The following is a 67,110-nucleotide window of genomic DNA, read 5'->3' as shown; positions in this document are numbered from 1 at the left end:
CCATTACATTCAAATTGGCTTTATTTGCTAGATTTCTTGTTAGTAGATATCTGTAGAGATTATCCGTCTCACGCTTGCCACTCGCATTTCCCATTTCCCATAATAATAAAATAAAAAATAATAAATAAAATATTAAAAAACAGTCATACATCTGCACATTTATTAATATACATCTAATTAAACAATCTATATTTCCAGGGCTGCTGCAAAGTAAAGGCATATGACTACAACGCACTCTTGCGCCACAACAGAGCTCAGCACAAGATTAATAAAAAATAGTATTGTATTCATTATTTTTTTTACTACTAGATAATTTGGCTATCTCGGTACCCCTGTTTACTGTGAATGTCAAAATGGGCGGGCATTTTTAAAAGAATATCATTTTGCGAGAATGGTTAAAGATGAGTGCTGCCAGATCAATAAAAATACGTAAAGCAGTGCTGCCAATGAAGCCACACATAAAAAGCGTCATTCCGTTAAAATTTGAAATTTGGTAAATAGGATAAACGGAATATATTCCGTTCAAATATATCTAAAATTTAAAAAAAAAACTAAAAAAATGTATAGATTTTTTTTGATACTTTCTTTAATTGTATGTAAAAAAAATGGCTAATTAAACAAAAGTCCTGGAAGGTAATTATAGAGTTTATAGAAATTTGCAAACATAATTATTCATTAAACAGTTTAATATCAATTCTACTTGGTATCAATATAACTTTAACTTATGTATCTGCGTAAGCTATTATATCAGTTCCCCTTGTTACTGCTGCTATGTTTAAAGCACCCTTTACCAACCGCAAAATAAAACGCAACCAGCTTTCTTATTCCTTCCGCATCTTTCTTGTTTTGCTCAATAAAACACTTAAGGCTAATTTTGTTACAAGGTTTTCCTGCTTAATCATGCTTCTCCGGTTTACTCAGAAAATAGGACTTTAAATTATAGAAAAAAATGTATAATTATGCATTAAACAATCGCACGCACACACAACTTTACCGCCTAAAAACTAACAGAAGAACATAATGTGGCCACACGATTCTGATTCTCACTTTCTCACTTTCACTTCTTTTCTCTACCGCGCGCACCCCTTCGCTCCCTTCCCGATATCTCGATATATATAAAGCTGATCCGTCTGACACCAAAATGAAGGAGGGAGGAAAAATGGAAGGAGCAACGAGGGTCTCGCAATCGAACTCAAACTCAAACTCTAGTTTAACATGGGGCTGTGTAAGTATAGTAAGGTATATATATATATCAATTATATATTGTATTGTACACGTGAATGGCGTTGGCTACTACATACTCCGGAATATGCACGGCGTCAAGTGTATAAAAATTGTTGTTGTTTATCCTGTCTGTATACAAATCCACTACTGAGAACAACTTTAAGACTATTGAAATAAGAGGAAAGGGGGAAGAGTCTAGTCATATCGTAAATGTTACATTCGCGCAGGTTCATGAAATGCTATCGATGAGTTTTGGGACCGAAAACCCCGCTCGAAAACGGAGGAGGATGCCGAATGCTGGATGCTGGACGCCGCGTTCATTGGGTGTGCGCGGTTATCACGATGTTTATCTGCGGATAGACATCCGGTTTGGCCTCAGACGTGATCAGCTGCACCATCCGCTGCTGCAGTTCGTCCTGACTGGCCTGCGTGCCCGGCGGTATCATCCAAATTGCATCTGTTTGGATAAGAAGTGGGAAATGGATCATTAATTGTTGGTCCTTAAATTTTAAATTAATCTATATAACTAAATAAATACTATAAATGACTCATCAAAAATAAGTACAAAGGCGGATTAAAAAAATCAAATTAATTGGGGGTAATTGAAATATTGTTAAATGTATAGTGTTCATCGTCCCAACAACAGTTTCCATTTTGTATTTTACATATAATTTAATTTTTAAATAAACAGTTGATTAAGTTTAACGTGTTTTTGTTTAGAAAACAAAGTCCTAACAAAGTGACTTTTTCGAAAGTAAAAAAAAACTTTTAAAATTATCATATCATTGATTCCTTTATATGGTCCATGCAACTTTACGTAATCGAATTCCATGTTAAATCGCTTGAACTTCTCGGAACTTAGCACTTCTTTACTTTAAAAGTTTGTTTATATATATCGAATTTTGAGCTCATTGGGCGAATCTAGATCTAAGATCGAGGGCTGTCTCTTGCTCACCGCCAAAGTACCAGCCATTTGGAGTGCACAACCGCCACATAATCGGCGGCTGCGTGGGCATCAGATCGGCCAGGATATCACAAGTTTCGCCAGGACGCAGAGCGGGCACATTGATGCGCTGCGTCTGGATGGGCGAGGTCAGATAGCAGTTGTTTGGCCAGCGCTCGGTGCCGTCATTCTGCAGCTGGAAAGCCTGCTGCTGGGCATTTAGGTGCTTTCCCTGGACGATCTTCATCGAGGGCAGTGATTGCAGACTGCAAAAGTCCAAATAGCAACCCACCGCCGTCTGCAGGCTCCTGAAAGGGGAAAATTCGAGATTAAAAAGATGCAATACCTATATCGAAGTTCTCTACATCAATACTCTTATACATATTTCTTCTTTATCATTTCACATATTTTGAATAAAAATCTGACTATTGACTTTAAGTAAATAGCTTCCATTTGTTTATTTAAGATAAAGAAATCTTTAAGAATTTAATGTCCAAGAAACGTATAGTAAAAACAAGAGCATGACTAATTTGAAAACTTTAGTTTGCAATCTCAACAAGTGCGTAGAAGCAGTAATACTACGAAATGGAGAAGGATATAAACAACATAGAGTTGTCATCAGTCTCTCTTTCTTATATGAAAAACAATTAGACCATGAACTTCAACAGTTTTCTACCAAAGTACAAGAAATAATTTTCAAATCAAGAAATATGTTGGAGGCATTATAGGTATAACTCAATTTTCAACAAGGAAACTCGCCATTACACCCCTTGAAATAGTTTTTGGACTAACAAATTTTTCAATCCGAATGTAAGGTTTCGAAGAGAGGGTATCTACAACTATGTGCTTACCAGTTGCTCATCTCCAGGTAGAACCTGGCCGATTCCCGGTTCATCTGGTTGTTCATGAGGCTCTGGAACTGGCTGATGAGGTCCTCGTGATCCGTGGTGCCCATGCAGCTGAATTGTTGCAGCAGCAGGGAGTCGATATCGAAATCATTCGTCGGCAGACCCTTGATGGCGGACGCGGATACGGATGCGTTAGCGGATGTTGCGGATGGACTGGGACTTAGGTTCGAATTCAAATTCGAGTTCGAATTCGGAGTGATGTTCGGAGTGGAATTGGGTATTCCGGGTAGCATTCCAGGGGGCGGGGGCAGGGGTATGGCCATCATGGGATTTGTGGTTGTTGTTGTATTGGTTGTGAGTCCGAATAGCGGTTCACATTGCATCTGTTGTTGTTGTTGCTGCTGCTGCTGCTGATGCTGTTGTTGCTGGCTCTCCGAATTCGGATTCGGGTTAAGACTCAAATTCATATTTATATTCTGCATCTCGTTTTCGTAATTCTCCTCCACATCCATTGCGCTCTCTTTCTCGTTCTATCTGCCTGACTGTCCCCTCTTTGTTTGCCTTCCTTCCCTTTCTTTCTGTAATTAATATATCAAATCAAAATCGCAATCGAATGAAAATGCGTTTTACGCTTTTGTTGTTGTTTGAGCACTTGTACACACGCACGCACACACCCACACACTCGGTTGGGAATACTCACACACACAGGCGCGCACACAGATGCAGCAGCTGGTTTTTAAGGGCGACGAAAACAACAACAGCGGCGGTCACCTCGGCCAAGGGGGCGGAGCGGTGGGCGTTCCGGCTTTCGGCGTCTGCTGGCTTGACCTGTGACCTCGAATAAAGCCGGAAGGCGATCGCTGGACAGCTGAGAAATGCGGGAATAAAATAAAAAGGCTACAAATTCTTGGACCGCAAAAAAGAGTGTGGGTAAACGCGAAATTACTGTGTTGAAAAACGACCATTTTGGTATTTATTTGGTGTGTTCGCGCAATTGCGGGAATGTGTCTACGCTATGGTGGAAAAGTGCCACCGCTATGCAGAAAACGGTCTCATTAAAAATTTAAGAGGGTGTCTCCGCTAGCTTAGCCGTGTCACTTTTCGCACTTGTTGGCGCGACCATTTGGATGATTTGTGGTTTGCTTTTGGTATTTACAGAAATATTTCACAAAATTTTTCAATTTAAGTAATATTTAAAGTATAGGGGACAAGGATTGCAAAAATAAGATAAATATTAAAAACAAAAAAAGGATTAAAAACATAAATTGAAATAAGCTCATTCCATTAACACAATTTTTTGAGCATGCATTTTATTTTAGCAGTTACTGTCTCGCTAAAGACAGTCTACTGATCTGTTCTTCAGGACATTCCAAAGACCTACTTCTCAACATTGAGAAAAGCCACTGAACCGTTTTCATATGGGAAGTGCCCTAACGATTTTTAAGGAGGTGCCCAGACCCCAGAACTACGGTTTAAAAATAAAATTTCGACCGTAATATCCTTAAAATGCAAGGATTGAAAATCTTTTGCAAAATGCGGAAATGCTTGTAGAAAGAAGGCCTAAAATAACGATAACCAACCGATTAACTGGATGAAAAACATTGAAAAAGTGCACCTTGGACGAACTATAGCCCCTATCCTGGAAATAGCAGAAAAGTGCCCATTACCTACGTTCATAAGTTCTGCAACCGGAACGTGAGAGGACAGACGACCTAAGGCGAGGACCTTCCCTTCGGCCACCGGGGGGATAAGAGCATATATTACCAGTTTTATTTCTTGTCGATTTCGTATATTTCCTGATATTGGCAAGAATAAAAATAAACAATGGATTTGACTAAACAAATCGACAAGTTAGAGAACAGGAATTATTTGTACTTTTCATTCAAACTGAATTAAATTGTAGATTTTTGATGAAAGCTTAACCTGCCAACTCCAATATGGCAGGAAGATTGGAACGCCAAACCTCACGCCGAAGGGGCCCTTTTAATAGCCTCAGAAAATTTTAAATTTATATTAGTTTTCATTGAAACTTGACCAGCGAACTCCACAAAGTCCAAGAAGATTGGAACGCTGATCCTCAAGCCGAACAAGCCCTTCTGAGAGCCTCAGAGAATTAGAATTATTATTAGTTTTCATTCAAACTAAATTAAATTGTAAATAATTTTTGATGAAAGCTTAACCAACGAACTCCAAAAAGTCAAAGAAGACTGGAATGCTGATCCTCAAGCTCAAGAGGTCCTTTTGAGAGCCTCAGAGAATTAGAATTATTATTAGTTTTCATTCAAACTGAATTAAATTGTAAAGATTTTAAAGTCCAAGAAGACTGGAATGCTGATCCTCAGGCTCAATAGGTCCTTTTGAGAGCCTCAGAGAATTAGAATTATTATTAGTTTTCATTCAAACTAAATTAAATTGTAAATAATTTTTGATGAAAGCTTAACCAACGAACTTAAAAAAGTCAAAGAAGACTGGAATGCTGATCCTCAAGCTCAAGAGGTCCTTTTGAGAGCCTCAGAGAATTAGAATTATTATTAGTTTTCATTCAAACTGAATTAAATTGTAGATTTTAAAGTCCAAGAAGACTGGAATGCTGATCCTCAGGCTCAATAGGTCCTTTTGAGAGCCTCAGAGAATTACAATTATTATTAGTTTTCATTCAAACTGAATTAAATTGTAGATTTTAAAGTCCAAGAAGACTGGAATGCTGATCCTCAAGCTCAAGAGGTCCTTTTGAGAGCCTCAGAGAATTAGAATTATTATTAGTTTTCATTCATACTAAATTAAATTGTAAAGAATTTTTGATGATAGCTTAACCACCGAACTCCAAAAAGTCCAAGAAGACTGGAATGCTGATCCTCAAGCTCAAGAGGTCCTTTTGAGAGCCTCAGAGAATTAGAATTATTACTAGTTTTCATTCCATCAGAATTAAATTTTAAAGAATTTTTGAGCAAAGCTTAACCAGCCAACGCCAAAATGGCAAGGGATTCCGAACGGTTAGTTGAAATGGCCCTTTTGAGAGAGGATGAAAAGCATAGAGAAAACGCAGATTGCACTATAGCCAACATCCTAGAAATTGTGGCAAGGTCACTAATGTTTTTTATATTTAGATTAGGTAAACCTTTTAATATTTATCACTGATCAATTACTGAAATCGCCGCTAGGTGGCGCACTGTCGGAAAGACTCTGGTAGTTTACATGGACAACTCATAATGTTTCACCTACCAGTCGACTTTTCCACCGACCTGACATGCCAATAGAGACGATTGAATTCAAAGGACACTGTCGGAAAGACTCTGGTAGTTTACATGGACAACTGCTCGAAGGATTATATCCAGCACCACTGTGGCAAAATTCTATTCATAATGTTTCACCTACCAGTCGACTTTTCCACCGACCTGACATGCCAATAGAGACGATTGAATTCAAAGGACACTGTCGGAAAGACTCTGGTAGTTTACATGGACAACTGCTCGAAGGATTATATCCAGCACCACTGTGGCAAAATTTTATTCATAATGTTTCACCTACCCGTCGACTTTTCCACCGACCTGACATGCCAATAGAGACGATTGAATTCAAAGGACACTATGTAGTCGTAATCAGAATGTATGTTTTCGATAGTGGAGCCCTGCGCGACGCGGATCATGTAAACCTTTTTGTCAAGAAGGAGCCTAAAGTATTACTATTATCTATTAAAGCACAAGCAGCCTTCATCTTTAGTTACGGATTTACTAGCTTTTCTTTTCGATTACGGATGTACGATCTTATACCCTTGCACTATAGCCAACATCCTAGAAATTGTGGCAAGGTTCCGGTTATTTACGTTTGTAAATTCTGCCATAAGGCATGGGATGCTGTGGCCGAGTTTACTACATTATAAGCTCAGGCAAGCAGAACGGCCAGAATTAATATTTAAAGAATTTTTAAACAAAGCTTAACCAGCCAACGCCAAAGTGGCAAGATTGAACTTCCGAGCCTCAACCGGATAGGACCTTCTGTGAGCCCTAAGAGCCTGACTGGTGAGAATCTAGAAGCAGACTGAAATGAAATTGATAACAATAAGAACGAACTTGAGTAAAAATATCGATAAGGTTTGTGTTAAATCCGATTAATTCAGAGTGACCGTTTGTAATACTTTTGGTATATTTGAAAAGGTAAAATTGGAGATCTAGCATATTTGCAAATCGAATTCAAAAAAAATGTGAAGCCCGCAGCCATTATTCCATCCTATTTGAAAGTCCATATGTCGTATACAAACAGTTAATTGAAGTGATTTCTAAAATTTGTGTATTCGTTGCCCGCGAATGATGGTATCTTTAATTTATATTTGTATGTATTTTAAATTCACTTTTATAGACTGTTTGTACATGGACATAAAAGTTGCCTAGATTTATGGCCAACTTTTATTTATTCAAATTTTCAAATATGCTATCTTATTTACTTATTTAAATATACCAAATATGTTTCAAGCGGCCACCCTGAATAAATCGGATTTAACTCTATCGATATCTTCACTCAAGTTCCTTCTTAATGTTATCAACTTTATATCGGTTTCCTATTTGCAGCTATCGGCAATTTCATTTCAGTCTGCTTCTGGACTCTCACCAGTCAGGCTCTTAGGGCTCACAGAAGGTCCTATCCGGTTGAGGCTCGGAAGTTCAATCTTGCCACTTTGGCTTTGGCTGGTTAAGCTTTGTTTAAAATTCTTTAAATATTAATTCTGGCCGTTCTGCTTGCCTGAGCTTATAATGTAGTAAACTCGGCCACAGCATCCCATGCCTTATGGCAGAATTTACAAACGTAAATAATCGGAACCTTGCCACAATTTCTAGGATGTTGGCTATAGTGCAAGGGTATAAGAGCGTACATCCGTAATCGAAAAGAAAAGCTAGTCAATCCGTAACTAAAGATGATGGCTGCTTGTGCTTTAATAGATAATAGTAATACTTTAGGCTCCTTCTTGATAAAAAGGTTTTAACCGTTTGTTTATTTATTAGTTGGCTATTAGCATTCATCGTTCTTTGCGCAATTACCATTTTACTTATAATGTATAATTCTGTGTACTGGGACTTATTCAAACATTCATTGACATTCCTCTACCGCACGATCGATCCATTCCAATTGCTTATCCAAAGCTACTTCATTATCTTTAATTACGATTACCTCCTGTATTTGGAGAAAAGCTCTGACAACTGTTGCTTTTAGTTTTGGTTGATTTCATTTTGATCAAGACTGGGATGGAACTTGGCCATCCTCCGAAAAGTTATTGCTTATTTTAGCCAGTGCTCGTTAGGGGACAAAGTCCAAGGAGTTTGAACTCTCTCGTGACTGCAGCTACCAGAATCTTGAATATTCTCTGGGTTATTGGACCGAGAAATAAGGATTGGACCACTATCGAAAACATACATTCTGATTACGACTACATAGTGTCCTTTGAATCCAATCGTCTATATTGGCATGTCAGGTCGGTGGAAAAGTCGACGGGTAGGTGAAACATTATGAATAAAATTTTGCCAATTGTTTATCCCAATTACTTTTACCTCCTCCATTTCGAAAAAGCTCTGAAAACGGTTGCTTAGGGTCATCCACTTATTTGATCGAGTTCATTTTGGCCAAAATCTCCAGTTTGCCAACGGCAAAGGGTCCTCTTTAATGGACTTAGCGTAGAAGCGAGGAACTCTAGTGATTTCAGCTACCAGAATCTTGAATATTCTCTGGGTTATCATTATCCCAATTACTTTTACCTCCTCCATTTCGAAAAAGCTCTGAAAACGGTTGCTTATGGTCATCCACTTATTTGATCGAGTTCATTTTGGCCAAAATCTCCAGTTTGCCAACGGCAAAGGGTCCTCTTTAATGGACTTAGCGTAGAAGCGAGAAACTCTAGTGTTTTCAGCTACCAGAATCTTGAATATTCTCTGGGTTATTGGACCCAGTAATAAGGATTGAAATCTATATGATCCGATTTCGACCGTAATATCCTTAAAATGCAAGGATTGAAAATCTTTTGCAAAATGCGGAAATGCTTGTAGAAAGAAGGTCTAAAATAACGATAACCAACCGATTAACTGGATGAAAAACATTGAAAAAGTGCACCTTGGACGAACTATAGCCCCTATCCTGGAAATTGCAGAAAAGTGCCCATTACCTACGTTTTTAAATTCTGCAACCGGAACGTGAGAGGACAGACGACCTAGGGCGAGGACCTTCCCTTCGGCCACCGGGGGGATAAGAGCATATATTACCAGTTTTATTTCTTGTCGATTTCGTATATTTCCTGATGTTGGCAAGAATAAAAATAAACAATGGATTTGACTAAACAAATCGACAAGTTAGAGAACAGGAATTATTAGTACTTTTCATTCAAACTGAATTAAATTGTAAAGATTTTTGATGAAGGCTTAACCAGCCAATTCCAATATGGCAGGAAGATTGGAACGCCAAACCTCACGCCGAAGGGGCCCTTTTGATAGCCTCAGAAAATTTTAAATTTATATTAGTTTTCATTCAAACTGAATTAAATTGTAAAGAATTTTTGATGAAAGCTTGACCAGCGAACTCCAAAAAGTCCAAGAAGATTGGAACGCTGATCCTCAAGCCGAACAAGCCCTTCTGAGAGCCTCAGAGAATTAGAATTATTATTAGTTTTCATTCCATCAGAATTAAATTTTAATGAATTTTTGAACAAAGCTCAACCAGCCATCTGCAAAATAGCAAGAAGACTGGAATGCTGATCCTCACGCCGAAGAGGCCCTTTTGAGAGCCTCAGAGAATTAGAATTATTATTAGTTTTCATTCCATCAGAATTAAATTTTAATGAATTTTTGAACAAAGCTTAACCAGCCAACTGCAAAATTGCAAGAAGACTGGAATGCTGATCCTCAAGCTCAAGAGGTCCTTTTGAAAGCCTCAGAGAATTAGAATTTTTATTAGTTTTCATTCCATCAGAATTAAATTTTATAGAATTTTTGAACAAAGCTTAACCAGCCAACGCCAAAATGGCAAGAGATGGGATTCCGAACGGCCAGTTGAAATGGTCCTTTTGAGAGAGGATGAAAAGCATAGAGAAAACGCAGATTGCACTATAGCCAACATCCTAGAAATTGTGGCAAGGTCACTAATGTTTTTTATATTTAGATTAGGTAAACCTTTTAATATTTATCACTGATCAATTACTGAAATCGCCGCTAGGTGGCGCACTGTCGGAAAGACTCTGGTAGTTTACATGGACAACTGCTCGAAGGATTATATCCAGCACCACTGTGGCAAAATTGTATTCATAATGTTTCACCTACCAGTCGACTTTTCCACCGACCTGCCATGCCAATAGAGACGATTGAATTCAAAGGACACTGTCGGAAAGACTCTGGTAGTTTACATGGACAACTGCTCGAAGGATTATATCCAGCACCACTGTGGCAAAATTCTATTCATAATGTTTCACCTACCAGTCGACTTTTCCACCGACCTGACATGCCAATAGAGACGATTGAATTCAAAGGACACTGTCGGAAAGACTCTGGTAGTTTACATGGACAACTGCTCGAAGGATTATATCCAGCACCACTGTGGCAAAATTTTATTCATAATGTTTCACCTACCCGTCGACTTTTCCACCGACCTGACATGCCAATAGAGACGATTGAATTCAAAGGACACTATGTAGTCGTAATCAGAATGTATGTTTTCGATAGTGGAGCCCTGCGCGACGCGGATCATGTAAACCTTTTTGTCAAGAAGGAGCCTAAAGTATTACTATTATCTATTAAAGCACAAGCAGCCTTCATCTTTAGTTACGGATTTACTAGCTTTTCTTTTCGATTACGGATGTACGATCTTATACCCTTGCACTATAGCCAACATCCTAGAAATTGTGGCAAGGTTCCGGTTATTTACGTTTGTAAATTCTGCCATAAGGCATGGGATGCTGTGGCCGAGTTTACTACATTATAAGCTCAGGCAAGCAGAACGGCCAGAATTAATATTTAAAGAATTTTTAAACAAAGCTTAACCAGCCAACGCCAAAGTGGCAAGATTGAACTTCCGAGCCTCAACCGGATAGGACCTTCTGTGAGCCCTAAGAGCCTGACTGGTGAGAATCCAGAATAGAGGTGGAGAAACATCGATGCTAACATCGATGTCATCGATGTTTTCGAAACATCGCTAACATCGATGTTTGGCAGGGAATCATCGATGTTTTTCCATCTCTACTGCGCGGTGCGAAACAAAGTTGTATAAACACCAACACCAGAACCAACACGATTTTCGTTTTTGAAAGTCAAAGCGCAAAGTAAAGTGCACTCTTCCTGGGCAGATGCCATCATCTTATTGAGGCAACACATAGAAAAGGAAAACCAACCAGAAAAATGCGACCCACTTACGTATTGGGAGGTAAGAAATAATTCATTAATTAATGACATTAATATATTTTTCCGATATTTATTGTAGAAATGATCCTATTTTAGATGACTACCGATGGTGAAGCATTTAAGACATTGGCCAAAAAGTTTTTGTGCGTTCCCGCATCTTCGTGTGAATCGGAAAGGGTTTTCAGCAAAGCTGGCCAACTAATCAGCGACCGTCGCACACGGCTATCATCGACCGTTGTCGATAAAATTTTGTTCTTAAACAAGAACATACATTTAAATATATTAGAATAATGGGCTTTCTTTTCTTTTAATGGGCTTTGTAAAAAAAACATAATAAAAAATGTATATCAAATGAAATGAAATATTTGTTTATGTTAGGCATGTTTGAAACTTTATGAACAGTTTTTGTCAAGAACTATTTTTTTTAATTTCGGACATTATTTAAAGCTAAAATAAAGCTTAAATCAAATAGAAACACTCGTGTAATTCATTTTTTTTTTTAAAACATCGATGTTTCATCGATGTTTTTCGCCAAAAACATCGAAAACATCGATGTCAGCCAACATCGATGTTTCTCCACCTCTAATCCAGAAGCAGACTGAAATGAAATTGATAACAATAAGAACGAACTTGAGTAAAAATATCGATAAGGTTTGTGTTAAATCCGATTAATTCAGAGTGACCGTTTGTAATACTTTTGGTATATTTGAAAAGGTAAAATTGGAGATCTAGCATATTTGCAAATCGAATTCAAAAAAAATGTGAAGCCCGCAGCCATTATTCCATCCTATTTGAAAGTCCATATGTCGTATACAAACAGTTAATTGAAGTGATTTCTAAAATTTGTGTATTCGTTGCCCGCGAATGATGGTATCTTTAATTTATATTTGTATGTATTTTAAATTCACTTTTATAGACTGTTTGTACATGGACATAAAAGTTGCCTAGATTTATGGCCAACTTTTATTTATTCAAATTTTCAAATATGCTATCTTATTTACTTATTTAAATATACCAAATATGTTTCAAGCGGCCACCCTGAATAAATCGGATTTAACTCTATCGATATCTTCACTCAAGTTCGTTCTTAATGTTATCAACTTTATATCGGTTTCCTATTTGCAGCTATCGGCAATTTCATTTCAGTCTGCTTCTGGACTCTCACCAGTCAGGCTCTTAGGGCTCACAGAAGGTCCTATCCGGTTGAGGCTCGGAAGTTCAATCTTGCCACTTTGGCTTTGGCTGGTTAAGCTTTGTTTAAAATTCTTTAAATATTAATTCTGGCCGTTCTGCTTGCCTGAGCTTATAATGTAGTAAACTCGGCCACAGCATCCCATGCCTTATGGCAGAATTTACAAACGTAAATAATCGGAACCTTGCCACAATTTCTAGGATGTTGGCTATAGTGCAAGGGTATAAGAGCGTACATCCGTAATCGAAAAGAAAAGCTAGTCAATCCGTAACTAAAGATGATGGCTGCTTGTGCTTTAATAGATAATAGTAATACTTAAGGCTCCTTCTTGATAAAAAGGTTTTAACCGTTTGTTTATTTATTAGTTGGCTATTAGCATTCATCGTTCTTTGCGCAATTACCATTTTACTTATAATGTATAATTCTGTGTACTGGGACTTATTCAAACATTCATTGACATTCCTCTACCGTACGATCGATCCATTCCAATTGCTTATCCAAAGCTACTTCATTATCTTTAATTACGATTACCTCCTGTATTTGGAGAAAAGCTCTGACAACTGTTGCTTTTAGTTTTGGTTGATTTCATTTTGATCAAGACTGGGATGGAACTTGGCCATCCTCCGAAAAATTATTGCTTATTTTAGCCAGTGCTCGTTAGGGGACAAAGTCCAAGGAGTTTAAACTCTCTCGTGACAGCAGCTACCAGAATCTTGAATATTCTCTGGGTTATTGGACCCAGAAATAAGGATTGAACTCTACATGATCCGCGTCGCGCAGGGCTCCACTATCAAAAACATACATTCTGATTACGACTACATAGTGTCCTTTGAATCCAATCGTCTATTGGCATGTCAGGTCGGTGGAAAAGTCGACGGGTAGGTGAAACATTATGAATAAAATTTTGCCAATTGTCTTGAATATTCTCTGGGTTATTGGACCCAGTAAAAAGGATTGAAATCTATATGATCCGCGTCGCGCAGGGCTCCACTATCGAAAACATACATTCTGATTACGACTACATAGTGTCCTTTGAATCCAATCGTCTATTGGCATGTCAGGTCGGTGGAAAAGTCGACGGGTAGGTGAAACATTATGAATAAAATTTTGCCAATTGTCTTGAATATTCTCTGGGTTATTGGACCCAGTAAAAAGGATTGAAATCTATATGATCCGCGTCGCGCAGGGCTCCACTATCGAAAACATACATTCTGATTACGACTACATAGTGCCCTTTGAATCCAATCGTCTATATTGGCATGTCAGGTCGGTGGAAAAGTCGACGGGTAGGTGAAACATTATAAATAAAATTTTGCCAATTGTTTATCCCAATTACTTTTACCCCCTCCATTTCGAAAAAGCTCTGAAAACGGTTGCTTATGGTCATCCACTTATTTGATCGAGTTCATTTTGGCCAAAATCTCCAGTTTGACAATGGCAAAGGGTCCTCTTTAATGGACTTAGCGTAGAAGTGAGGAACTCTAGTGATTTCAGCTACCAGAATCTTGAATATTCTCTGGGTTATTGGACCCAGTAATAAGGATTGAAATCTATATGATCCGCGTCGCGCAGGTCTCCACTAACGAAAACATACATTTTGATTACGACTACATAGTGTCCTTTGAATCCAATCGTCTATATTGGCATGTCAGGTCGGTGGAAAAGTCGACGGGTAGGTGAAACATTATGAATAAAATTTTGCCAATTGTTTATCCCAATTACTTTTACCTCCTCCATTTCGAAAAAGCTCTGAAAACGGTTGCTTATGGTCATCCACTTATTTGATCGAGTTCATTTTGGCCAAAATCTCCAGTTTGACAATGGCAAAGGGTCCTCTTTAATGGACTTAGCGTAGAAGTGAGGAACTCTAGTGATTTCAGCTACCAGAATCTTGAATATTCTCTGGGTTATTGGACCCAGTAATAAGGATTGAAATCTATATGATCCTCGTCGCGCAGGGCTCCACTATCGAAAACATACATTCTGATTACGACTACATAGTGTCCTTTGAATTCAATCGTCTCTATTGGCATGTCAGGTCGGTGGAAAAGTCGACTGGTAGGTAAAACATTATGAATACAATTTTGCCACAGTGGTGCTGGATATAATCCTTCGAGCAGTTGTCCATGTAAACTACCAGAGTCTTTCCGACAGTGCGCACCTAGCGGCGATTTCAGTAATTGATCAGTGATAAATATTAAATGGTTTACCTAATCTAAATATAAAAAACATTAGTGACCTTGCCACAATTTCTAGGATGTTGGCTATAGTGCAATATGCGTTTTCTCTATGCTTTTCATCCTCTTTCAAAAGGGCCATTTCAACTGGCCGTTCGGAATCCCATCTCTTGCCATTTTGGCGTTGGCTGGTTAAGCTTTGTTCGAAAATTCTTTAAAATTTAATTTAATTTGAATGAAAACTAATTATAATTCCAATTCTCTGAGGCTCCCAAAAGGACCTATTAACTGGAGGCTCGGAATCTCATCTTTTTCTTTGGCATTTTACCGTTGGCTGGTTAAGCTTTGTTCGAAAAGTCTTTAAAATTTAATATAGTTTGAATAAAAACTAATTATAATGCTAATTCTCTAAGGCTCTCAGAAGGGCCTTTTTGTCTGATTGCTCAGATATTGCTTCAAATATGGTGCAGTGGGCGCTGTTTTTAAAATTTTATTTTGGAGTTTTAAAGAGTCCAATGGTAAGTAGCAGGATACTGCGAGAAAAGATTCCACCGCGGGGGAGATGGCTAGACGTTCAGAGCTGACGAAAAGCCAAAAAAGTTATAAAGCAGTTGTTAACAGCAAATATTGTCAAAATTTAATGGATTTTGTATATTCATTACGAATTGAGATAGCAACTGTTGCGTTTGCAAAGGGGATATTTTTCAAGTTATTTCTAAGAGAATGGTTTTAATGATGGAATGAAGTTGCCGCGTACATCTGAAATTATCGATAGAATTCATATTTAAAACGATTTATTCAGAAATACCGCTTGGAATAATTTTGGTATATTTGAAAGAGTAAAAATGGTACATGTGGTATTTTTTAAAAATGGAATGGCGGAATTATATATACTTTTCAGTATATAAATACTGTAAGTCCCAGCGAATGTGCTGGGAAAAATTGCCTACAACCGGAGTTTTTAACCAAAAACAACAACGGCACAACAAACGAAACAGTCTGGAAAAAATTAAATAAAATTTAATTAAATTTTACAATTAATTTCATAAAATCGTGGAAATGTGCGTCAGGGAAGCGGCAACGATTTTCTTCGCGGAACCCGAACTGGTGGTCGGCCTTGGCCGCAGGGTGCTGTTCGTAAACCCCGACGACCTGCAGATATTCAAGGAGATCGAGCTGCCGCCCGACCTTGGCCTGCGCGGCCAGGGCTCCCGGGAATCCTGTCCAGCCACATCCACTGGCCCTGGTCCGGGTGGCGAGGAGCAACAGCTTGTTGCTGCTGCTGCTGCTGCCGGCAAGCAGTCGGCGGAAAAGGCTTCCGGATCTGGAGTGGGATCGGGAAACGGAAACGTTGCGGTGCAGAACGTGGCCTACTCGCCAGATGGACAGCTGCTGGCCGTGACCACCAGTGGGGGGCAGAAGGCGCTCCTGCTCTATCGCACGCGGCCAGAGAACGCCCGCCTGCTCTCCGCCCGCCCTCTCGCCCGGGCGGCCAGTGCCCTGCGCTTCTGCAGCGACAGCAGCTCCGTCCTGGTCACGGACAAGACGGGCGATTGCTACCAGTACGACTGCGTCGAGGTGGAGGCCGTTCCGCGCCTGCTGCTCGGCCACCTGAGCGTGGTGTACGACATCCTTTGGTCGGAGGACCAGCAGCACATCATCACCTGCGACCGGGATGACAAGATACGCGTTACCAACTATCCAGCCACCTTCGACATTCACAGCTATTGCTTGGGCCACCGCGAGTTCGTCTCGGGGCTTGCCCTGCTCACTGACCGGCACATTGCCTCCGCCTCGGGGGACAAGACGTTGCGCGTGTGGAACTACATCCAGGGCAAGGAGCTGCTGCAGCACGAGCTGCCCGCCCCGGCTGTTCGTCTGCTGGTGCGGCAGCTGGAGCCGGAGAAGGTATACCAGGCGGCGGTGCTTTTTTACGATCACGTGGACGCCCTGGGACTGTACCGCTTGGAGCGCAGCCCCGCCGACGACACCTGGAGCGTCACGGCCACGCAGCTGGTGCGTGCCGAGGCTGGCTCCTGGAATATTAGCAACTTTACTTTAACCGCCGACAGGATCTACGTCACCGGCGCGGAGAACGAGCGATTGAGCCTGCGGGTCTACGACATCGCCACTGGCCAGCGGTCGACCAGCGGAGTGCCCGAGGGCTGGATAAAGATGGTGCTGGACGGGCTGGGCGCCACCGAGGAGGGCGGACCTCCCTTCATTCCCGAGGACCTGTCCGTTTGGTTTAAGAAGCGCTTCGACAACGTCAGCGACTATCTGGAGCGCAAGAAGCGGCGCATCGAGGAACAGCAGCAGCAGAAGTGCGGCTAGTCCCGAAAAGGAAACTCCAAAGTAAATCACATTGAACCCTAATGTTTACATAGCATTTAATTAGCATATGGAGCAGATGCAACGGACTATGTGTGACAGGCCTGTTGTTGGCATTATAATATATATCTGTATATGTGTGTAAAAGTGGTTAATGGTTATCTCTACGGGCGGTGGGTGGTGTTCTCTTTAGACGGGCTTGTAGTCCAGCTTGCTCTCCAACTTCTTGTTGTCCGACACCTTGCGCACCGCCTTCATGAAGTCCTCCTGGATGACGTACTCCCGCTCGGCACTGGGTTATAACAAGATTCTCGTTAGCTAATGAATTTGGGGAGGAAGCGCAGGAGCTTACCGGATGGCAAAGAGACCCGCCTCCGTGCAGACGTTACGAAGATCAGCGCCGTTGAAATTGTCCGACAGCTTTACAATGGCCTCGTAGTCGATCTCGCCGTGCTTGGCAATCTTCAGAGCGTGAATCTTGAGGATTTCCAACCTTTAATAGAGGAGGATTCATATTTATTATCAGTACTATAAAACCAATGAAGGAAACCCTCTATGGTCCACTCACCTGGCCTGCTCGTTGGGCAGTGGAATCTCGATCTTCCTGTCCAAGCGACCGGGACGCAGCAGGGCGGGATCCAGGGTGTCCGGCCGGTTGGTGGCCATGATCATCTTGACCTGGCCCAGCGAATCGAAGCCGTCCATCTGGTTGAGCAGCTCCATCAGCGTGCGCTGGATCTCGCGATCGGCGGAGGTGCCCTCGGAGAAGCGCCGACCGCCGATGGCGTCGATCTCGTCCATGAAAATGATGCAGGGCTGGTGATCGCGGGCATAGTTGAACATCTCGCGAATGAGGCGGGCACTCTCGCCGATATACTTGTCCACAATCGCCGAGGAGACGACCTTTAGGAAGTTGGCGTCCAGCTGCGAGGCCACGGCGCGGGCCAGGAGCGTTTTTCCGGTGCCAGGCGGTCCGTACAGTAGACAGCCCTTGGGCGGCGTGATGCCGACGCGCAGGAAGAGCTCCGGATTGAGGAGGGGTAACTCGATGACCTCGCGCAGCTCGCGGATCTGCTCGGTGAGGCCTCCGATGGCCGAGTAGGTGACATCGCCGGGGTCCTCGTGCGACATGTTGTACACCAGGGGGTCCACCTCGCGTGGCAAGTACCGCATGATGGTCAGCGTGGTCATGTCGAGGGCCACACGGGTGCCCGACTTCAGCTTCGCCTTGTCCAGCTGCCGGCGGCAACCGACCACATAGCGGGGTCCATTGGTGGCCTTCACAATGACTGTGGGGAGTGGGGACAAAGGATTAGAGAATGGACAATCACGCGGGAATCCAAAGGGGCTCACATTTATCCTCCGTCAGCTGCTTCAGCACCTCGCCCACGATCTGTCCCACGCTTTGCAGGGCCTTCAGGTCGTTCTCCGACTTGTCGTACGCCTTGGTGAGCTCCTTGATCTCCTCGCGCTCTGAAAATAGCCATTGTTAGTCGGATTTTTTGAGTAGGATTGGATTGGCCATAGGAGACTCACTTTCTTTTAGGCGTCCCTCGATCTCCTTGTGCTCCAGCAGCTTCTTCCTGTAGTCGGAGAAGGCTTTCACCCGCAGATTGTCGGGCAGCGGCGTGGCGGTCACAGTCATCTTTGTGGTGGATTAGATTTGTTCTTCACTCTCTTAAACAATATTCAGTTAAACGCCGAAAAGTGAGTTGCACTTTTTGTTAGAGGTGGACAAACATCGATGTTAGCAACGATGTTTTCAAAACATCGGTAACATCGATGTTTCTCCACCTCTACTCCTGAAATCGAAGAGGAAGAGAAGAGAACTATCGTCTGGCGTTATGATACATTTACTTTAAAAAATAAATGTATAAATAATAATTAAAAAATATTTTGTAAATCTGTAAGCTTTTTTTCTTGGTAAGGAGTGTGTCTTACCATAAAGATTCTTCCCCAAGATTTATAACAATTCGCAAAAAAAAAAAAATGATGTAACCCCTTACAAAAAATGCGAAAACTACGATGGAAAAATATAACAAAAATGTCGCATTTTTGGCAAAAATCTGAATTTTGTACTTTTCACAAAAATTGGAAAATTTTTCGGCTGCCATAATAAAAATATAAGTCAGAATGAGGAATGTCATACCTCGTTGAGCTCGTTACTTAATTTCCAATCTATTGGCATTCTTACCTAAAAATTTTTAATTTTTGCCGTTTTTCGCAAAAAAAGATTATGTAACCCCTTACAAAAAATGCGAAAATTGGCCAAAAAATAAATTTTCCTTAAAATGATGGGGATTGCTAGCATATTTAGCAAGCTGCTCAAAACAGTCGGTCTTTTTGCTGTGCGACTTGATTTGGCTAAACTACGATGGAAAAACCGAACAAAAATGTCGCATTTTTGACAAAAATCTGAATTTCGTATTTTTGACATAAATTTGAACCCTTTTTTCGCCATAAAAATTCGGTTTTTTGGCTGCCATAACAAAAATATAAGTCAGAATGAGGAATGTCATACCTCGTTGAGCTCGTTGCATAATTTCCAATCTATTGGCATTCTTACCTAAAATTTTTTAATTTTTGCCGTTTTTCGCAAAAAAAGATGATGTACCCTTACAAAAAATGCGAAAATTGGCCAAAAAATAAATTTTCCTTAAAATGATGGGGATTGCTAGCATATTTAGCAAGCTGCTCAAAACAGTCGGTCTTTTTGCTGTGCGACTTGATTTGGCTAAACTACGATGGAAAAACCGAACAAAAATGTCGCATTTTTGACAAAAATCTGAATTTCGTATTTTTGACATAAATTTGAACCCTTTTTTCGCCATAAAAATTCGGTTTTTTGGCTGCCTTAACAAAAATATAAGTCATAATGAGGAATGTCATACCTCGTTGAGCTCGTTGCATAATTTTCAATCTATTGGCATTCTTACCTAAAATTTTGTAATTTTTGCCGTTTTTCGCAAAAAAAGATGATGTAACCCCTTACGAAAAATGGGGAAATTGGCCAAAAATAAATTTTCCTTAGAGTGATGGGGATTGTTAGCATATTTAGCAAGCTGCTCAAAACTTAACTACGATTAAAAACGCGGAAAGACATTTTTTGACTAAAATATTAATCTCGTATGGAGAACACATGCCAAGCTTTATTACTCAATTCAAGATAAGTTTGTAAGTTCTCGCGCAAATATATTTCTAATCAGTAAAAATTAGTTATTTATTGACTTTAAAATAACATAAACCGAAAAAAGTGTATTTAAGATGCAAATTATTATTTTCAATCCCTTTAAATAAATAAACTTAAATATAACTAACAAGTACCCAAAATGTACCCAGGTACAATCCACTCGCAGCCAGTGTTGCCAGACAGCTCCAGGCCTGCGTTGCCAACGAACTGGACGCCAGCGTTGCCAACGAATTCAAAGCAACAACAAACGGCGCCAAAATAGCGTACGCAATTTAGAAAAGCGAAAACACGGCAATTCGCAGCAAATCACGGAGCAAATCGCACGCACACACGCCACCATGAGCATGAGCATGGACGAGTCCATCTGCGCGTACTTCGTGAACAACCTGAAGCCGGCTGGCGACGGCGGAGGGGCAGGGGCAGGGGCCATCCAGGAGGCGGACACTCTGGAGCAGTTTGAGGCGTCGCTGGAAATGCTGGGCCAGCAGCTGGCCGAGACCCAGATCCGGCAAATAAAGCCCAGCGAGGGCTATCCCCTGATAGCAGGCGGCAACCTGACCAAGAAGGATGTCTTTGTGCTGGCCCAATTCGAGGGCGACTTCTTCGACCAGTTGCAGCAGACGCGGGCCCTGATCCTGGGGCCACCCTGCCTGATTACCTGCCTGCGGCGCAACGAACCCATTCCCGAGGGCAGCAAGGCCATCTACACCACGGCCATGCGGGATCTGCAGGTCTCGGCCACAGGGATAACGCCCCAGAAGAAGGAAGAACTGAGCCGACTCATCCACTGGATGGGCGGCACCTACTTCCAGAGCTTCGGCCATCGCACCACCCACCTCATCTCGAACACCATCAAGTCCAGCAAGTACGAACAGGCCACGCTGAACGGGGTGCCCGTGATGCACGTCGACTGGGTGCAGTACGTCTGGGACCAGAGTCGACGCAGCCAGCGCGAGGGCATCAGTGCCACAGATCCCGATTTCGACAAGTACCGGCTGCCCATCTTCTTTGGGGCCAACATTACCTGCAGCGGCCTGGATGTGGCGCGCAAGGATCAGGTGATGCGGCTGGTCAACGAGAACGGGGGCATCTATCATCGCGCCTTCCGCTCCCAGGTGGTGGACATCGTCATTACCGAGCAGTCAAAGACGGACACTGATAAGTACAAGGCAGCCATACGCTACAAGAAGGATGTCCTGCTGCCGGAATGGATCTTCGATAGTTCCAATCGCGGTTATGCGCTGCCCACCAAGGATTACGAAGTACGAGCACGCAAGACGTCCTCCACGCCCACCAAAAGCAATCGTTCGGCTGCAGCTCCCGGTGCGGATCAGACTCAACTCTCGGATCTCTCACGGATCAGCTTTGTGTCCAACTCACGGCGCATGTGCAGCGATCTGACCACCGTCAACGAATCCGTCAGCAGTGTGGGCAGCAGCTCGCCCGCCAAGGATCTGCTCAAGCAAGCCACCACCACAAGCAGTGGCAGGAACTATCAGCAGGTGCTGGCCGAGATTTGTCCGCGGCAGGCGAAGAAGGCGGGAGCCTTTCTGGACGGCTGCTGTGTGTACTTGAGTGGCTTCCGCTCGGAGGAGCGGGAAAAGCTCAACAGAGTGCTGAATACGGGTGGAGCCACCCGTTACGATGAGGCCAACGAGGGCATCTCTCACATCATTGTTGGCCAACTGGATGACGCCGAGTATCGGCAGTGGCAGCGCGATGGTCTCATGGGTTCAGTTCATGTGGTGCGCCTGGACTGGCTGCTGGAAAGCATTCGAGCTGGTCGCCTGGTCAGTGAGCTAGTGCATCGTGTGTCGCTGCCACAGAATCGTGAGCCCGACGTGGCCTCGCCAGCCAGCAAGCGAACCCTGCGCTCCATGAACCACAGCTTCAAGCAGCCGACGTTGCCCATCAAAAAGAAGCTCTTCGATCAGGATCCAGATCCTGTACAGCAGCCGGAACAGGAGGAGCCGGATCACACGTTGCTGGATCAGTACTCACAGGATCAAGGGGCAGTGGCGCAGCTGCCGCCGGCGGACGTCAGTCTCCTCCAGCCAGCGGCCAGTTCCACGCAAATGGAGATACGCCTGCGGAACTCGATGGCGGCCCATCCCAATCCAGCCGCCGCTGCTGCTCTGCCATTGCCCGATCTCAGTGCCAGCACACTGTCCATTGATTTCGATAAGCTGGACTACTTTTCGGGCCACTCCGTCTATGTGCACAAGGAGTGCTTCAATGCAGAGTTCTTCAACCAAATGCTGACCGAATGTGAGACTGCCCAGGGTCTGTTGGTGCCCTCGAACTTTAAGGATGAGGTTGACTTCGCCATCGTCAGCTTTGAGGTGGCCTTCGACGTCAAGGAGCTGCCCGTCAAGGCCCGAGAGGTGGTCACCGAGCTGTATCTAGAGAGTTGCATGAAGAAGAATCAGCTGCTGCCACTGGAATACTACCACAAGCCCATCCCAGCCACTGCACTGCGTCAGCCGCTTAAGGGAATGACCATTGTGGTCTCGATCTATGCAGGATTGGAGCGGGATTTCATTAATGCAGCAGCAGAGCTTCTGGGCGCATCCGTTAATAAGACTTTCATCAAGAAGGAGAAACCCCTGCTGGTGTGTCCCAATGCCGAGGGCTCCAAGTACGAGGGAGCCATTAAATGGAACTATCCCGTGGTCACATCCGACTGGCTCGTGCAGTGCGCCCGGACGGGCCAAAAGCTGCCCTATGTGGGCCACTTGGTGGGCAAGAGTCCGGAGGATTTCCCCATATCTCCGCGTTTGCGGGAAAGCAATACCCGAACGCCGAGGCGACAGACGGAGAGTACACTGGTGGCTCCACCAGATGTCACCATGGAGGAGGAAGAAAATCAACCGGCGGCGGCTGTCACACCTGTTGCCGCTGCCAATCCCCAGGCAGCAGCTCCAGATCTAACGCCTTTGCGCAACAGAAGGGTCTCCGAGCTGGCCGGAATTCCGGGGGGCAGCGCTCGTCATCGCAGCAGCAGCTCCACATCGTCTCCCGATTCCCCTTGCACGCCACTCAGCCAGGTGGGTGCCCAGAAGTACAACCTGGACTTCCTGGAGCAGTTCGTCCAGCGCCTGGACACGGATGAGGGCAAGGATTGTGTGCGCGAGATCATCCGTGAGATGCAGGAGAACCAAACGCCGGAACTGGAGCGTATTCGTCGGCAGGCCTGCACGCCCATCAGTCGCAAGCATCCACGGCCAGCACCGGGGATTCCAGATTTCTGTCTCACTCCAGAGTTCCAGCAGCGAATGGCGGATGATTTCGAGCGGCGCTGGCGCCTGCCAACACAAAAAATCAAACCGGACACACCGCTGGCCGTGATCAGGCAGCGGGTGATGCGCATCACATGCGAAACCCTGGGCATCGAATACGAGGATGCTCAAAAGCAAGAGGAGCAGGAGCAGCGGGAACCACCAAGTACGCAGAAGAAGAAGCCGCCAATTAGAACTCAGGCCACCAAGCTGAACTTTGATAGATCCCCGAAAACACCCAAGCTATCGGTGGGTGGCAAGAAGACGCCTCTCAGGGTGTCCATGGGCTCACCCCGAGCCGGAAGCCAATCCCCTTTTGTGCCCAACACACAGAGTCCAACAGAAGCAACAACATCTGCTCCACGACGATCAGATGGCCCGACTATGAGCGAAGAAGCCCAGAGCACCATTAACTTCGACAAGATTAGCTTCGAGGAGTCCGCTGCTCCCGTAATCGCGCCAGATGTCAAGCAGATCACGGACTACCTGAAGAACTGCGAGTCGCGGCGGAACAGCCTGAAGCGCAGCCACGACAGCGACATGGAGTGCCCCGAGAGCGAGGTGCAGTACGTGCAGCCCTTTGAGTCCGAGGGCTTCGCCCTGGGCACCGAGGACATGGTGGATTGGCGCGACCCAGCCGAGTTTAATGCGGCCAAGCGGCGATCTTCTGGCGGATCACCCAAGATGCAGTATAGGGGCACGCCCTGCTTCAGCATTTCGTGCGGCGATGATGGTGAGAAGCGAGCGGAGATGATCGAACGAATCACCCAGCTGGGCGGCAAGTTGTGCGAGAATCTGGTGAACTACGATGATGCCTGCACCCATTTGCTGTGCGAGCGTCCGAATCGCGGCGAGAAGATGCTGGCCTGCATTGCGTCGGGCAAATGGATCGTCAACATGCAGTACATCGAGCAGTGTCACACGCGAGGTTACTTCCTGGACGAGACCCTCTACGAATGGGGCAATCCGAAGGCCATCAATATGCCCACCCTGGCGCCGGAGGAGGAGCCCATTGCGGCCGCCGTTCATCGTTGGCGCACGGAGTTGGCTGCTTCTGGCGGTGGAGCCTTCTCCGATCACCGGGTGATCCTCAGCATGCACGAGCGCAGCGGGGCGCCCATCAGGAATGTGCTGCGTGCCGGTGGAGCCACCATCCTGGAGCCAACTTCCCCATTTTCCGCCGATCCGGTGGCCTCCACTGCCACCCATTGCTTTGTGGACATGAAGAAGGCACCGCTGTCGCCCCGGGACATGGCCTATCTCCACCAGTGCGGTGTGCAAGTGCTCAGCCAGATTGCCATCAACACCTATTTGATGAACGGCAGGGATGCCGATCTGGGGAAATACGAGCTGAACTGAGTGGGGGGATACCGATTTGAAATCATCATAGTTTTTGTTCCTGTTCAAAATTGATATTTTCTAGTTTCTAAATGGTTTCAATATAATTAGTCAAAGGTCATCAACTTGTATAATTATCATGAATTTTTTTGTTTGCACTGGAAATCAATGTGTTCCTTTGGGCTCGATTCCAAATTGAATAATTTTCCAAACATTATTTATAATTTACCAATGTACTAAATGAAATGAAAAGCGTTAATGGACTGCAAAACAGTCGAACTGATAATGCTACTGAAATATAAGCAACTCTTTCTTTTCTAAAATGTGTTATTTTTAAAAAATAATCTATCTTACAAAAAAAATTTCTATTTACACATTTTCTTTTTTCCCAGGAGATATTTAATTAATTTGTAATATTATTTCACTCTAATTTTTTATTAAATAAATCAAATTATAAATTGAAAACATACAAAATATGTATTTTCCTTTTGAATTAAGGTTACCAAATATTAAATAAAATTATTCAATTCGAAATTGAACCTATTATCAATTTGCATACTTTCAATTTATTCCAATCCCAAATTCAACAACAAATGAATTTCCAACTTTTCATTTATTTAACGTTTATATACTTGTATGTGGGTGTTTGTGGGTGTTTGTATATAATATAGCATGTATGTATGTATAATTTCACTTAGCTTCTGTTCCGTTCTGTCTCAGTTTTAGTTAGTAATTATGGTATAGCAGTACTTTATATTTGATTCATATGGTTCACATGTATACATATATAATTTGTTTATGTTTTTTACAATCCATGCAGTTTCTATTCTGTGTGGGATTCTTTATAAAATTCCATATTATATAACTATAGGTATATAATTGTCTGTGTTTTTGTGGGTGTGTTTTTAGTGGAATCGCATGCTCTAGGCTACAAATTCATCAAAAATAGATAGTACACAAGAATCGATCTGCATCGATTTATGATTTATAGTTTTATATAGTGATTTTCCAGCCATCTTTTTTCCGTTTGATACTTGTTTCTTTTTTTAAGCCGCAATTGGCAGACTGGCGGCATTTTACAATTTAAAATTACAGTTCTATATTTTAATAATTATGTATATATACGGTTTATGTGGATTTAGTTTTCTTTTTAGCATTTAAATTTGTTCAATGTTGGTTTTGTTTTTATATCGCAGCGATAATTTGTTTAGTTTTTTGTTAGGAGGCAATTGTTTCAACTCAATGAAGATGGAAAGTCTGAAGCTCCTTTCTCAAATTTGTTTTTAAAATAAACGCCTAATAAATCGACACAAAAAAAACAAGGTTTTCACAATCGTATTAATGATAATTATAATAGTGGAACTTGGAGCTTAGCAATTAAAAAATCTCTTTGCTGGGCGTTGAGATTCCCAGTGGCTGTTCGTATTCGCTGGCCGAAACGGTTGCGGATGCGGATACGGATGCTGATGCAGATTCGGAAGCCTTCTTCTCCTTGCGCTGCGACTTCTCCTTTTTATGCTTCTTCTTGTGCGCCTTGGACGCCACCTGCTCCTCCGGCTCCACCTCCACATTGCTGATGCCGGCGGCAGCGGTTGTCGATTCTTCGTGCCCCACTTCCCGCGACTTCTCCTTGTTCTTCTTCTTTTTGTGATGCTTGGCGGCAGCATCTGGAAGGAGGCTTGAAGTATTGTTGTTGTCGTTGCTGTTGCTGGGGGCGGAAGTGTGGCTGGGACTTGGAGTGGGCGTGTCGGCATCGATGAGATCAATCACCGGCTGGGCAGCGCGCTCTTTGCGTTCCCGCTTGCTCTCCCGGTGTACCCGCTTCGCCTTCCTGTCCTTGTCCTTGTCCTTATCCTTGTCTTTTTTCCGATCCTTCTTGGAGGTGCTACTGCTGCCGTCGGCCAACTGCGCTGGCACATTGAGATTCTCTTTACCCGCCGCAGACTTCTTGGACGAGGACCTCACCGCGGGCGCCTCAAAGTCCGTTCTGTGCAAAGGTTTAGGGAAAAATTTAAGCTCATGGTCTAGATAGATTATTCATTCCATCACTTACATGTCCAGTTCAATGTCCAGGGCTCGATGCGGATCATTTGGATCGTATTTGCCGTCCTTGTCCTCGCTGTCCGACATGGAAACACCCTCGGGCATGTCCAGCGTGGTGTTCACAATGTGCAAGGGCTTCGGCTCTGAAAAAAAGGAGACAAGTTTGATGAGATTCCCAAGGAGGTGTTAACCCGAACTTACCTCCCTCCGATTCGGAGCTGCTGTTGTATGCCACTTTGTTCTTAGCCTTTTTGCTCTTCTTGCCCTTTTTATGCTTTTTCTTGCCATCCTTGCCGCCCTGTGAAGCCGCCTGTTGCTCCTGCAGGTACTTATCCGATCGCTTGACAACTGCAGAAAGGGATATTTAAGTAAAATACACAGATGGTTTGAAAACCTATGCGGTTAACTCACTGCCCACGCGCAGAGCGGCCACGCCCTCCATGTCCAGCGGCAGCTCCGTGATGGGTATGTCGTCGATATTGTCATACTGATCGGCATTCGCCGAGCCACCACTCGCCGTCGGCGTGGACTTGAGGTAGTGAGGATTGTTTGACTGCTCGATGAGCCGTGCCATCCGCTGCCGTTCCAGTTGTTCGGGCGTCAGCTCCAGACTCTGGCGCCGCTTGCCCCCGCCACCTCCTCCACCACTGCCACCGCCACCATCAACGCCCGTGCCGCCTTGCGAGGCGCTAACAAAGAGCTCATCCTTGTCATGCTCCGAGGAGGAACTGCTCGCCGCATCCTCCGGTGGCGGTGCGTTGATCCACTCGTCCAAATCGAGGCCATCCGGCAGGGGCACCTTCCGTTGCGCCTTGGGCGCCACCGGTATCAGCTCGCCAGCGAATAGCAGTGTCATCTCCTGAACAATCTCAATGGCCAGTGGCGGAATGCAGCCCTCCGTCGTCGCAGTATCCATTGCCAGGGCATCGTCCGTCGTGGTCAGTTGGTTACGCAGCATCTCGATCAGCATGCAAGCGGAATTGGCCCTCTCTTGCACCTCAATGTCGTTGGAACCAATGAAGTGTTGCAGCTTATCCAGCACATGATCGCAGAGCTACAGAGGTCAGCACGAGAACGATGAGTAAAAGGTTTTATTGAAAATGATCTGTGGACAGCACTTACTCTTACTAATCCCGGCAGATCCTGAACCTCCAAACACGTGGTGGCCAGGCGGGCAAACAGCTTGATCACGTTCTGCACATAGACACCCTGGATGTGACCGGGCAGTTGCCTTGGACGGAGCAGGATGTTGAGCGTCTTCTCCGCATCCTCCAGCTCGCCGGCAAACTCGCCAACGATCCAGGCGGCGGCGTAGAGCACCTCGTACATGGAGTTACTTTGCGCCGATACGGTGAACGTGTCCAGCAGGTTGGTCATCTCATTGACGGCGAATTGCCGCACCACGGGCACGCGGATGGCCACGTCAAGCAGTTGCTCTGCAATCAGGCGACCGTGTCGCGAGCCCGCCTCCAGCTGGATAAGCTCCACGAGCACGGTGAGATACCACTCAAAGTTGGTCACATACAGGTAGGAACTCTGGGCGCATATCTCGATCACCTTGTAGAGCAATTCGTCCCGATAGGCGGATCCCTCCGCACGCTCCATGTGACCCAGCAGACGCTTAACGATCTCCATGAGGTTCTTCTTCGAGACCATGCCGTAGAGCAGGTCCAGGGCGCGCAGGCGAATTGATTCGTCCTTGTCGTCCAGGCAGGCGAGGATGAGGTCCTTGTGCGCCTGCACGCTCTTCGGGTGCGTCTTCAGGATCTTCGACATGGCCAACAGTCCAAGATATTTCACTGGAAAAGGGGAAAGTAATGATTAATATACTTATTTTGCAGCCAAACAGTGCCTCAAACAAAATCCCAAAAATACATCAAATTTAACCGCGAATTCTTTAGATTTTGGTATATTTTATTCGTATGTATATAGATTTTACTTTTGATTTTTAAGTAACAGACATACTGGAAAACAACTTTCATAGTCAAAATGTAAAAACGCGAATTCTTGAGTTCTATAAAAAATCATCCCAATTGTTTTGCAATTAAAAATAATTTAATAAATTTATTTTAATATTTAGATTGCATATTTCAGTTGAGGAACTTTTCAGACATACTAGAGAACACCATTTATAGGGAATACACCTAAACGCGAATTCTTGAGTCCAATAAAAAATTCACCAAACTGTTAATCAATTTATGTCTATGTTCCTATTCTACATTTTAACGAACTGAGGAACGAAAATACTCACGGTTCTGGTCCGAATCCTCGATGAGGATGCGCAGCTTCTGCACGCAGAGCTGGATGGAGGCACTGTGGTTGGGCATGCCGCTGCTGATGCTGATGAGCACCGCGATCACCGTGTTGATGCACTCGTACAGGAGACTCATCGCCGAGGTGCTGTTGGTGAGTTGGGTTTGGTTTTTGGTTCGTTTTTGATTCGGTTTTTTGTTGGTGGTTTGGTTGGTTGGTTTTTTTTTTTTGTGGTTTGTATTAGTTTGAGAAAAAAGGAACTTGTATTAAGAGTAAGCAGCGGTAAAGCGACAAACATTGCACTACAACAATAGCAAATAGCAATGGCAACAACAACAACACCAACAGCAGCAATATCGATAGCAGTTTAGTGGTAGCGATAACAACTAGCGATTATAGCGATAGACAATAGATTAACACAAAATTGCGAAGCAAACGCATTAAAGGCAACCAAAAAAGAAAAACCAACAACAGCAACAACAACAACTGCAACGGCTCGATTTTTTTGTTCAGCTTTTTTTTCGAATTTACTGGTTATTCGGTATTGTTCTCAATGAGTGTGCTCGATAAGCAAAATATCGATAAGCAAACGTTAAAACTGAAATGGATGGTACTAAGACAGTACTAAGTTGAGAGAGAGCGAGATAGGTAACGGACATAAGAAGCTAGAATATTTATACAATTAAATAATAAAAACTTATATATGATTAATATTAAGTCGCACAATCATCGAGCAGCTTCAATTATTAATCGATCAATATTAATCGGCCTTTGATCGGTCTCATTTTTATTTCGATTCTTTGCCTTCGCCTTGCTTTGTTGCAATCGTGTTCCACACACTTTCGGGGAAACTTATTTTAGTTCACTTAATTTCTCTTTGTTTTTTTTTTTTTGCAATGATAGAACACTTGCCTATGAATTAGATTTGTGAGTGGTTCTATTAATTTCTTTCCTAGCCGGGGTTCTAAGGGGGTTAAAGCGCCAAACTGCAAATGCAAAGAGAAAAAGAAACAAGCAAAAAATTATAATTTACATACAATCGAAATCATCAACGTCCTTATCCACAACTAAAACTAAAGCTAATACCGAAAACTAAACTTAAAATAAAATGTTAGAATAAATCAAAACACTATGGAACATTTATCTTCCTATTAAACTGGCTGTGAGTTTGGTTTAATCGTTCTTCGTTTTTGACTCTTGGTGTGGTCTTTTTCCTTCCGGATCGGATCTCATGGTGATATGTCTATATATTTGGAGTATCTGAGGGTCTTGGGTGTTTGCTTTCTTTTTTTTGTTTGTTTGGTATACATTTTATGGTTTAAAGTTTACTTTTGTTTTATTAAATCAAGCGAACTAAGCAGTTTTCAACACAAAAAAGCCAAAGGAGTACGACGTGGTGGATTGAGGTGGTGAAGGTGAATGGACAAAAGCTTGTTGATTAAGATTGGTTTCGATATGTTCGATAGTATTACGAAATTACTAATCATTTTTTAAAGAAATTAGTTATTTAAAAAAAGATATAACAATCCTGAAGACTGATCATGGTTAACTTTCACGGTAAAAATTTAAAAACGCGAATTCTTGAGTCCAATAAAAAAGCAACCAAACGGTTCTTGAGTTAACAAATAAATTAATCAATTTATTTTAAAATTTAGACTGTGTATTTTGGGCTAGTGATTAGTTGGGGGACTCTCCGGACGTACTGAAAAACAACTTTCATGATTTAAATGTAAAAACGCGAATTCTTGAGTCTAATAAAAAATCAACCAATCTTATTTTCTATAAGCTTTATGCATTCGATAGGATATGGAACATCATGTGCATCAACATGTGTGTAAAAAAGTAGTGTGTCATTGAAATTGCAAAGTCAATTTGTTTGGGTAATTTCAATACAATTATAATATTCAATTACGACGCTCATGTGTTTTAGAGGTGTGGTGGTTGGTAATATGATGTAGATCCTGGCAAAACTCTAAAAGGTAGTTCCAAAATAATCTACCTCTTACAGCTTGGCCTTGAATAAATCAAATGAAACTTGAAAATAAACACTAAAGTATACAATATCTGTGTGTTTTGCTTCCATTTAAACAATTAGGATACCAAAACATATAGTCCAACGAAACGATAAGGGTTGTTCAATAACTAAAACATAAATAGTAAAATGCTTTAGAGTAAAATCAAAGCGCGTGCTGGTTTTTAAATAAGTTTCTGGATTGGATTTTTTCGTTTGACTGATTAAAGAAAAGCGCGCCGATAAAAACCTGGAAATAATTTCAATTAGGGGCTGAGTCAATTTGCGTCCCAGCGCCGGTTCAATTGTCGTGAGGCTCGCGAACTAAAATTCATTCGATTTTTATTTGGCATTTCATTCGGTTTTCATTAGTATTAGATTTTTTTTTTGGAGTGGTTTGTTTGTTTTTTTTTTTGGAGCGGGAGCAGAGGGAGGAGAGGGGGAGGAGTAGTTGTAGTGTTAATTAACTTTTTGTTAGACAAAAATTCATTGTCATAGATAAAAGAAAGTATACGTATGTTTATAATACATATACGGCAAAACGAAATATCGATGTTTGTCCGAAGGAACAAACGAAAACGAAAAGATACATACTTAAAAACAGGAACTTAAGAGTAACGTAATCATTGTGAATCTTGGGTGGCCAGTGAGGTGGATCAGCACTCACCAGCTTGATGATCTTGATCAGCATCCAGTTGTTGGTCGATGTGGTCATTAGTTTGAAGAAGATGGGCGCTAGGGGCAGGTAGTTTTTTGGATTCTTACGCGCTAATTCGCAAATAACGTTCACGGCAGCTGATTGAACACCTAAAAATAGAGAAAATCCATTTAAAAATGCACAAAATAAAATTCCATTCATCTATCTATCATCTATATTTTATGGTTAAACCTGGATCTGGATCCTCCAGTTTCTCCTTGAGTTTGGGAAATGCAGGTCTCAATGCTTCGGGATAGCGTAGAAATACTTTATACATCATAAGGACGGCTTTCATGCGCAGATACGGCTTTGTGGAGCTCATCTGGGGGATGGGAGACTATAGCAAACTAAATTAAAATGCTAAGATTCCTGCAATACCAGTGTCATAATATCATTGGCCAAATCGCGGGACAGATCGGGTGATATGAAGCAGCTAAGTCCACTCAGCGCCACACCGGCATCGTATTGGTTCTGTGAGTTGAGATCCTTGCGTATCATATTGGTGGTCAGCATGAGGAGCTTTATAAGAAGAGATAAATATTTAGTGAATATTGTATCTTTACATATTTTATAGGTGATAATTAATACCTCACTATCCGGATGGAAACATTGACTGGCCGCCAGGTAACCAATTCGCTTGCAGGTGAATCTGGATGAGCTCATCACCTCGATGATGTTGAAGCCCGCCCAGGAGATGTCGTAGCCCAGCATTTGTATCTGTCGAAATGGAAATCGAATCAATAAATATTAACATTTTGTGCTGATTTTGTGCAAACGAATTGAAGTGCCAAGTGGCAGAGGGCCCCTCTCAAATGTGTGTCTGTGTGCCCCTATTAAATATGTGTGCAGGATAGGCCCAAGGACTCGTTAGCATTGAAATCTCTTTAGCTGCAGCTCGTTTCCCCACCTTACGCCCGAGGGCAAAAAATTGCCTTAGCCCGCCCTTTAAATACATTAGTATACCATGAAAAATATATATATATATATAAAACACTTCCCAAAATTGGAAAATTCAAAGCAGAACCCAAAATAGTTAACCTACAGCATTCAAAATTTACCACATATACCTAACATCGTGTAGGTTTAAGCCAAAAACTGATTTTATCCCAAGTAACCCCAAGTGGTTGCCACATAAGCAACAAATATCTGAACCTAATATATTTTTGTATTAAAAAAAAACAATTTTCCCACCTGCTGTGCTATTATTTTCATCACAACTGTGACAACTAACTATATGTTGTTGATGGCATCTTTCGGATCGCTTGTTAGCTGGCCACCGTGGGGCGTGGGGTTTTGTTGTTGCTCCCCTTGTTTCCGCCGATTCAGTTGTTATTTCTACGGCTGTTGCTGTTTTTGTCCTTATTGTCACACTTGCCTACAAGGACCCCCGTACCCCAGGCAATTTGCATCAAGTGCAGCCAGGCACTTCGCCGACTTTGAATGGCTGCCACCAGATTCCGGGGCATGCACGCTGCAGCTGCATTTCTTAATCTAACGCTAAGCCGTCTTCTTCAAGGGAATTTGAATGTGAATCCTCTTTAGGTTGGCTAAAGGTTGTTTTAGCTTATTTCAGGGTGTGAAAGGAATTCTGACATTCGAAAGATTCTTCAATTTAAGAATATTATTATTGATCAAAAGAGATATTATGATGTTATTATTTTTTATAGTAAATTAAACTCAACTCAATTAACAAATTCTCTAAATTATTCCCACACGCTTTTCTATTTTTATAAAATTGAATGGCAGAAATATGATAAGTACCTAATTACAATGTATTGAAATCAGGGATTATGATGTTCTTGACTCGTTTACTTTTTAATTATATTTAAAAACATATTTTTCAAAATATTTATATTATTATTTATATATCGATTATTTTAAAATAAAATTTGAAAATATTTTCTTCCTTTGATAACTTGAGTGATATCTCAAGGATTGCAATCTATCAAAATATTGCTATCTATCAAATGAGAAATAATGAAATTCTTGAGTTCCAACTTTTTAATAAATGATTCAATTTATGATTCTACATACATATTTTCCAAAATATTCCTGAAGAAATTTCGATTATTATAAAGGTTGAAAATCTTTCCTTCCTCTTAACATCTTGAGTGATATCTCAAGGCCTCCAAGTCGGAATCTAGAATAATGGATACACTTACGTAGGTCAACTTGGCCACCGCATTGCACTTGACACTGATATTGTCCTGTCGCAGCTCCTGTTTGATCTCCTCGATGCACGTCGATATGTATTTGGCCTGCGGAGAAAGTTGATTTCAATCAAATTGTTTACATAGAGTGGTCCGCCAAGTGGAATTGCGAAATGTGCAATGGCAGCACATCATAGAACAACAAACATATCTGAGAATCGTCGAGGGGCTATCAGTTTTATACCCCCCACATACACACAGCCACAGAAGCGAAACAAAGTAAATACAAATTCCAAGACATACGATTGCAAACAAAATAATAGTGATGTTGATATTGAAAAAGTTATTTTCTAAGTAAACTTAATTTATCAGAGCATAGGACCCTCTATTCTTGTTCTTCTTCTTGTTTTTTCTCCATGAAAAGCTGATAAATTTCATAGAAACCTCGACGAGTAGCTTATATTAATGATGTAGGGTTCCCTCCCACAGTTGATATTTTCCCCATTTCGCATTCAATAGGATGGATGACCGCATAAAAGGTCTGCTATTAATTTAAATACAGCTGTAAATCAGCGTTAAGAAGCGGACACAGAGAAAAATAATGTTCAGATCCTAAAAATACAATGGTCATGATGTATTAAATACATTGGTTATAACATATTTAATAAAATTTCATCAAATGATGTTCAGTTCCTAAAATTACAATGGTCATGATGTATTAAATGCATTGTTCTAACATATTTAATAAAATTTCTTCACTTTGTGGTTCTAAACCTAAAATTTCCTCATCTTAATATAACAATTTAACATTTTTAAATTGTTTTTAATTAAGTAATCATGTTTATAATCATAAGTAAAATATTATTTTCCAAATTTATAAAATGTATTAAAAAATTGTTTTTTAAACCGAAATATTATTCCGATTGAACTAATATAGTATGGGGTTTGCTGGTACTTGCTTTAATGTGGCATGTTAAACCCTGAAAATTTCTCTCAGTGTGCCGAACAGAGAGGCAGTACCGTTAGGCGATCCTGCAGAACATACTGATAAGGACCAAAAAGAGACAGTCAATTGGGGAATTTACATGGGTAAATATTTGATAGAAGCACTTGCTAATTAAGTGAGTGCGTGGGGAAAACTCCGCGTTGGGTTTTGCGTGGCTCTTTTCCAGCTTTTCCTGCTCTTCCTTTTTGCATTGTTGGCAGATGCCGACGCACACACACCCACACACCCACTGCCACTTTCACCCACACACACACACACACACACACATGCACACGCTCACCAAACTCTAATAAGATTCCCTTAATGCAAACGAAATTTGTCAGCCAATTAGCGAGTTCTAATTGGACGCACAGCTGGGGCGCAGGGGGCGTGGCTGTTGTGGGCGGCAGCTTTTTGGGGGGGAGAGGGGGGTGGGGGCGTTTGTGTGGGCCAGCTCGTCCAGCATACGCTTACCTCATTATCCTTGTTGTTCCTAATGCCGCGCACCAAATCGGTGAGGTTTTTATCAAACATACGCTCGAAAAAGTTACCCTTCACTTTCTTCAGTGCCATGTTTGCCGTGGGGTTTTTCACTACTCTCCGTTTCGCTGCTACGCTTTGCAATCGGTATCTCACTCGAGGAATTTGACTATTTTGGCGAGGCGATTTCAGCACAGCACCGGCGTCAGCAGAAAGCACTCACTTCCGTCTTTTTCCGATTTGTTTTCGTTTTTTTAATTTAACACCAGCACACTAGAGGTGGAACAAAAAGTGCCCATTAATCGATGCTATCGATGTTTGCCCAAAATCGATATTTTCCCATGTGAATGTGGTGGGTGTACTCGCTAAACCCGATACACGGACTATCGATTGCTCTCGATAGTCGGAAATTTGAAATAGAGCGAGAGGGGAATAGACTAATTTATAATAAAAATATTCCTTTTGATCAAATTAATTTTATCATTAGGTTATATATTTATTTTAAGTCTAAGAGAAAAAGAAAACACATTTTTAATGCAATTAAGCGTTTATTTCGAGCTCGCATTACGGTTTAAAACTGTTCAAAACATTAACATTTTAAAATGTTCTCTAACTTTTCCATTTAAAATACGCAACATTTCTTTACGCTTACTTTTTAATTACCACTGGGCAATTGACAAACGCACTTAGGATGTTAGGAGTTTTAACTAAGCTTCGATGTATAAAATTAGGGCACTTAAAGGAAAACAATGTGCGCCTTTCGACCAACGAATCTCCGTTTAATACTTTCGATTACAACTACTAAAAAAATTCAAAAATGAGTGATTAATATTCGAGATATCTTAGGTTAATGGCTTGCAGCCAGCCGATTGACGGAAATGCTTGAGATATACATGTGTTTAAGTGCAGGTTCTTATTCCTTTCGTTTCAAAGTAGCTTAGTAAATAGTTGGATTAGTTTGCTTGATTGCTTTTGGTTGCCTTAGCTTGCCTCATTCGCTAAGCTTTAATGGTGTGATGGGGATATCTCAATTATTTAGCCGCAGTTAAACTGGATGTAATGGTGTGGCCTGATGATTCGGATATTGGCACTGGGTTGATGTGATACCAAGGACACTGGGTGCTATTCCTTGGTGGTCGGCGCGTGGATAACGAACCGACTATTTGGGGTGTTTCTGTTGTTAAGGCTAAACACATTGCTCATGCGCATGTGCTCAAAGGTAAGCGGTTTGCTCAGATTGGTGTCCCGCTTCTTGTAGTACTCGTTAAAGTCGAGACGTGTGCCAAAGAGCTGGAGATTCGGATCGTGGCTGGAGTTGAGAGCCATTAGGAAACTGCTCACGGCCTTTTCGTAGGCGGTTGCTATGACTTCCAGCCCATGACAGGCGGTCTCGATCTTCTGGGCAAAGATATTCTTCTCTTGGTCGCGCTGCAACTTCAGTTCGCTGGTCAGGCCAAAGACGCCCTGCTTCTCCGACTTCTCTACCTCTTTGGCCAGCTCCTGGCGGGCGGTCATCTCCTGGAAGCACTCCTTGTAGAAGTTCGACTGCCAGGTCTCCAAACAGATAATGTTCTCGTACACCGTCTCCAGAGAGTGCTCCATGTCCGTTTCGTTGCTGACAAAGCAGCCCACCTTGATGGTTTGCAGGAACTTCTCGTGGGCCTCCAGGATGTCGTCGAGGGCCGTCGCCTGCTGCATCTTCTTCTGCAGCTCCACCCAGTTGCACTCGATCACCTCGAAGAGCACATAGTACTGCATCTGGTGGATGAAGTGCATGATCTCCGACGTGAAGAGGTTCAGGCGGTGTGACGCCTTGCCGATCTCTGCATTCATCGGGCGAAGAGTCTAAAAATATATCTCGGTTAATATAAAATTGATTTAAGTGCTTTTAGTTTAAGGTTGATAAGATTTTGTATTAATTGTTTATAATACAAATATTTCAGTTTTATATTTAACGATATGTTTTCTTTATTTTTTTATTCATCAATCGCCAATGAATAAATCCTTTTCTGGCTACAATTAACTAACTTGAATCTATTTCTTAACAAAACTATAAATATTTCTATAACATTTTTAAATTTAAGAGAGGTATTATTAGTTATATCCCGTTTCATAAAAATTGTATCGGAAAATAATTTTATAAGGGAAATAATCCCTAGATATTTTAAAAATGTATTAAATTTGAAAAATTAGATTGTGATGGCAACGCCGTCTAACAGCGATAGACCGATTGCAGGTCACAGCCGATAAGTGCGACTATCGATTTCAGAATTGTTTACATCCGCGATTCGTCGTCGCTTTCAGATTCCCTTTATCTTTATCTGGCTTATCAGCTTTAAGTCACGTTGTCAGCGAGATGGCCCTCTCGATCTTCAAAGATCTGCCGCCGGAGCATCCGCGCCACCTGATTCCATCGCTATGCAGGCAGTTCTATCACCTGGGCTGGGTCACCGGCACAGGAGGTGGCATGAGCATCAAGCACAAGTGAGTGGGGATGGTAATCCAAGTCACACACATATACTAATCCTCATCATAATCCCCTGCACCCAGCGATGAGATCTACATAGCACCATCGGGCGTCCAGAAGGAGCGAATGCAGCCGGAGGATCTGTTTGTGCAGGACATCACCGGCAAGGATCTGCAGCTGCCGCCGGAGATCAGGGGCTTGAAGAAGAGCCAGTGCACCCCGCTCTTCATGCTGGCCTACCAACATCGCCAGGCGGGCGCTGTCATTCACACCCATTCCCAGCACGCCGTTATGGCCACGCTCCTGTGGCCGGGGAAGACCTTCCGCTGCACCCACTTGGAGATGATCAAGGGCGTGTACGATGAGGCGGATAAGCGATATCTGCGCTACGACGAGGAACTGGTCGTCCCCATCATCGAGAATACACCCTTTGAACGCGACCTCGCCGACAGCATGTACGCCGCCATGATGGAGCATCCGGGCTGCAGTGCCATCCTGGTGCGACGACACGGGGTCTACGTTTGGGGACAGAACTGGGAGAAGGCCAAGACCATGTGGGTTTCTCTTTTATTATTATGTCTTCCCATTACATTCATCCCTAACATTTATTTTTATATAAAAACCAGGTCGGAATGCTATGACTATCTCTTCTCCATTGCCGTGGAAATGAAAAAGGCCGGAATTGATCCGGAGAAGTTCGAGAGCTCCTAAGGAACTTGAGCTGATTAAAATACACACGCCATTCACTGTTTAACCCTATAAAGGCCTTATACTGCATTTATCATCAGACATTTTCTGACCAATGCAAGGTTATAGTACTGAAAAATATATGCCATTATACACATTAATTGGCTAAATATACACATGTTAATAAAAACCAAAACTTAAAAAAATATCTGTGTTAAATAGCATATTTATTCAAAGATACCATTAGGATTCAGGTATATCTTAAGTTTCTTTGAAGATTTTTTGGTTTTATATATGGTTTATGATAAGGAAATGTTTAAATTTGTGTAGATGGAATTTTCTCTAGGTAAAACCACAAGTTAAAATAAAAATTCTATAATATTTAAAGCGCAAATGGGAACAGGAAATATTCAAGCAATTTTGTAATTGTACATATGTATATTTTCTAGCTAGGGTTAATAATATCTCTTGAATGAGCTCGCTCGTGAGGTGGCATATTTTTCCCGCAATAATCTAAAGACTCTTGAAGCCTTATCGCCGTTTTATGGGCATTTCAAACTGAGTGCGCACTTTGCACTAAAACTTGGACTAGGGAGCGTGGTAACAGCCATGCTCAACAGCTGATAACCGCTGTTACGGGTCCATGTTAAGCGGCCTCTGCTAATGTTAAAGTCTAAACTCCACACCTGTCACAGTGGTTTGGAGGTGATAAAAAAGTTAGACATTACATTAAACAGTATTTTTTGTTTTTTTTTGTGAGGGAAAAAATTAAATAGAATTTATTTTCCTTATAGATACTATATATAGCAACTTATGCTACAGTGAGAATATAGCTTGAAGTATTTTAAGCACTGTTAAATTTTATACCCAGCTTTTCATCTTTGCCTATTCAATAAATACTGCAAAAGGTTCGCTATTCCATAAGCCTGTTAAATATTTGTTGGTTAAATGGCAAAAACTAAATTGTTTCCTTTTTAATAGAAATGAAAGAAGTTGTTTCGCTTTTCATGAATTAAAAATAAAAAATATTAAATTCAAATGAATCTAAAAGTTTACCTTTTTCTCTGCACTTCTCATTGACTTTAAGCCCAATGTGCATCAGCTGGCTAACAGCGCTCTGCATGAATGAAACAACAATGCGACGCACCGCATAGGCAAACACTACGGGTGCGAGTGAGTGCGGCATATCTGACCGGCTCTCCGCTATATAGCCATCTCGCTCTCACGCGACAAGGGGAGTGAAGTGAGAAAAAGCGACAATAAATTGGGCTATTGCACGCTGTCTGCTCATTATTTCGCGTTCTCCGCTCCAAGCGTAAGCATTTTCAACGACGCACAAACAAACGAATATTTTTCCCAATTTCCCAATTTTTTTCATTACCGGAAAAACACACAGAAATACACACACAACAACAACCATGTCTCTGCAGTCGGACGCCGTTTTCCAGAAGATCATCGATGGATTGAAGGAGAACGAGGCCAAGGCCAAGGCGGTCAACGGAGTGTTCCTGTACAAAATCACCAAGGACGGCAAGGTGGCCAAGGAGTGGAGTAAGTACTGATGGCTGGCTAATTGCGCCCATGGAAACACCCCCCCGAAAGGGGGCACACCCTCCAAAAAACAGTGGTGGCGGTAAACTGTGAGGGGGGTTCTTTGTTTTCATAGTGATAGTCATGCAATGTTTGTATATAGCATAGTATAGTAGTAAAAAAAAATTGTATTTTTTTTGGAAACAGGGATTTCTTATCCCTTGTTCCCCACCCCTGCCCTTGCCATTACATACGTGGTCTTTCCATGCGAGCTTTGCATTTTCTAGTAGTCACAGTTCAAAGTGCACAGCGTTTGTACTTCGGCACCAACTGTTGCCATTATCATAAGTACTGCATTGCCTATTTGTTCGATCGAGAAATACATTATAGAGACCCCACAAAAAGCAAATTTTAATTAGGCTAGTTAGCATTAACAATGTTAAAGGAATTTCTAAAACAATTCTTAAAATACCTTTGGATTCTACCGGTTAAATACAAAGCCTTAACTAACCTGTATTTAAAAAAAATTTTAAATGTTATCTCTTTTAGTGTAATTTTCTTAACTGGGAGGTCTAAAGTTCGGATCCCATATATTTATATCTGTTCTTAAAAAAGGAATATTTAAAATATTACTGGTAGGTCTAAGAGTTCGGTTCTTTTTTTTTATATGTCTGTATTTTTAAAGGAATATTTAAAATGTTTAATCTTTAGGTATAGATTTTGATACTGGGAGGTATAAGATATCGGATTTTTAAAGGAATATTCAAAATGTTTACTCTTTTGGTGTAGATTTCGGTACTGGCAGGTCTAAAATTCGGATTCCATATATTTCATTCAATTTCAATATGTTTACTCTTTTAATATAGATTTTGGTAGTGGGGGGTCTAAGAGTTCAAAGGCCATATGAAGTCTAAGTTCTGATAGTTTTAAGGACCCCATTAAAAACTAAACAACTAATTCGTACCGCCCACTTTCAGCTCTGGACTGCAAGAACGCCAAGGCCTACGAGGGACCCGCCCAGGGCATCAAGGTGGACACCACCCTGACGGTCGCCGACGAGGACATGGTTGACATCGCCCTGGGCAAGCTGAACCCCCAGGCTGCCTTCATGAAGGGCAAGCTGAAGATCGCCGGCAACATCATGCTCACCCAGAAGCTGGCGCCGCTCCTGAAGACCGACGCCAAGTTGTAAAGGGATCACCGGACCAGCCAGCACATTCCTCACCAACTTGTGTGTGTGTTCTTTATTACTCTTTTTTTTTGTGTGTAATTTGTAATCTGTATTCGTGTTTTTGTTTCACCACATAATTAATGTTATTTTTGTACGGGAAATCGTCTACAAAAAACTAGAAAATAATACATAAGGCGAAAACGAACGACCAACTCTTGTGCACTTTGATACTGTGGATGGTTTATCGGTAAGTGGGTAATCGCCGCGGATTAGATTACAAGGGTAATCTTATCAAGGTTGTATAGGCGATTTCTTGACACCAAACCTTTCGAACTTCGACTTCCTTTCAACACAAAAAAGATAGCCCTGCATCTGTGTTGCCAGTTTGGCTTTGTTTCTATAAATGTTTGAATTGTTTTAATCTATAAATTTGAATGCATTACCTTTTCCAATAAGATAAGCCTTATTTCAGGTTAATTAGGTTAATAAATAGAGTGTCAAAGACCTCGAATATTTTTAAATACTCATTAAGAACGAATGAATTCTTGGCTTTCTTACAAAGAGATTATAACAAATAGCAGTTAGCCTACGATCAGCTATTATATATAATATATTATAATGTATAAATCGTATATATTGGAATTTTAAGCTCTGTGGACCAAAGTTTGGCGTTTTGGGACTCTTTCGTTCAACTGTGATACCCTTAAAATACAAATTCCAATGCCAGATCAGATACATGTGCACTCCGAGTGACTCCCGCCAATCATAATGCACTCGAGATACCGATAAGTTATCAAATAGCCAGCGCACTCACCTTGGCATTGCCCATCTGCTCCTTCCAGATCTTCATCGAGAGCACGAACTCCATGTGCTTCATGCGCCAGAGGGGCTTGAAGAGCAGCTTGTACGTGGGCATGGTGGGCTCCAGCATGGTGGCCAGTGGTCCCTGGACGATGTACTTCAGCGAGATGATGTCCCAGCCCTTATCCCCGATGTACGGACGTTGCACCACTATATCCAGGTGGTTGAGTATATCCGGATCATCGTACTGGGCATTTGTGCAGCGTAGAGCGGCATCCAACATGGAGGAGAGATCGTGGGCATATATATCACCGCCGTTGCGCTCAAGTTCGTCTCTGCAAAGGGGGATTATAAGTACAATATATATAAAATATCTATGTCTATACACACGAAACGCACTTCATATTCTCGATGAGTATGCTGACAAAGTCGCCCTGGCCCAGCAGCAAATAGCGACGCATTCCCTGCAGGTGATCCAGCAGCTTGTGGGGACCCACCATAATGTCCAGGACATGTTTGGAGGTCTGCTGGTAGCACGTTTCCACAGCCGCATGCCAGCTGGTGTCCGGCACGTACGAAAAGAATTGATCAACTGCAAGAAAAAACAATGGAATTTATTTAGATTTTAGGTGAGTAACAGGAATTGGTCGAGGCACTCGTCTATAAATAAAAATATAACTTAAAAGTTGGGCCAACCACTCACCTTTATTATCCATGACCTTCTTGAGTTCGTCGCGCCCCTTCATCAGTCCCTGCATCTCGCAGATTTCCCTTAGAAAGTTGATGCACTTGCCCGTTTTGAGAATCTTATCGGCCAGATCCATTGGCACAAACTTTGGCAGCATGGGCAGTCGCAGGCGGAACTTATCATGCCAGAGCCGATCCGCACCCACATCATTGAGTGACTCCACAAAGAACTCGCTGTGTATATCGTTAATGCCGCCCTCCAGCATCCACTTGGAGATCATGCGCACCAGCGGGCCACAAATCGCGGTGAGGATGTCCACCACCAATTTGTTGACCATCGAGTGCCCGTTGTCCAGTAAATCGTAAACGGTCGATGCCAATTCGCCGCCCTTCTTCATCTGGCAGGCGTCGGCGATTTTGGTGAGCCACTGCAACCGGTGCAGTGGCTTCATGTACCATGCGAGCAGCTTGAAGAGCGTCAGTTCGTGTTTATCACTCGGCTCACCTCCGCAGCCCCCATTCCAATTCATTTGGGCCTTGCGATAGAGATTCATTTCGTCGTGGAGCTCGGACACCTGACCATGGAATTCAGACAGCTCCTCCTTCAGCTTGGACATCAGGGCCTGACCCATGCAGCCCATGGCATTGAAGCCAGTGGACACGTCCGCAAACTTGGTCACGCGATCGTAGTAGTAGCCCAGTTCGGAGAGCCGAAGCAACATGCCCGCCTGGCCCGTGGTCAGCGACTCAGAGCTTAGCGGATCCAGCTTAAAACGTCCAGTGACCACGTCCTTTTTCAAATATTTCCCCTGAACGCCGGTGAAGGAGTAGATGGCATTCAACACTATCTCCTGTTGCTCATCGAACTTTTGTTGTGCCTGCATCTCCACGTAGTTGGGCAAGGTCTTTTTGCCCAATCCGGCGCTGGATTGTGTGGGATCGTAGCTATAGCCTCCGCCTCCGGCTCCGTCAACTGCATCTCTCTCGGACAATCCATTGCCATTATGGCTGCTGGTGCCTGTTGCATAGGAGCCAACCCCTGAGGTGAGGTTCGCACTGGGGGCTGTACGATTGCCCAAAGCCTGGCTGAGATTATCGGATTGAGCGGAGAGCAGTCCTGCTTCTCCATTCGTAGTCTGCTTGTCGGCCATCAAGAGCAGGTAGCCCATCAGCGAGTGACGCACCTGGGGATCGAGCTTTATTTGCAACAGCTTCCTGTAGAGCTCGTAGAAGTGTTCCGCTGTATCCATGCCATCCACTTCTCCCCGGGCCCTTAGGATCTTCATGGTCTTTTGGACGCATTCGTGTTCGGATAGGGGTATCGAATTGTAAGTGGAGCCAGTATTGGGCGTTAGGCACTTGGCTACACGCGCCAGGGTTTCATCTATGGAAATGGGATAAATGTACATGATTAAATATATAGAATAGTATCCTTGGGAGTAAAATCCTTAAAACTAAGTCAAGATACACAAAGGTCAACCTAGTTACTAAATAAAAAAGGTAATTTTCTAAATTATTAATTGCTTAAGAGCTTATAATATATCCCAAGTTCTTATATCATTATATCCTTTAAGTATTGACATTAGTAATGTTCTAAGTTTTCTTTAAACCCTTTTTATAAAGCAGGTGTTACTAGTTCATACCTCAAATGTTAGGAATGAAATGTAGGTACTAATTTAAGACATATAATGTATTCTTTAAAGGACTTTCAGTTCCATAATGTTTGATATTATCTCTTTTACAAGGACTCCTATCCTAGGCAAAATACCATCCATACCTGGTATGTTTCTGATTTGGGAAGGCCATCTTGAGGTTCCACCCTCATAAGGGATAGCCCCAAGATGGCGGATGGAGAGAATGCCTCCTTTGTGGACAACCCAGTGAGTAATCCCAGATATCCAATCCCAATCCCTCTTACCTTGAACTTGGGGCGGTTGTTTGCCCTCTATGGTCAGGCACAAGTCCGACAGGAGATCCGCCAATCTGGAGGTCAGGCCGGCCACATCGGCCCCCGAGTTTTCCTGCGACATCCTGGTGGACAGTGATCGGAGTTAATCACTCCTATATTCATAAATCCAAATGGGGCGCGCGACAACCAAAATAGCTTGGAGATGCGAAGTGGGCAACAACTGGTGGCCAATTGCACACGGGCTTCTGATTCCCGTACAGTAGCTGGCCTAAAATCACCTTCAATTGCTACGCTTGGCCGAAAGTTACGGTGGTATAGGCCAAAAAGCGAACAATTGGCGCCTACTTTGTTAAAAATTTAATAAAATATTTTAACGCAGTGATACCGTATTTGGAAAACTGGTCAATGCCAAAAGCGGAGTTTCCAGTGGTGGGTACACACTGGCCAGACAGAAAGTTCGACGATCTGGTAGCTCAAGTTAATTACTGTAGCAAAATGTTAAAATCGAAAGGTATAAAATTGAGAAATTGACATTACCCGATTACTCAAAAATAGTGTTTACACACGGATAACTTCATTACTTGTGTCTAAAGACGGTTATTTACCCACTACTTGTAATTATTTATTATGTTAATTGTTTATGTTAATATTTTGTAAAACATAAAGCACATATAAGTGGTTCTATTTTAAAAGTATATGTGTTCTTCACATTCAGATCACAATTTCGGGTTGGACTACTTTCAAAATAAATAATATAACAAATTAATACTAAATACTAAAAATACCCTAAATATTTCTTAAAAAGTTCTGGTCAAAGTAAACGGTACAGTCATTGCAAAGGTCTGGCAACACTCGTGGTATCTACGAGCCGCACGGTCACACTGACAATTTGCAAATAAACAAAAAGAAGCCAGACCAGATTAATAATTTATTTATTTATTATTCCACTCGCCACACATTGCTGAAAGTATGGGTGTGACTGTTCTGCAACCCTATCCCCTGCCCGAGGGCAAATCGGGGGCGTACATCGTTGACCAGCTGAGCAAGCGACTGCTCGCCCTGGGCGCCACACATGCCGGTCAATTTCTGGTGGACTGCGAAACCTTCATCTCGACGCCACAGCCCCACAATGGAGCACCCAGTCGCGCCGTCCACGTCCTGCACAACTCGGAGTACCCCGCCTCCACGTTCTCCATCATCGACAACGGCACCGGCAAGCAGGTGGCCCTCGTCGCCGACAACATCTTCGATCTGCTGATGCTCAAGATGACCAACACCTTCACCTCCAAGAAACAGACCAAAATCGAGTCCCGGGGCGCCCGTTTCGAGTACGGCGATTTCGTCATCAAACTGGGGTCAGTCACCATGATGGAGCACTTCAAGGTACGCGTATAAACCCTGAAGGACTCATCTAGATTTACATCCATTTCTGTTCATTCCAAAACTAATTAGGTTCTGAATGGGTACAATAATTATTATAATTCGAAATTGTTGATTTTATAAATATTTAGAGAACTGTAAAAGTAACAAGATATAGACAAGAATACTTCAAAGCAAGTGGAACTAATATTTACCACACTGGCATAGGTTTCAATTTTTAGAGCCATCATAAATACATTAATAAAATAAGACTGCGAATTCTTCAGGAGAAAAAACATTTTTTAAAAATTTCAAAGATCACATTTAATCTCATATCTCTCATATAATACAAATGTTTTTATTATTTTAAAAGGTTTCAATATATGCATAGAGCGATCATTAAAACATGATTAAAATTAGACAGTGAATTCTTCAGAAGGATAAACGTTTAACAAAAATTGCAAAGATCATATAATACAAATATTTATATTATATTAAGACTTTTTTTTAAATCTTTAACTATTGCCTTGAAATAAATACCGAAAAACGAACCGTATTCCAGAATTTTTCTAAGTTTTGGTATTAATTGTCTTACACTTAAGATACAATTTGAAATTGGATTATAAAATATTTGAAAAGGTTATTAAGGGGTCGATATTACATTTTCAGTATAGTTTTTGGAAACTTATTTCCGGCCTCTTAAGTTGTGGACATTCCATCGCAGCCTATACATACAACTTAGATGATAAGTTAAAATATGTCGTATATCTCAAATTGTTTATGTATTTTGAAACTTCAATTCCAGGGTATCCTCATCGAGATCGAGTACAAGTCGTGTGTGATACTGGCCTACTGCTGGGAGATGATACGCGAGGTGCTGCAGGGATTCCTGGGCATTGGGGTGAGCAAGGACTTCCCCTCGTACTTTGCCCCGCAGACCATAATGACGGCGATGGGCCAGCAGCAGCTGCATGCGAAGCACAACGACATCTACGAGCCGGTGGACACGGTGAAGCAGTACCTGGAGCAGTTCACCAACTACCGGAAGCACGTGGCCCTGCTCGGCGGCATGGGCAGTGGTTCGGTTGGCCCACAAGTGGGTCCGCCCGTGCACATGGCGCCCTCGGTGGTGGGCCTGAATCGACCCTGATCCGCCGACGTCAAGCTGGAGCCACCGGATGGACCAGTAGCCGATTAAGATGGATATTATCAAGCAATCCCATTTTTTTTTGTTTTTAAATTAAATCGATTGAGTGAGGTCTTCAAATATAATAAATATTATAGATACGTGTTACAGAAACCTTCAGTATGCAAAGCAAAATTTAATTCTGGTAATCATTGAGAAATAACAGAACTTTTACACACTACTATCCGGTTTACCATATCCAAAGTTATACGTACTTGCTTTAAATATCTGGAGATTTCTGAAACAATCCGTTAAATTAAAAATTATAGGGTCCTCTTTGCATCGTAAATATTTGGAACATCTTAGAGATTTCATTTAAGATATATTAAGTATTGTATATGTATGTAGGAAACTGTATAACTAAATAAAAATACGAAAATTTGCTTTGCATTTTAGCAAGAAGTAAATGAATACCACCAAAAAGAATTAATAGACACGCACTTTTGTTTGAAATTTTTATTTTTTATGTATATTTTCTGCTTTTAACACAATAGTTTATATATATATGTAGATATATATATTTTATATATAGATGTGTGGGTGTATGTGTAAGAATATGTCGAATTTTTGTTTCTTCATGAAGTGTAAACAATTAAAAATATATAAGTGGGGCAAAAACAAAAGTCTTTTGCTTATCTTATAAAATGCAACGTTTATTCAATCAAAAAAAAGAGCAAGCGGGAAAAGATGAATCCGTTGGTAAATGTACGTAATAGTAGTTTTAAGCTTAATTATGTTAGTCTTCTGACACACACAGTTACAAAAAATTAAGGAAAGAAATCATGACGATGCGCGCTTAGGAAATAATCAAAATGGTTTGCTGAATTTCAAGTCAATGGAATTTGTGTGCTGTTTTGGCTGTATAACAGTGTGGTTGGTTAAACATAATTTTCAACCAATTTTGGGGGGAGGGAGGGGAGGTGTACGAGTGTGTGTATAACAGTTTCGTATAAGTAATATGCTTTGCTTTTAAGTGGCATAATGACAGCGTGCTAAGTACGCTGTTGATCTGTTCCAGCTTTTATCATATGCGATATCCTAGCCCAAAGAAAACCCACAACAAATGCTGCATCGTTGCTCCTTAGTATCATCATTTCTCCATTCCTCTGGCTGGATTCTCTTCTTTGTATGTGATCTTTTCACTCATCTCGTTTTTACAAATCTTTAAAATATACTTTTCGCTTTACGTTTTTAGTTTTACATGTAGATAAGATATACGTTGTAGGTTTTATGTTTATGTAGGTTTTATAATTATGAATATTAGTTTAAACGGAGATCAAATTCCGATTGATTGTTTGTTTGTTTTCTTTTTGTGTGTGTGTGACCGTTTCTCTGGGTTTTGAGGGTAGGGTTCTTTCGATCAAGATTTGCGACAAATTCTCCATTTCGTCTTTTCTTATCAATTGGGTTAATTCTTTGCATGCCTGTGGATTTTCTCCTTTTTGTAATTTGGTGTTTCTTGTTGTAGTTGTTGTTTGTTTTTCTGTTGTTGCTTCTAGGTGTCCTTGGGGTGGAGTTGTTATATAAGCATATGTAGCATATGGGGGCCCCGTAATCCCGATTTAATCGCGTATGGGCAAGGTAGCCGGCTTCACATGACCGCCATCGCCCTCAGAAACAAAACGCTTGCGTCCGCTGCAAATATACAAATTGATCAGAAATTGGTTAATCAATAAGATGGGAAGGGGGTAAGTAAAAATAATAGCTTGGTAAACCCATTACGGAAATTACTATCAACTCGCTTTAATTAGTTATATTAAACCCTAGGGGCACCCTTGAATGAGAAAATCGTAGTGATTAATGTAAGGCTTTGTATAGAGACTTAACTTAATAAAACGAAAAATTGGATCTTAAAAGGAAGAGGGCTAGGCTATACTTTCATAATTTTTTTTAAATCTATAAATATAAAACGATAAAATTTCTGTAAAAGTAAATATACTCTCAAGAAACAGTCATTTCTTAAAAACGATATTTTTTAAACATTTTTAGAAATAATGTTCCAATTAATATTCCACATTTTACGATAATTAAAAATTTGTATTTATCATTTTGAATCATGTTTTCGAAAAATGTATTCAAATTATCGTTTTTAAGAAATGACTGTTTCTTGAGATCACTCATCCCAAAGAAAACTCGATGCAAATTTGTATAATCATATACATATGTACATATGTATGTATGATAACTGTAAGTGAGTAACAAAGAAATAAATGCATTTTAAATGCAACTGCATAATATTATCTCTCTTTCTCGCTCTGCTGTACGCACTTAGTAATTATACAATTATGCAATGCATTGCCGCAAAAAAAAAAAAAAAAAAACAAAGAACAAGGAAACAAAGAGGAAAAAACAAAAAACAAGTTGCAAAATGCTTGGCGCAAATTTGGCAACAACAACAACAATTTGCACAAAAGTTCATTCACCGTTGACCCTTTTTCGCGCTCTCCCTCTCTCTCTGTCTTTGGGGGTTCTCTCTTGCTCTCTTTTCTTGCAACAGCTGTGCAAAAGTAGCGGGTGAATGCGATTGAGGGGGGGAGGGGGGAATAAAACTAGTTTATTTTTTGCGGAGAGCTACTGACCAAAGGATTCTATCCAAAAAATGACAACAAAAACCAGCTGGAGTTTAAATTGCTGCTTCTATAAATATGTGACCAAGTGGGGGACTAAATGCTCCAATGAACACATAAATGTATAAATATAGAGGAATCAACTAAAATTGCGGCAAGATAAGCGCACGACGACCACACACACAAGCACACAAGTCAAGACAACAAAAATTAAAAAAAAAAAAGTAAAGGTAAAAAAAAGCATAGCAGAGCGGAGCCCCCAGCGAAGCCAGCTGCAAGACAGTGCTGAAAGTTTAGCTAGTTTGTAGTTTAAAAAACAAGATCTACCAAAGAACGGCATACCTTACTAACTTATTTTAAATATTTCAATATATAAATAGAATGATAACATTTTTGAAACAGTATACTTTAATTTATAATGTTAATAAGCTATTTTGAACGATACACATTCTTTTTGCAGTTTTTAACTACTCAATTTTGTTTTTTAATTGAACCTTTAAGTTTGATCCCTCGATATTCATATATGCATATACATATTTAAAATATTTTTGTACATATTAAAATGAGGGAAGTGATTTACTTATGAAGCGAAAGTGAATGAGACCTTTTATAATACCAATATTTCTTTTATAATACTTTAAAAATATACATAGCCTAAATAAAACTAGCTTGGTTTTGCTTTTGGAGTACTAACATCTCTAGAGATCACGGCTAGAAAAAAGCTGAACTTGTTTGCCAACACTGCGCCTCATCAACCGTTATGTCTGAGTGTCTTGGCATTGAGTTCAGCTTGAAAACTTTTTTTTTTGCAAGCTCTTTTTGCATCTGTAGTTGTAGTTGCGTTGGCGTTGCATATAGTTTTCTTGTTGTTGTTGTTGGTGCTGGAGTAAAGTGAATGCTGTTGTTGCTTTTGTGTGGCTGCTGCAGTCGTTGCTTTTGTTCATGTTGTTGTTGTTGCCTTTGTGGCTGTCGCGCTGTGTTGTTGTTGTTGCTGTTGCGCTAAAAGTGGCAAAGTGCAATAGCCGCTGTCAAGGCGAATTGCAAATGCAAATGCAGTTATAGTAGCAGAGACAACAACACTACAACAACAACAACGACTGCAACTAAAGTAGGAGTGGCAAGCAGGTCGATAACAGCAACTTGGCCGCCATGTTTACCTTCGCACAAACACCAGCAAACAAAAACAAACACAAACAACAACAACAACACCGCACAACCACCAAATCAAACTCAACCCCCAAGACGATCTTGAGCCACATGCAGGTTGTTGCACCAACAAACGGCCACAATAGTTGTACTAATGAAAGCAAAAAATAATAATAACAATTCAGCAATGCAAAGCTTGCCGCGATAAACACAGCCAATCGATAAGAGACGTCCGCCCACATTCCCCCCCACTTCGCCATCGCACACATGGTTATCGATAAACGCCACTTCTTTTGCACAAACAAGAAACAAATCGATAAGAAAGCCGACACATCCATACCCTTACCATCCTTATAATTGCAATTTTACAGTCATTGCAATACAAATGAAATATTCAATACAAATAAATACATATTCTATTATTTCTTACTTAAATTATTAAATTTATAGTAATTTATATTTAAAAAAAAAAGGAAATAGTAATGTATTTGGTTGATATCTATTCATCTGAGGAAGTATTTATTGAATTCTTTGGATCTACACAACCAAAATAGATCAACAACCCAAGAACAATAAAATTTGTATAATATTAAGCTTTCCTTATAACACAAATGAATTATTGATGCATTAAAATAATATGACTAAAAAAACATTAAGTACTAAGTTACGTAGGTCTAAGATGATTTTATTCCAAAGTCTAGAGCGGTTTTAATAAGTATCTATGGATGTTAATACACAAATACTAGTTACTTGCTTAGGACAAACTTATTTTGTTTCCAAAGTCTTGAGCTGTTTTATGAAGTATCTTTAGATATTTAACCCAGCTTATCCTTGGCTAATACTTCTAAGACATCAGAAACCCCTTCGTATCCAACTTAAGAACCAAAACCGGTCAACAAAACCATTATTTTCCATCGACTCGTTGAAAAGAAACGGAAAGTAGGAAAATACATAGAGAAGTTGATCGCCGAGAATGAGGGGCCAGAACTCGATATGTATAAAAATAAATATAACTAGCCGGCACCTGATAAACCGGCAAGAAACGTCAAGAAAAGAAATAAACAACAATCTGCGACTGCCTCAACGGATGACGCGGCGTTCGTCAAGTTAATTCCAAAATGCGAAACTAAACTGCGCAATAGAAATTTCATAAACAAACATATCCACACATCCATACATATGCACACCCGTCAGACAAACACTCGGGCCACAAACAAAACACGTCTATATGTAGGTACTACCCGTCTATATACATAAGAAACAGAGCCAAAAGCGAAAAAAGAAGAAAAACAAAAAATAGGAGAATAATAAACAAGTCGAAGCCGGCAAAAATGAAAAAATAAGCACGTACAAAAAATACATATCTAAGAACAGCAGCGGTAAAAACTATAGTAATACTAGATTAATCCATAAATATAAATATTTTAATTGATATTTCAGTAAGAGGTCTTATTAAAGTAGACCTATTAAAACTTTAAGACCTTCAATTCAAGAAAAAACACATGGTCGAGTATTAACTTATAAACTTTACAACCATGATCTATTTATTTTCCCTCTATAGTTTGCAATATTAATCAAAAATTATAACAAAAACACGGCCTTCATAAATCGTAGCTATGTATATCTTTCGCCAAGAATAGAATAATCACGAAAAAAATCATATTATAATCGACATTTAGTTAATTTTCTTATCAAACTCGGCCTTTCGAGTTCTTATCAACAATTAACCAGTACCCCTTTATAGCCCACGATCGGATCGATAGGCCCTGTTTCCTATGGAGAGTATACAACTAATTGTAAACAACAATGTATAGACCTTCTTTATGGGGGGCACCGCTTTGGGGGCGTGTTGTCTTTATGGCTGCTAGGATTACGTAAACACGTCTCGCTCTCATTACTGAGTTTATTTTCTTCACTGCAGCTAGGTACGTTTGTGCATTTTTATAAACAGGTGGGCTCATCGTTCGAGGTTCTGTTGCCTTATCAATTGATACTTAATAAGGCAACAAACATTGTATATATTTTGTTTAAATAACGTATGATAGGAAAACTACCTATAATTATAATTGGAAACTAAGTTTTATAGTTATTTGATTTAAATATAATTAGATTAGATTCTGTTCTAGGATATTCAAATAACCTTTATAAAACTGACCCCCTTGTTAGATATCTATTGGCTTTAAACCTATTATAAACTTACCGCGATGGCACATTATTTATAATCTTGTCGGTAAGGAATCCGGCGCGATTGCAGCGTTCAACAAAACGATCGAGTATTATATAGGCCAGGGGCACATCCAGAACGATGTCCGCCATGTCATCGAAGACGCGCATAAAACCCTGGCGAAGAAAGCAGAAAATTAAGGGATTAGAAGGGTATTGGGTATTACTTATAGTTGTACAATTAAAATGAATGTATAACCACATTTGTTATAGAACATTTATGACCGTATTTAATCGTATGTTAAACTTAGACTTGGCCTTTAATCTTGAAAATGTATCTAGAAAACGTATGCAAATGTAGAGTTTAAAACCTACACTTAGTTTAACATTCGGACGAGAAAATGGGCCTTAGCGTAAGAACCCTTGGTAAAAAAAAAACAGGAAATTTCTGGATAAGGTGATTATTGGTATAAACTGAAACTTGGCTTTAAGTCTAGAAAACTTATGGAAATGTAGAATTTAAAACCTACATTAAGTTTAACAAGCGGACGAGAAAATGGGCCTTAGATAAAGAAACCCTAGTAAAAAAGGCAGGAAACTTATGGATTAGAATATTTTGGGTATTACCTAAACTTTTAAGATTTCAAATAATTACAACATTTAGGTTTAGAGTTCAAAACCTAAATTTAGTTCAACATGACGAATAAATTGCATGATAAAAAATGGTTTCAATGAAACGTAGAAATAAACCCACCTGCTCCATGCCCGCGGGCAGCACCAGGCAGGTGAGATCTAGCTGCTTGAGCAGCTCGCACATGGCCTCCTCGGTGGTCTGGCTGAGGGACTCCAGTGTCATCACGATGGCCTCGTAGACGAGCTCGTGATGATAGTGGGGCACCTCGAGGGCACGCAGACAGCGCTGCGCCTCGGCCACGTCCCGGGAGGATATGTACTCCTTGAGCAGCAGCTCCATCTGCTTGGTGATCGTCTTCACCGGACGCAGTGGACCGCCCATGCCCCACACGTTGTCCAAATGGGCCCACACCTGCTTGTGGATCAGCGAGTCGGCACGACGGAGGGCCTGTTCGGCATGCTCGCCCAGCTCCAGATGCCTCAGCTCCTCCTCCGCCTTGGCCACAAACTTGGGCGGAATGCAGTCGTCGGCCACCGCGCGGGCCATAAAGTTGCCCAGCATGATGGGCGCCTCTGGAGTGTCCAGAATGAGATCCGGCAGATTGGCCAACAGCATGTTGAAGCCCTTCTCGATATCCTTGCCGGTGATGACCCGCCCATACAGATCGGAGATCAGCACCGAGGTCATCTCCCGCTGCGAGTCCTTGTGATCCATGGCGATCTCAACGAGAATACTGGTGATGTGCTCCCGCAACGGACCCTGCAGAATCTCATCGAAACTGAGGGCCACCTCGTGCGGATCCCCATGCTCGTAGTACTCCAGGACAATGGGTTCGGCCAGTTTGAAGAACTCCTCCGGTGTGATCTCCGTGATCACCTCGCGCAGCTCCACATTCCGATCGTTGCACTCACTGTCATAGTTGGGATCATTCTCGTCCTCATAGACCTCGGCCAGAGCCTCCGAACCGGGCAAACCCCAGACGCCCTTGCCACCGGCACCGCCCTTCTTGGGCAGACCCCGGCCGCGATTGAGATTCCTCGAGCGCCGGCTATTCTTCCAACGACGATGGGGCACCACATAGCCACCGGGCGAGGGCAAAATGCCGTTGACTGCTAGGGGCAATGCATTGGCTCCTCCTCCTCCACCACCGGCAGCAGATCCATTGCCATTGGTTTGATTGGGACTGCCGCCGGAACCACTATTCTGTCTTTGGATGAGCCGCTTGGCCTTACGCTTAATCCGGCCATCCTCCACGGGCAGCGGCTTCTTGATATGCCCGTTCGAGTGGTGGCCACCACCTCCTCCACTCCCGTTTAGCTCCACCGCCTGGATCTCGCCGTTCAGCTCCCGCTCCACGGAACTCTCCTTGGAATCGGATTCCGCCGGTGGGGTGGAGTGACGTCCGCCGCCGTTGGTGGCGCGTTTGTGATGCGATTCCACTTCCATATTGACGAAAGTACGACGATGTACGTCCCTCGATTTCCCCTTGGAATGCACAGCGAGGATTGGGTTTTGTACTGTGGCACCAGGTGCGTCCTTTTTTTCTATAAATAAATGGCAACAGGTAGAGGGGAAAATCGTCTAGTTAGCTTGGAGTGAAAGTAAATAAGGGATATTATGTATATTATGGAAACTGTGTATATCTCGGTAGACAGACGATATAGAAAAGAAATACCTTTTAAATCTTTGACACCATACCATTAAACCAACGAACCAATCATAAGATATATGTATTTAAAATATCCCAGTACTTTTCCACTTATTATCCATGTAACACCCATGCAACCAAGTACATATTCACATAAATTTGCTGATGCAAAATATAATCTGTTGAAGGTATAGTTTTCGGTACAATTATCGAACTTGACTCTTAGGAAAACTTAAAGAAAACAAGACGATATAGGGGTGGTTCATATGTATGTGGTAATTTTCCGAGGATTCGCCTTCATTTGTTTGGGGCGGTTTAATTTACATGTCTCGCCTTAAAGCCAGAATGCTTTTGAGGGTCTTGTTTGTTATTGTGCGTTGTGTATGTGGAATTTGTGGCACTAAAACAAATACACATGATGTCTGGCACGTAGATAGCCGACAATACCCCCCACTAGAAACCCCTTCTTTTCAAGTTCTTATTGCTATTTTTTTGCTATTCAGATTCTTTTCTGCCTGGCTAAAAATAAGCTTATTGCCCTGCACGTAATTTCTGTTATGTTCACTCAATTAATTGATAAATATATCAACTATAATGCAAAGTAATATCTTAACAAGATCATTCTTTTAATAAACTTTCACCTTCGAGATAAATACCATTTTTAGGGTTATTTTTAAAGATCAATTAACGATAGTAAAATTAAACTTACAAATTCATTGAGAAAAATGCAGTTATCTGTTGACATTTAATAAGAAATACGATATATTCGTATAATTGGCCTTAACATTTTGACCGTATCTGTACTTAACGGTACTGCGTCTTGGAAATTGCAAATATTTGTCAATGGACGTGGGTGGGACTGAGATAGCAATAGGGACATGTATCGAAACTCCCCTGTAGTCAAAATTCAAGGTCACGCAACAACAACAACATCAGAACCAAAGAGACTACATAATTTTGATACCGTTAAAGCTTTGCAACCCCCACAAACATATTAGCCATCTCTCTCCCACAAACTCTGAATTGAGAGTTCCTTTTGCTTGTATGTATGTGTGTTGTTTTACATAAATTCCTATTTTGCCAGCTGCTTTTGTTTTTGTACTCGCTTATTTTTTAGTTTTTAGAAATAACCTGTACATAGAGTCCTAAAATAACTTAATAATTAACATAGCACAGTAAATAATAACAGAATAATAATTTTTAAAATTTAAACTTTTGAATAACTTTAGCTGACAATTCTAAACTGAAAATGGGTTTTTTTTTTTAAATTGAATACAAATACATACATATGTACATATGTATGTAATTTAGTTCTTTGAGTAATTATCACAATTTTCGGTTGTAAAATGTCATACATACATATGTACATATTGTACATATATCATATCGTATCATACCCATGTGAAGCATAATAAGAATAAAGGCAAAGGTAATGTGCAAAAAAAGCCGCATATGTACATATGTACATACATATGTATGTTGTTTGGTTGCGTTTGATTCTGTATGCGTGTGTGTTTTGTATTGCGCCGCTTTGGCTTTCTCCTCTTCTTTAACCGCTGATTCTTATGTACTGCCCCCTCTGTAAATATGTATATGGCCACAAATACATATGCTGTAACCGGTTTTATGTTTGTTTTGCCCGGTTTAACCTTGAAAATTTAGTGCGCCTTACGAATTTCTATGTTTTTATTGCCGTCTCCTTCCTTCTTCTCTTCTCTTCTTCAGCCTCTTCTCCTTTCGCACTTGTTGTGCCCCTTTTTTCTGATAACAACAAAAACAAAATAAACATTTTTCGGCTGCTCTTGCTCTGCTGCTTTCATCTCTTTTCCTCCTTTGCTCTTTGTTGATGCGTGTCCGAAATTATTTTTTAACCCCGAAATCAGGAAAAGGTAGAAGGGTGGGTAGAAAGGAAGAGAGGAGCTGGGCGAAAGCGGAGTGGGGGGAAAAGCATAAAAATGACGCTCTCGAAATTGCGTCGCAAAAATTTCGCAAAAAGCCAGCAATGCCCAATAAAAAGAACAAGAAGCAGAATCTGTCGCAACATTGTATGCTGCTTTGTAACAGAAAAGGTCAAGATATTAGGCTCACATTTTGGTAAATTTTAAAAATTAATAAAAATTGATCTATAATTTCTTTACCCTCTATTAAATACTTTTGAAAAGAAATGGAGCCATATGAATTTGTTTATATCTGTAAAAGTAAAACTGAACTTGACAATTGTTTACCATTAAGTAACAAGAGGAATCGGAATTCGTTTATAATTGTTTCAAGAACCTGGGTTCCTGTGACAAAACCCTTAAAACAAATATAAGTACAAACATTTGATGATTATTCAGATTGTCATAAACTTTTTGCGTTGACTGCTTCTTTTGTAAGAAGTTTGGATAAGGACTTTTTAAAATACACAAATATGTATATAGGGGTTTTAAGCACTATAATTTCAACCACCACTGTGAGTTGGCTTTACAAAAACATTCTTATTGATGGAAAAATAAAATCGGATGACATGGGCATAAAGTGGCGGAGAATGCAAATAAACCTCGAGACGCCGAAAATAAAACAACAATAAGTTCGTAAGAAACAAGTTCGGCGGGCCGAAAAAGAAAACAAATTCACCCCCCACCCCCCAGCGGGCAGCTGTTTTCGATTTCGGCTTTCCTCGTTTTTGTTTTTCTCGAATTTTCGGGTGCGTGCGTGCGTGCCGGTCGAATTTCTCACGTACACCAAAATGCCCAGTTTTCCCAGTTTTGGAGCAAACAGCGCTTATCAAAACATTTAAATATTAACACTTTTTAAGCATACATATGTATTTATCTTTTCGGAATTATTTTGTGACCGCGACTGTATTTTTGTTTTGTATGTTTTTTGCTTTTGTGTTCGCATTCGCCGGCAGTTTTTTTCGCATTTACTTTTAATCGTTCTTCGTCAAGATCGTTTCTTTTAATTTATTTTTTTCATTTTTTTTTTGACACTTACCTAAGTGCTCTTTCGGTCTCTCCCGAAGTCGCTGTCTTGCTCTATCGCTCTCCCTCTCTCTCTGATGCTGTTGCAGCAGAACAACAACAACAACAACAAACGAGGCGACTGCAACGTTGGCCCACTGCAGTCGACGTCGACTGCGCTGCTTTTAAGCGCTGAGGAGAGGAGCCTGTTTAATAGTGTTGTTGCTTGTGTAGCCTTTTTCGTGGGCTCCTTTTCCTCTCTCTTTCTCCTATTGGCGTGGGGGGCAGAAAATGCACTAAAATCTCTTGTGGCTCACAGAAAAAAAAGGCTCCTTCACACACGCACACACACTCGCTCGCACACCCACAACCTTTCAGTTGTTGTGTGTGTGTTGGGGAGCTGTTGCTACAAATCTTTGTTGTTGCTATCGCCTGCAATGCTCCTTTCCTTCGCCTCGCTTTTGTTGTTATTACTGCTGAGCTGATTTTTTGAACTTTAATTTTTTTTTTGTATTTTGGAACAAAAAGGATTGAAGAACCGCTGAATTCTGATCAGAATGGTAACGCCGCACAACAACACTTTGACTGAGCGCGAGAGCAACGCGGCGCGCGCTTTTATAGCTGTTTGGTGAGCGAGCTCGACGAGAGTTACTCCCCCGGTTCGTGGGAAGAGAAGAGAAGCCATCTCGTATTCACTGGAAGTGCAGTGCTCTCATATTTCCAGCTCACTTTTAGCTGGATATTTTAATCTTTTTAGCTCAAAAACAGTACACACAATAAAATGCTTACATTATTTGACATTTGTTTATCGTAACCGTTTTTTAAATCATTTATAATATAACTAAATTAATGTTTTGGGGTTGCCAGACTTTTGCCACTTAATGGCGCGTATTTTTCAAACAGTTTCAAAACTGAAAACGGATAATGATCATTCAAATGTTTCTCTATTATAACTCAGCTAAGCAAACATTTAAGAAATCTAAATTTATTTTGGGAATCACCAGGCAGAGGCATCAGAGGCACCAATATTTGTTCTTCTGCTTTTAATAAATTTAATCAGTGATCATAATCTGTACCCATTGGTATTACATTAGATTGCAATTATATTTTAAAGCTAAACCGTAATACATACGTAAAACGTGTTTACAATATAACAACAAATGAAATGTAGAGTATTAGCTGCTGCAATGGTCATCGATTCGAAAGTTCTACATTACATTTTAAGTTCAAATGAATTTGAAAACAATTGTTTAATAGTTCTAATTTGTGTAACGCAATTGTTAATGTAATTCATTTTAATTAACATTTCTCTTAATAGTTATGATGTGTGTAACGCAATTTGAAGTGTAATTAATTTGAATTAACATTTATTTTAATAGTTCTAATCTGTGTGGCGCAATTGTAAGTGAAATTAATCTAAACTTTCCTTTATATTTCTGTTTCTAGTAAAAATTATAAGGCAAAAAACTATCGCACAACAGAGTGGCAACACCGCGATATAGCGGTTCCTTTCCAAGTAACAGCAAAGGCAAACAATGGAAGTAAGAAAAACTAAATTAAAATCTAAGCATTTTCTGATATACCGTTTCACAATGTTGACTTTTAACCAATACTTTAATATGTGATCTATACTTGTGCTAAGCTTAATTGTTATGAAAAATATGTGTTTTGTACCGTTTCTTGGAATTCTTGATATAGCGGTTCTACAAGAAAAAAATGATAATTGAAAAATTCGCTGACCAAAGCGAAAAAGAAAAAACCGACGAATCGGCACTCCTTCCTGGAAATGTATCAAATTACATATGAAAAACTTAAACCGATGGCTACATGTTAGGGGGTTAAATATATAGAAATACGTGTTAATCGAATGTATTGGGTTCTAAAACTTATTTTTTTCCAAGAATCGCCTGCGTTCGCGTTCGCGGAATTCGCGACGAGCGGCCGGCTGTTTTCCTTGGGGATTACGGATGATGAGTTCCCGCTCGCAATACTTCCTGGGGTTATAGGTCTTGACTGGCGGTTCGGCGTCCCAATCCTCGGTGGATTCAAGCGTGAACTCACAGGCTCGTGGCTCCACTGGGGGCAACACATCCGGCATCTTGTAGCGCTCGAGAGTCGATCGATTGGGGCACTCCAAGACATGTTTCTGCAAATCGGGGCAAGTTAATATAATACATAAGTATTACCCTTGTTTTGACGACCCAGACCCACCTGCATGTTGGCCACCGAGTGCATATGGGTTGTATTAAAGGGGCAGCGAACCATCTTGGAGGATGGATAGTTCTTGGCGCATCGGACCAAGTGATAGGTCAAACGGAGCGGTAGTATACGATGAACGCTATCGTACGGGCACACGATGTACTCCTCGAAATTGGGACCGCTCACAGCATAATAGGCTTTGTCTTCAACCATTTTCACCACTTATATCGTTGTTGATTCTTTAAGAAAATCTTTTCCGATCCAACGCTATTTGGAAACTAAATTGTGGCGCTTGGAATAACCAAGATTGTCAGGGTCATTTAGTAACTAATCTATATACCAATTATACCAACTTTTTTGGTATTTTACAATTTCGCAGCACTCGACAGCCCTATACGGCGTTGCCAGATAGTTTTCGCATATCGATAAGCGATAGCCCGCCGATTGCCGTTGTTTACACGTGCAGCGAGGTTTTTGTGTAATTTTCTAAATATTTGGAGCATTTAGCAACTCCAAGATGCCGCCCGTTGCCCAGGAGGGCAATTGCCTGATTTACCGCGGCAGCAACTTCCTCAAGCAGCGGCTAATCCTCTCCTGCCTGTCCGGCAAACCGGTGAAGATCACCCTAATCCGTTCGGAGGACGAGATGCAGCCCGGTATGCGGGAATACGAGATAAATTTGATCCGGCTGCTGGACAAGATGACCAACGGCACCAAGATCGAGTTGAATCCCGCCGGCACGAGTGTCATGTTCACGCCGGGATTACTGCACGGCGGACAGATTCATCATGATTGCTGTGTGCAGCGTGGTATTGGCTATTACTTGGATGCCCTGATTGCTCTGGGTCCGTTCTGCAAGAATTCGCTTAACTGCACCCTGCGCGGCGTGACCAACAGCAAGGATTCGCCATCGGTGGACCACATCAAGGGTGCCGCCTTGTCGCTGCTCAAACGATTCCTTCTGGTCGACGAGGGCCTGGAACTGAAGGTCATTCGCCGGGGAGTCGCTCCCCTGGGCGGCGGCGAGATCTTGTTTCGCTGTCCGGTGCGCAAGAGCCTGCGAGCCATCCAGTTCCAATCGCAGGGCATGGTCAAACGCATACGGGGCACCGTTTATGCCTGCAAAGTCTCGCCCGCCCTGGCCAACCGCACCGTGGAGGCTGCCAAGGGTTGTATGCTCAAATTCCTGCCGGACGTCTATATCTACACGGATCAGAACAAGGGCAAGATGTCGGGTAATTCACCGGGATACGGCATCTGCCTGATTGCGGAGACCACGGACGGCGTGTGCTTCGCCGCCGATTGCAGCTCGAACACAAGGGAGGAGTCGGTGAGTTTCGGCAGTTTCCCAACAGCCTTTTATGGAAACTAATGTAGCAAAATCATAACCATTTCATTTATTCCCAAAGGACACACCTTCTATACCCGAGGATCTGGGCAAGGAGGTGGCCATGCGTCTGCTGGACGAGATTTATCGCGGTGGCTGCGTGGATTCCAGCTACCAATGGCTGGCAGCACTCTACATAGCCCTGGGACAAAAGCACGTCTCCAAATTCCTCACGGGTATGGACTTAAGAACAAAACTATTCAACATCATCAGCTAATTTGGATTTTATTTATCCATATTTAGGTGCTCTTTCAACTTACACGGTTTACTTTCTGCAACACCTGCGCGACTTCTTCTCAATCACCTTTAAGTTAGAGAATCCCGAGGCGGAGGATGAGGACGAAGCGGGGGATGTGCGAGGTGCCCAGAAGGTCCTTATGGCTTGTGTCGGCATTGGCTACACGAACATCAATAAGCGGGTTACATAAACTGTTCTTTTGGCTGCAACTTTTAGGAATAAATGTATTTTTTATGACAAATGAAAACGTTAAATGTGTGTAGAGGTTTTTTCAACTGGGTTACGACGTAAAAGATTGTAAATTAAGTGTAAAACTGTCCCAATTAGTATTTTTTGTAACTTTCTGTTTACTTAATTTATTTATTTCCCTTTTTTCTTTATAAATCTCACCTATGGTAAACATTTAATATGCCTTTTTTATGCAGCTTCAGCTGAAGCATTTTTGTTGAGCTAAACACAAACTTATTATATTTACCTTTCCAAAAGTATATTTATAGTTAACGTCCAACATCATAAAAACCAACCTGATTTTGGCTGTAAGATTTATTATGCCATCAAATTTTCTATACTTGTATACAAAATTGCAGTAGCAATTGCATGCAATTTTAATATGCACATCTCTATTCAGCTGGCTGGCCATTGAATAGAATTTGGCTGGGTTCCAATCTCGCTGGAGGTCAATGCCGGGTTACGTCTCTCATTTGACGCAGGTGTTGCAAGTTTGTTGCCAGTTCAAGTCTAATCAAGGGATCTGCACAAGTGACTTAATCAATCAGGCTAGATTACAAACTGTGTGCAGAGTAAAAAATTTTAATTGACCCAAGTTTGTATTGAAAATATAAAAAAAGGTAATATATGATGATGATATATATTTTAACTACTACGATATAGAGTTTGTAAGCAATGGATTGCATATCAATTTGACAATTTATGAATGAACTATCTTTACAAATTTTTTTGCTAGTGTGTAGAGAGGTTCAAAAACCTTTCAGTGATAACAGAACTGTTGGCAAACACATGCGAAATAAATCGGTTTTAGCAAATTTCCCTTGACTTGCACTTAAATTCCGGGTGGAAAAAAACTAGACTTGACTGACTTCTCTTGGTCAGCAGAAAATGGTTCGCACAGCTATGGGGAATGGGAGCTATATAAGCCACGGGACGGTCTGGAAGTAGTCATCAAACGTCGTTCAACGTTTGGCCTGATCTGATCGAATTCCGGTTGCCCCGACAATGATGAGTCTGCGCCTGTGCCTGCTGGCCACTTGCCTCCTGGTGGCGGCCCATGCCTCCAAGGATGGCTCCAACTCGCAGCTGAAGCCCACCAAGTGGCTGACCGCCTCCGAATTGGAGAGCGTTCCCTCCCTCAACGACATCACCTGGGAGCGTCTGGAGAACCAGCCCCTGGAGCAGGGAGCCCATCTGATGGAGCAGATCTGTGAGTAGAAAGAAAGGGAAAAAATCACAGGGGTTACAAGTGGTTTTAAGCCACTCATGGTTTAAAAAAGTGTCTAAAAGTATGCTACGAAAAATTCTTCCACTTAAAATATCACTTTTTTTGTAATTTTTTCAAATCTCTAGAAGTTTTAAAATACATATGTATGTTTAAAATGTTTAATACAGTGGTTTCGCAGCTTTAATGGTTAAAAGGTGTCTAAAAGTATGCTACGAAAAATTCTTTCACTTAAAATATGAATTTTTTGAGAATTTTTTTTTGAGGTTTCAAATCTCCATATGTTTTAAATTACATATGTTTACAGTGGATTCAAAGCTCTAATGGTTAAAAAGGTGTATAAAAGTATGCTACGAAAAGTTTTTGGCTCTAAAATATATTCTTCTTTTTTATGGTTTCAAATATATAGATGTTTTCTAATTACATTTGAATTTCTTTCGAATTCCCAGACCACGTTGGCCAGATCAAGAACGATCTGACCCCCAGCTTTGTGCCCAGCCCCAGCAACGTGCCCGTGTGGATCGTCAAGCCCAACGGCCAGAAGGTCGACTGCAAGCTGAACAACTACGTGGAGACCGCCAAGGCCCAACCCGGTTTCGGCGAGGATGAGGTCACCATCGTCCTGACCGGCCTGCCCCAGAACAGCCCCGCCCAGAAGAAGGCCATGCGCAAGCTGGTCCAGGCCTACGTCCAGAGGTACAACCTCCAGCAGCAGCAGAAGAACGCCCAGGAGCAGCAGCAGCAGCTGAAGAGCAGCGACTACGACTACACCAGCAGCGAGGAGACCGCCGACCAGTGGAAATCCGCCAAGACCGCCAGCGGCGATTTGATCGTGAGTAGAGCGGTTTACTTATAATATGACCTTTTTTAAAGAAAGATTAATTCTCCCCTATGATCATTAATCAGTAATTTTTGGAGGTTTCAAAGCTCTGGAGATTTCTGTGGCATTCCTGACATATTGTTCATAACACTTATTTTAGGAACTTTAAAATTTCCGTCTTATAAAAAATTCACATTTCTATCACAAGCTACTATTTGCTAGTAATCTCAGTCTTCATTTTATTTTTTTTATTTCATATAACAGATATATATTTAGTCTGAAATCCAATGTATATCAATTTGAAAACCTCCTTTTTGAGGAAAAAGCTATTACCCTTATCATCATTAGTTTGCGGCGTTTCCAAAATTTTTTGCATGGAACATATTATACAGTCTTAAAAAATCCCCGTCTATCCTCAGCAACCTGTTGCTAGTGATTTCAGTCCTCTTTTCAATATTTTTAGATTTTTTATAACAGATAATCTGAAACCCAATCGGATTTCGGTTTAAGGACCCCCTTTTAAAGAAAAACATACTTTCTGATCATAAGTAATGGTATACTGTTTAACACTGTACGTGTTGCGGCAGACCTAGCATAATGGTAGCCAGCAGAAGCAGAGCAGCCCAAGGGCTAACCATTTTCTCTGCCGCCGCTCTGCCAACACACACACAGTATACAATTTTCTATTATAACTTACTATAATATTTGATTAATCTCCCTTACAGATCATCGACCTCGGCTCCACCCTGACCAACTTCAAGCGCTACGCGATGCTGGATGTGCAGAACACCGGCGCCATGATCGGCCAGACCCTCATCGAGCTGACCAACAAGGGAGTGGCCCAGGAGATCATCCACCTGATCGGCCAGGGAATCAGCGCCCATGTGGCTGGAGCTGCCGGCAACAAGTTCACCGCCCAAACCGGACACAAGCTGCGCCGCATCACCGGTCTGGATCCCGCCAAGGTGCTGTCCAAGCGTCCCCAGACCCTCGGCGGTCTGTCCCGCGGCGATGCCGACTTCGTTGATGCCATCCACACCTCCACCTACGCCATGGGCACCCCCATCCGTACCGGTGATGTGGACTTCTATCCCAATGGACCCTCCGTCGGTGTTCCCGGCGCCGAGAATGTGATCGAGGCGGTGGCCCGTGCCACCCGCTACTTTGCCGAGTCCGTGCGTCCCGGCAGCGAGCGCAACTTCCCCGCCGTTCCGGCCAACTCCCTGAAGCAGTACAAGGAGCAGGATGGCTTCGGCAAGCGCGCCTACATGGGTCTGCAGACCGACTTTGATCTGCGCGGCGACTACATCCTGGAGGTCAACCCCAAGAGCCCCTTCGGCCAGCGCAGCCCCGCCCACAAGCAGACCGCCTACCACGGCGTCCACCAGGCCCAGAACTAGGGTCTTACCCATGCATACCATGCGGTTCGATCGCCACGCACTATCTGATACTCAGAGAACCCGCAACTCGTAGGCTAGTTTGAAAAATCCATTAAGCAACCGAAAAAAAGAAAAAAACCTAAAAAATTCCATAAAAATAAAAGCTGCAAATTTTCGAATAACAAGTTTTTTACCTTTGGAGTTACCTATTACGGAAAAATGGAACTTGAAAATGGGTTACAATTTTGACCCTCTTTAAAATGTAATATTTGAATGTATATTATTAGAGAATTCAACCACAAATTCATAGAGATATCCCACTTCAAAATCGGAGTCCAATAACTCAAGTTATGGAATAAAGAAGTGCAGTTTTGGGTCACCATTCTGAAAACCACTGGGAATACGGAAAATTCGAACATGAAAATGGGTTAAAATTTTCACCCTCTTTAAAACGTAATATTTGAATGTAGATTATTAAAGAATTCAACCACGAATTCATAGAGGTATCCCACTTCAAAATCGGAGTCCAATAACTCAAGTTATGGAACCTTGAAGTTCAGTTTTGGGTCACCATTCTGAAAACCTTTGGAAACAGGGAAAAATCTAACATGAAAATGGGTCAAAATATTTCAATGTAAATTATTAGCGAGCTCAACCACAAATTCATAGAGGTATCCCACTTCAAAATCGGAGTCCAATAACTCAAGTTATGGAATCTTGAAGTGCAGTTTTAGGTCACCATTCTGCAAGCCATTGGTACATATATCCAAACCAAAAATCGATCATGAAATTGGGTCAAAATTTTGACTCTCTTTGAAACAAAATATTTGAATGTAGATTACTAGAGAACTTAAACACAAACTGATAGAGGTATCCCACGTCTAAATCGGGATCCAATATCTCAAGTTATGGAATCTGGAAGTGCAGATACGGGTTCCCGTTCTGCAATCACAAATAATAACATTCAAGTATCCTGTACAAAGATCAAAAAAGTTTGACCTTTTAAAAAATAACTCCTGATGCTCTAAGTGGTAAAAAGAGAAGGATATACACACTTATAAGTGTAGTGGGTTGAAGTGGGAGTGAGTCAACTAGTGTCGGTGTCCACTTGAAGTGCAGTCAACTAAATATTGCACTAGTTTACCGTTAGCATTTTAAAATCGCTCGCCAACCTGTGCAAACTCAATTGTTTCTCTATTTTTGGGGCATGCGCCGTGTTAATGTCAAA

At 41.6% G+C, this 67,110-nt stretch overlaps 13 protein-coding genes across 14 annotated transcripts; 7 read left to right on the top strand and 6 right to left on the bottom strand.

Moving 5' to 3' along the window:
* Positions 1 to 817: 817 nt before the first annotated feature.
* Positions 818 to 3,944, bottom strand: LOC119557734. The gene is made up of 4 exons (XM_037870619.1): positions 3,716 to 3,944; positions 3,019 to 3,593; positions 2,180 to 2,475; positions 818 to 1,681 (listed from the first exon to the last, which is right to left on the bottom strand). Exons 2-4 carry the CDS (start codon positions 3,525 to 3,527, stop codon positions 1,542 to 1,544), a joined length of 945 nt encoding a protein of 314 aa, XP_037726547.1. The 5' UTR covers positions 3,528 to 3,593; positions 3,716 to 3,944; the 3' UTR covers positions 818 to 1,541.
* Positions 3,945 to 15,678: 11,734 nt separating this feature from the next.
* Positions 15,679 to 17,231, top strand: LOC119557270 (tRNA (guanine-N(7)-)-methyltransferase non-catalytic subunit wuho). Its single transcript, XM_037869957.1, has one exon. The coding sequence runs from the start codon at positions 15,813 to 15,815 to the stop codon at positions 17,085 to 17,087; it is 1,275 nt and encodes a 424-aa protein (XP_037725885.1). The 5' UTR covers positions 15,679 to 15,812; the 3' UTR covers positions 17,088 to 17,231.
* LOC119557271 (26S proteasome regulatory subunit 10B) lies at positions 17,127 to 18,823 on the bottom strand. The gene is made up of 5 exons (XM_037869958.1): positions 18,621 to 18,823; positions 18,438 to 18,557; positions 17,653 to 18,373; positions 17,437 to 17,577; positions 17,127 to 17,376 (listed from the first exon to the last, which is right to left on the bottom strand). Exons 1-5 carry the CDS (start codon positions 18,727 to 18,729, stop codon positions 17,274 to 17,276), a joined length of 1,194 nt encoding a protein of 397 aa, XP_037725886.1. The 5' UTR covers positions 18,730 to 18,823; the 3' UTR covers positions 17,127 to 17,273.
* Positions 18,824 to 20,505: 1,682 nt separating this feature from the next.
* Positions 20,506 to 25,279, top strand: LOC119557197 (DNA topoisomerase 2-binding protein 1). Its single transcript, XM_037869850.1, has one exon. The coding sequence runs from the start codon at positions 20,613 to 20,615 to the stop codon at positions 24,909 to 24,911; it is 4,299 nt and encodes a 1,432-aa protein (XP_037725778.1). The 5' UTR covers positions 20,506 to 20,612; the 3' UTR covers positions 24,912 to 25,279.
* Positions 25,280 to 25,484: 205 nt separating this feature from the next.
* LOC119556474 (AP-3 complex subunit delta) lies at positions 25,485 to 35,795 on the bottom strand. The gene is made up of 13 exons (XM_037868724.1): positions 35,504 to 35,795; positions 34,057 to 34,152; positions 32,483 to 32,611; positions 32,273 to 32,413; positions 32,087 to 32,216; positions 31,865 to 32,004; positions 30,099 to 30,172; positions 29,185 to 29,333; positions 28,056 to 28,732; positions 27,345 to 27,987; positions 27,135 to 27,281; positions 26,944 to 27,076; positions 25,485 to 26,877 (listed from the first exon to the last, which is right to left on the bottom strand). The coding sequence occupies exons 1-13, from the start codon at positions 35,600 to 35,602 to the stop codon at positions 26,268 to 26,270; spliced, it is 3,168 nt and encodes a 1,055-aa protein (XP_037724652.1). The 5' UTR covers positions 35,603 to 35,795; the 3' UTR covers positions 25,485 to 26,267.
* Positions 35,796 to 36,058: 263 nt separating this feature from the next.
* LOC119556297 (gamma-tubulin complex component 3) lies at positions 36,059 to 45,156 on the bottom strand. The gene is made up of 5 exons (XM_037868371.1): positions 44,771 to 45,156; positions 42,869 to 44,236; positions 42,565 to 42,757; positions 42,179 to 42,500; positions 36,059 to 37,354 (listed from the first exon to the last, which is right to left on the bottom strand). The coding sequence occupies exons 1-5, from the start codon at positions 44,880 to 44,882 to the stop codon at positions 36,632 to 36,634; spliced, it is 2,718 nt and encodes a 905-aa protein (XP_037724299.1). The 5' UTR covers positions 44,883 to 45,156; the 3' UTR covers positions 36,059 to 36,631.
* On the top strand, positions 37,780 to 38,871 carry LOC119556298 (probable methylthioribulose-1-phosphate dehydratase). The gene is made up of 3 exons (XM_037868372.1): positions 37,780 to 37,993; positions 38,060 to 38,530; positions 38,603 to 38,871. The coding sequence occupies exons 1-3, from the start codon at positions 37,866 to 37,868 to the stop codon at positions 38,685 to 38,687; spliced, it is 684 nt and encodes a 227-aa protein (XP_037724300.1). The 5' UTR covers positions 37,780 to 37,865; the 3' UTR covers positions 38,688 to 38,871.
* On the top strand, positions 39,901 to 41,572 carry LOC119556299 (peroxisomal multifunctional enzyme type 2). 2 transcript variants are annotated; one of them, XM_037868373.1, is made up of 3 exons: positions 39,901 to 39,978; positions 40,060 to 40,214; positions 41,171 to 41,572. In XM_037868373.1, exons 2-3 carry the CDS (start codon positions 40,082 to 40,084, stop codon positions 41,383 to 41,385), a joined length of 348 nt encoding a protein of 115 aa, XP_037724301.1. In that variant the 5' UTR covers positions 39,901 to 39,978; positions 40,060 to 40,081; the 3' UTR covers positions 41,386 to 41,572. The 2 variants fall into 2 exon arrangements, with proteins under 2 accessions (XP_037724301.1, XP_037724302.1); XM_037868374.1 differs by lacking the exon at positions 39,901 to 39,978 and having other exon boundaries at positions 40,052 to 40,214.
* Positions 45,157 to 45,730: 574 nt separating the features above from the next.
* Positions 45,731 to 47,713, top strand: LOC119558409 (mediator of RNA polymerase II transcription subunit 20). The gene is made up of 2 exons (XM_037871941.1): positions 45,731 to 46,144; positions 46,926 to 47,713. The coding sequence occupies exons 1-2, from the start codon at positions 45,731 to 45,733 to the stop codon at positions 47,268 to 47,270; spliced, it is 759 nt and encodes a 252-aa protein (XP_037727869.1). The 3' UTR covers positions 47,271 to 47,713.
* A 219-nt stretch (positions 47,714 to 47,932) lies between these two features.
* Positions 47,933 to 59,000, bottom strand: LOC119558407 (programmed cell death protein 4). Its single transcript, XM_037871939.1, has 4 exons — positions 58,441 to 59,000; positions 53,937 to 55,360; positions 53,220 to 53,359; positions 47,933 to 48,941 (listed from the first exon to the last, which is right to left on the bottom strand). The coding sequence occupies exons 2-4, from the start codon at positions 55,260 to 55,262 to the stop codon at positions 48,869 to 48,871; spliced, it is 1,539 nt and encodes a 512-aa protein (XP_037727867.1). The 5' UTR covers positions 55,263 to 55,360; positions 58,441 to 59,000; the 3' UTR covers positions 47,933 to 48,868.
* A 207-nt stretch (positions 59,001 to 59,207) lies between these two features.
* LOC119558410 (gametocyte-specific factor 1 homolog) lies at positions 59,208 to 60,901 on the bottom strand. Its single transcript, XM_037871942.1, has 2 exons — positions 60,618 to 60,901; positions 59,208 to 60,552 (listed from the first exon to the last, which is right to left on the bottom strand). Exons 1-2 carry the CDS (start codon positions 60,816 to 60,818, stop codon positions 60,286 to 60,288), a joined length of 468 nt encoding a protein of 155 aa, XP_037727870.1. The 5' UTR covers positions 60,819 to 60,901; the 3' UTR covers positions 59,208 to 60,285.
* Positions 60,902 to 61,019: 118 nt separating this feature from the next.
* LOC119558408 (probable RNA 3'-terminal phosphate cyclase-like protein) lies at positions 61,020 to 62,484 on the top strand. Its single transcript, XM_037871940.1, has 3 exons — positions 61,020 to 61,935; positions 62,015 to 62,168; positions 62,236 to 62,484. Exons 1-3 carry the CDS (start codon positions 61,123 to 61,125, stop codon positions 62,418 to 62,420), a joined length of 1,152 nt encoding a protein of 383 aa, XP_037727868.1. The 5' UTR covers positions 61,020 to 61,122; the 3' UTR covers positions 62,421 to 62,484.
* Positions 62,485 to 63,404: 920 nt separating this feature from the next.
* Positions 63,405 to 66,067, top strand: LOC119557033 (vitellogenin-3). Its single transcript, XM_037869579.1, has 3 exons — positions 63,405 to 63,668; positions 64,133 to 64,515; positions 65,229 to 66,067. The coding sequence occupies exons 1-3, from the start codon at positions 63,464 to 63,466 to the stop codon at positions 65,901 to 65,903; spliced, it is 1,263 nt and encodes a 420-aa protein (XP_037725507.1). The 5' UTR covers positions 63,405 to 63,463; the 3' UTR covers positions 65,904 to 66,067.
* Positions 66,068 to 67,110: the final 1,043 nt, after the last annotated feature.

The sequence above is a fragment of the Drosophila subpulchrella genome, chromosome X (genome assembly GCF_014743375.2).
Source record: "Drosophila subpulchrella strain 33 F10 #4 breed RU33 chromosome X, RU_Dsub_v1.1 Primary Assembly, whole genome shotgun sequence".
NCBI lineage: Eukaryota > Metazoa > Arthropoda > Insecta > Diptera > Drosophilidae > Drosophila > Drosophila subpulchrella.
Note: the sequence above shows the minus strand (reverse complement) of the source record. Positions and strands in the feature narration are given on the sequence as shown.

Coding starts and splice junctions, on each gene's coding strand:
- LOC119557734 (XM_037870619.1), bottom strand. CDS start 3,527: ATGGATGTGGAGGAGAATTACGAAAACGAGATGCAGAATATAAATATG. Junction 2,476..3,018: donor TACCTGGAGATGAGCAACTG/GTAAGCACATAG, acceptor TTCCCCTTTCAG/GAGCCTGCAGACGGCGGTGG. Junction 1,682..2,179: donor AAATGGCTGGTACTTTGGCG/GTGAGCAAGAGA, acceptor TTATCCAAACAG/ATGCAATTTGGATGATACCG.
- LOC119556298 (XM_037868372.1), top strand. CDS start 37,866: ATGGCCCTCTCGATCTTCAAAGATCTGCCGCCGGAGCATCCGCGCCAC. Junction 37,994..38,059: donor GGCATGAGCATCAAGCACAA/GTGAGTGGGGAT, acceptor CCCTGCACCCAG/CGATGAGATCTACATAGCAC. Junction 38,531..38,602: donor TGGGAGAAGGCCAAGACCAT/GTGGGTTTCTCT, acceptor TATAAAAACCAG/GTCGGAATGCTATGACTATC.
- LOC119557271 (XM_037869958.1), bottom strand. CDS start 18,729: ATGACTGTGACCGCCACGCCGCTGCCCGACAATCTGCGGGTGAAAGCC. Junction 18,374..18,437: donor GCAGCTGACGGAGGATAAAT/GTGAGCCCCTTT, acceptor CACTCCCCACAG/TCATTGTGAAGGCCACCAAT. Junction 17,578..17,652: donor CTGCCCAACGAGCAGGCCAG/GTGAGTGGACCA, acceptor CCTCTATTAAAG/GTTGGAAATCCTCAAGATTC.
- LOC119558408 (XM_037871940.1), top strand. CDS start 61,123: ATGCCGCCCGTTGCCCAGGAGGGCAATTGCCTGATTTACCGCGGCAGC. Junction 61,936..62,014: donor CGAACACAAGGGAGGAGTCG/GTGAGTTTCGGC, acceptor TTATTCCCAAAG/GACACACCTTCTATACCCGA. Junction 62,169..62,235: donor CGTCTCCAAATTCCTCACGG/GTATGGACTTAA, acceptor ATCCATATTTAG/GTGCTCTTTCAACTTACACG.
- LOC119556299 (XM_037868373.1), top strand. CDS start 40,082: ATGTCTCTGCAGTCGGACGCCGTTTTCCAGAAGATCATCGATGGATTG. Junction 40,215..41,170: donor CAAGGTGGCCAAGGAGTGGA/GTAAGTACTGAT, acceptor GCCCACTTTCAG/CTCTGGACTGCAAGAACGCC.
- LOC119557197 (XM_037869850.1), top strand. CDS start 20,613: ATGAGCATGAGCATGGACGAGTCCATCTGCGCGTACTTCGTGAACAAC.
- LOC119558410 (XM_037871942.1), bottom strand. CDS start 60,818: ATGGTTGAAGACAAAGCCTATTATGCTGTGAGCGGTCCCAATTTCGAG. Junction 60,553..60,617: donor ACTCGGTGGCCAACATGCAG/GTGGGTCTGGGT, acceptor CCCGATTTGCAG/AAACATGTCTTGGAGTGCCC.
- LOC119557270 (XM_037869957.1), top strand. CDS start 15,813: ATGTGCGTCAGGGAAGCGGCAACGATTTTCTTCGCGGAACCCGAACTG.
- LOC119557033 (XM_037869579.1), top strand. CDS start 63,464: ATGATGAGTCTGCGCCTGTGCCTGCTGGCCACTTGCCTCCTGGTGGCG. Junction 63,669..64,132: donor CCATCTGATGGAGCAGATCT/GTGAGTAGAAAG, acceptor TCGAATTCCCAG/ACCACGTTGGCCAGATCAAG. Junction 64,516..65,228: donor CCGCCAGCGGCGATTTGATC/GTGAGTAGAGCG, acceptor TCTCCCTTACAG/ATCATCGACCTCGGCTCCAC.
- LOC119558407 (XM_037871939.1), bottom strand. CDS start 55,262: ATGGAAGTGGAATCGCATCACAAACGCGCCACCAACGGCGGCGGACGT. Junction 53,360..53,936: donor TGCCCGCGGGCATGGAGCAG/GTGGGTTTATTT, acceptor TTTCTTCGCCAG/GGTTTTATGCGCGTCTTCGA. Junction 48,942..53,219: donor ATAAATAATGTGCCATCGCG/GTAAGTTTATAA, acceptor GTATATTTGCAG/CGGACGCAAGCGTTTTGTTT.
- LOC119558409 (XM_037871941.1), top strand. CDS start 45,731: ATGGGTGTGACTGTTCTGCAACCCTATCCCCTGCCCGAGGGCAAATCG. Junction 46,145..46,925: donor CCATGATGGAGCACTTCAAG/GTACGCGTATAA, acceptor CTTCAATTCCAG/GGTATCCTCATCGAGATCGA.
- LOC119556297 (XM_037868371.1), bottom strand. CDS start 44,882: ATGTCGCAGGAAAACTCGGGGGCCGATGTGGCCGGCCTGACCTCCAGA. Junction 44,237..44,770: donor ACAACCGCCCCAAGTTCAAG/GTAAGAGGGATT, acceptor CCATTTCCATAG/ATGAAACCCTGGCGCGTGTA. Junction 42,758..42,868: donor GAAGGTCATGGATAATAAAG/GTGAGTGGTTGG, acceptor TTTTTCTTGCAG/TTGATCAATTCTTTTCGTAC.
- LOC119556474 (XM_037868724.1), bottom strand. CDS start 35,602: ATGGCACTGAAGAAAGTGAAGGGTAACTTTTTCGAGCGTATGTTTGAT. Junction 32,612..34,056: donor CGGTGGCCAAGTTGACCTAC/GTAAGTGTATCC, acceptor CCATTTCGACAG/ATACAAATGCTGGGCTACGA. Junction 27,077..27,134: donor CAGCTCCGAATCGGAGGGAG/GTAAGTTCGGGT, acceptor CCTTTTTTTCAG/AGCCGAAGCCCTTGCACATT.